This window comes from Mesoplodon bidens (assembly GCF_964165515.1).
Source record: "Mesoplodon bidens genome assembly, chromosome: 7".
NCBI classification, from domain to species: Eukaryota; Metazoa; Chordata; class Mammalia; order Artiodactyla; family Ziphiidae; genus Mesoplodon; species Mesoplodon bidens.
In genome coordinates this window covers 57,167,254-57,228,201 of record NC_138164.1, presented here as the reverse complement: position 1 = coordinate 57,228,201, position 60,948 = coordinate 57,167,254, and the positions used below count along the sequence as shown (strand labels likewise).

At 39.1% G+C, this 60,948-nt stretch overlaps 3 protein-coding genes across 5 annotated transcripts in view; 2 read left to right on the top strand and 1 right to left on the bottom strand.

Annotated features, from left to right (window-relative positions):
• Positions 1 to 3,040: 3,040 nt before the first annotated feature.
• LOC308620454 (olfactory receptor 2D3-like) lies at positions 3,041 to 4,012 on the top strand (the record flags this gene model as incomplete). The annotated part of the gene is made up of 1 exon (XM_081240023.1): positions 3,041 to 4,012. The coding sequence occupies exon 1, from the start codon at positions 3,068 to 3,070 to the stop codon at positions 4,010 to 4,012; it is 945 nt and encodes a 314-aa protein (XP_081096149.1). The 5' UTR covers positions 3,041 to 3,067.
• A 9,671-nt stretch (positions 4,013 to 13,683) lies between these two features.
• ZNF215 (zinc finger protein 215) lies at positions 13,684 to 38,827 on the top strand. 3 transcript variants are annotated; one of them, XM_081240002.1, is made up of 6 exons: positions 13,684 to 13,859; positions 17,326 to 17,887; positions 24,450 to 24,538; positions 25,905 to 26,037; positions 26,344 to 26,439; positions 36,923 to 38,827. In XM_081240002.1, exons 2-6 carry the CDS (start codon positions 17,488 to 17,490, stop codon positions 37,792 to 37,794), a joined length of 1,590 nt encoding a protein of 529 aa, XP_081096128.1. In that variant the 5' UTR covers positions 13,684 to 13,859; positions 17,326 to 17,487; the 3' UTR covers positions 37,795 to 38,827. The 3 variants fall into 3 exon arrangements, with proteins under 3 accessions (XP_081096128.1, XP_081096129.1, XP_081096130.1); XM_081240003.1 differs by having other exon boundaries at positions 13,684 to 13,893; XM_081240004.1 differs by lacking the exon at positions 17,326 to 17,887.
• An 18,297-nt stretch (positions 38,828 to 57,124) lies between these two features.
• Positions 57,125 to 60,948, bottom strand: part of ZNF214 (zinc finger protein 214) — a 16,966-nt gene continuing 13,142 nt past the window's right edge. The window contains exons 3-4 of the mRNA XM_081240001.1: positions 60,251 to 60,412; positions 57,125 to 59,151 (exon numbers count right to left, since the gene is read on the bottom strand). Coding sequence (XP_081096127.1) covers positions 57,461 to 59,151; positions 60,251 to 60,412 — 1,853 coding nt within the window. The 3' untranslated portion in view covers positions 57,125 to 57,460. The remainder of the gene's footprint in view (positions 59,152 to 60,250; positions 60,413 to 60,948) is intronic.

The following is a 60,948-nucleotide window of genomic DNA, read 5'->3' as shown; positions in this document are numbered from 1 at the left end:
GGCTAATGGCAGACTCCAGGAGGGCTCATGCCAAGGAGCACTTCCCAGAACTTCCGCTGCCAGTGTCCTCATCCCCGCAGTGAGAAACAGCCACTCTCTGCATCTACAGGAGACCCTCCAACACCAGCAGGCAGGTCTGGCTCAGTCTCCTATGGGGTAACTGCTCCTTCTCCCTGGGTCTTTATGCACACACTACTTTGTGTGTGCCCTCCAAGAGTGGAGTCTCTGTTTCCCCCAGTCCTGTTGAAGTCCTTCAATCAAATCCCACAAGCCTTCAAAGTCTGATTCTCTGGGAATTCCTCCTCCCATTGCCAGACCCCCAGGTTGGGAAGCCTGGTGTGGGGCTCAGAACCCTCACTCCAGTGGGTGGACTTCTGTGGTACAATTGTTCTCCAGTTTGTGAGTCACCCACTCAGCAGTTATAGGACTTGATCTTGTGATTGCACCCCTCCTACCATCTCATTGCAGCTTCTCCTTTGTCTTTGGATGTGGGGTATCTTCCTTGGTGAGTTCCAGTATCTTCCTGTCAGTGATTGCCCAGCTGTTAGTTGTGATTCCGGTGCTCTTGCAAGAGGGAGTGACTCAAATATTAACCTTTTATCTGATATATGGTTGGCAAATATTTTCTCCCATTCCACAGGTTGCCTTTTCATGTTGTTAACTGTTTCCTTTGGAATGCAGAGGCTTTTTAGTTTGATGTAGTTTCACTTCTCTATTTTTGCTTATGTTGCTTGTGCTTTTACTGTCATATCCAAGGAATCATTACCAAGACTAATGTCCAGAAGCTTTTCCCCTATATTTTCTTCTAGGAGTTGTTTTAATTTATTTTGAGTTAATTTTTGTATATGGTGTGAGATAAGGGTCCAATTTCATTCTTTTGTATGTGGATATCCAGTTTTCCTGACACCATTTATTGAAGAAACTATCCTTTCCCCATAATGTATTCTTGGCACCTTGTTGACCATATATGTATGGGTTTATTTCTGGTCTCTCTGTTATGTTTCATTGGTCTGAATGTCTGTTTTTAACCATTATTTCATGACTATGATGTGATAGAATATTTTCTTGTGAATATTTTCTGCAATTTAGAGTATTTATTTAGAATGGACTCCTAGAATTGGATTTAGAAATTGGGATAACGTTTGCGAGTAGTAGATGATATTAGACCTCGGGGATTCAGGAACTCCTAATACTACTCTATTCTTAGTCATTCCTCTCTTTAGAGTTATACAAAAGAAATGTGAAGTAATGAAAAATAAGACACTACTTTTTATTAACCAAGCTAGTCCCTAATGTCACTGAAGTTCAGAGCTCTGATAAGCATGGATTGAGCTATGTGGTCTAGTCTACAGTCATTTAAGACTCCCTTATGGCTTAAATCCATATTGTATCATCATATTACCTTCTGGCTGGCAACATGATACACAAGAACAAAGTGATGATGAGTACACCTAGGAACTATTCAAAAATGAGAGAATAGAGCAAGTAAAGTTCTTAAGGGGGACCTTGTTCAACTTAACAGTCCAGTCCCGGGAAGAAGAGAAGTAGAAATGTGCATGACCTTTTAAAGCGCAGTAATCCTACCCAGTAGTAATCATGGACCAATCAACATCCTCAAATGTTATAAATCAGATTTTTACTCCTCATGGGGAGGAAGGACTAGTAAAAAAAAAAAAAGGAATTTCTCCCTTACCCATACTATTGAGAACTGGGTCAAAGCATATGAATATTTGAATCATTTAATATATTTGACAAAATTGTTTCTCAGAAATGTTGTACTAACTTTCCTACTCACTTGCATTGTACAAAAATGTCTTTTTCTCTGCACCTTCATTATACATTATACAGCTAATTAATTCTGCCATTTATTAATTGCGTGATTTAACCTCTCTTTGCCTCAGTTTTCTTATCTGCAAAATAAGATAAATAGTGTCTACCTCATAATGTTAACAGGACAATATAATAATATAAAACCCTTATAGTAATGCCTGACATGTATTAAATGCTCAATAAAATACTAGTTATTATTTTTTGTTGTGATGTTGCTATTAAAATCTTAGCTAATTTCCCGGGTAAAAACTGTATCTCTCATTGTTGTAATTGTATTTAGTCATAATAATATTGAATATTTTTCTTATATTTAGTAGCTATTTGCATTTCTTCTTTGTAAATAGTCTTTTCATGTCCTTGGCCCATTATTTCTTGGACTCAACAATTTTCATAGTGTTTTATATGGAATCATAATGTAATAAAGTATTTTAACTTTTGTCTGATGTCTCCCTAAAATATTTTTCTCAGTTTGTAGTTTATCTTTTAATTTTATTCATGATATTATTATCTCACAGAAATCTTTCAGTTTATGTTGTAAACTCTACACATGTTTTCCTTCATGGTTTCTTAGAAGGCTTTTATGATTTTCAAGTCTGATCCTATCCATATATCACAACAACTTTAACCTATTTTTCCTTTTTTGTATTGTTTTACTTTTAATATTTCATTCTTTAATCCAAACAGAATGGTCCTTAGTGTTGATATGCCAAAGCTTTGTTTTTAAACCCAAGAAAATTTTGTTGTTTTTTAAGAGGTCAAATTAAATTGATGCCCAAAAACTGTTTCATGTTTCTCAAGCATATGTTATAATTAAATATGTGGTATTTTGAACAGTTAGTGGTGCAGTTTTATGCAAGGTGGTAGTCCTAACAGTATACATGGTCATTTCCTCATAATATGTGTATAGCAATTTAGTAAAATCCATAGGAACTCTAATATCCTCATATCAGAAGTAGCCAAGAAGGCTTTAACAACGTCATATTCTATCTATAAATAAGAGGCACTGGGGAGAGGAGATTTGGGGGAAATGAGGTGGATTTAAATTACAATCAACTAATAAGAATAAAAATATTCTACTTAGTATCAATTAGAACAAGCTGGATAGCAAAAAGCTAGAAATATCTAATTGGGTTTTTAAATTGAGCTTTAAATGAGCCTCTTCTACAGGACTTGATGTCATAAACCCAAAGTCTGTTCCTATTGCTTGTGCCAAACAGGTAAACAAGCATAAATCTCAATGGGAGAAGAAAACCAGACTTTTATGGCTGAGTTTATCTTCCTTGGCCTTTCACAGGACTTGCAGACCCAGATCCTGCTGTTTATTCTTTTTCTTATCATTTGTCTGTTGACTGTGCTTGGAAACCTGCTCATCACTATTTTCATCTTCATGGATTCTCGACTTCACACCCCCATGTACTTTTTTCTAAGAAATCTCTCTTTCACAGATCTCTGTTTCTCTACTAGTATTGTCCCTCAAGTGTTGGTCCACTTCCTGGTAAAGAGGAAAACTATTTCTTTTTTTGGGTGTATGACACAGATCTTTGTTTACCTTCTGGTTGGGGGCACAGAATGCGCACTGCTGGCAGTGATGTCCTATGACCGGTATGTGGCTGTCTGCAAGCCCCTGCACTACTCCACCATCATGACCCCACAAGTGTGTCTCCAGTTGGCCATAGAGTCCTGGGCCAGTGGCGCACTAGTGTCTCTGGTAGATACCACCTTTACTTTCCAACTTCCCTATCAAGGACAGAACATTATCAATCACTATTTTTGTGAACCCCCTGCCCTCCTGAAGCTGGCTTCAGCAGATACTTACAGCACAGAAATGGGCATCTTTGCAATGGGTGTGGTCATCCTCTTAGCTCCTGTCTCCCTGATCCTTGTCTCCCTCTGGAGTATCATCTCCACTGTGATCCAGATGCAGTCTGGGGAGGGGCGGCTCAAGGCTTCCTCTACCTGTGGCTCCCATCTCATTGTTGTTGTCCTCTTTTATGGATCAGGAATATTTACCTACATGTGGCCAAATTCCAAGACCACAGAAGAATGGGATAAAATGATATCTGTGTTCTATACAGTGGTGACTCCAATGTTGAACCCCATAATTTATAGCCTGAGAAACAAGAAAGTCAAAGGAACTCTCAGGAAACTGGCTGGAAGAAAGCCCTTTTCTCAGAGACGGTGACCTCTAGGTCTGACTTTTTGAGCTATAGTAACATCCTTAAAAGAGGAGCAGGATTTCAGTCGACAGTTACAAGTTAGGTCATTTCAGGAGGAAGCATAAAAGTAAGGAACATGTTCCAGAAACTGTGAATACACCACCCTAAACATAGGGAAGAAATAAAAGGATGAAAAGTTAGGTTATTTCTTGATTATGAAAAGCACTAAATGCTATTTTGAAGGAGTTTTTGGTTAATTCAGCTAATGTGGACATGTTTTAAGCTTGATCACCCTTGAATTTAAGAGATTTAAACTGGATTATCCAGAGATAATGTCTAATATGAATTAAATACATGATTCTAACATTAAAGACATTTCAAGTTTGGATGTCCCAGTCATACAAAACCAGGAATAGTCTAATCAAAACCATAAATGTATTTAATACTGGTCTCATTCATGGCCCAAAGCATTTCAGCTTGTAAAAAGGTACCAGAGGCCACACTACTTCCTAGTTCATGATGTTATCTCCTGAAAGCTCCAGAAAATGAGTTTTTATATCATCACCCCAAAGTCCATATAAACACAGACTATCAGAGTAAAAAGTGAATTCAACAGTCACCTAATCCAAACATATGTCTGAGGATTAAACCACTCCATAATATTGCCATTGAGTAATTGTCCAGCATTTGCATAAAGAAGAATGGTATAGCTAGTGCTCTATGTTCTAGGTTCATTCCCTTTCATATGTAGGTAGTTTTCTTACTGTTAGAAAGATCTTCCTTATGGTAAGTCAAAATCAATTTTCCTATATCTTCAACCCACTTTCCCTAGTTTTACTCCTAGAATAATTTTCATTATCCTTCTATACCACAACTCACTGAAGTCAGTTTCTATATTTGCCCAAATTCAATTTTCACAGCCAACCACCCACTTGCTCCTTTAAAATTCCTTTATCTAACATGCTTTGGTATCCAATATTCATTCAGGTCATCTTCCTCTGTATGAACCCAGTTAACCCAATGAATATCTCTTCTGAAAGCAAAATGAATTAGAATTTTAGAAATTGGAGTTTACCATCCCTAGACTGACCCCTTAAGCTTAGATGCCTCTAACCACATTTCACTGTGGCTCAACTTGTCCAGAATGGTCAATTCTAGAGTCCACTTTAGGTTCTCATAAACTCTTATTCCAAATAAACAGACTGACAGCTGCTTCGCTCTTTTTTTTTTTTACTCTTTATAATATAACATTTATTCACTTAAAAATACAGTAGATACAAAAAATAAAATGAGGGTTTCCCTGGTGGCGCAGTGGTTGAGAGTCCGCCTGCCGATGCAGGGGACACGGGTTCGTGCCCCGGTACGGGAGGATCCCATGTGCCGCAGAGCGGCTGGGCCCATGGGCCATGGCCGCTGAGCCTGCGCGTCGGGAGCCTGTGCTCCGCAATGGGAGAGGCCACAACAGTGAGAGGCCCGCGTACCGCAAAAAATAAATAAATAAATAAATATAAATAAAATAAAATGAGGGGGGTGGAGGGAATGGATTGGGAGTTTGGAAGTAGCAGATGAAAACTATTATATATAGAATGGATAAACAACAAGGTCCTACTATACAGCACAGGGAACTATATTCAATATCCTGTGATAAACCATAATGGAAAAGAATATGAAAAAGAATATATGTATATAAATAACTGAATCACTTTGCTATACAGAAGAAATCAACACAACATTCTCTATCAACCATACTTCAATAAAACAAGTTTTAAAAACTTGAAACTGAAAACAAAAGTTTCCCATCAGATAATCCTTGTTGTTTAAAAAGCTACAAAAATATAGAAGTAGAAATTTTGAATAGTACAGAAAGATATAAAACAAAACATGATAGCCACTCCCTTCTTCCCATGTCTTTCTCCCCATAGATAAATACTATTCTGGGAAAGATAATTTTCTTCTTCATTCTGTCTCTTCCTTTCAATTTTAATTGGAAAATAGAGCACATAGCTTATAAAATGGGGATATGCCCCTCTATTTTTGTCATAGTTTTTATATGACTTTTAGATAATTTTAGAAAGTCCTTTTTTTGTTTGTTTACTTTTATTTTTTAATTTTTTAAAAATATCTTTATTGGAATATAATTGCTTTACAATGTTGTGCTGGTTTCTGCTGTATAACAAAGTGAATCAGCTACATGTATACATGTATCCTCATATCTCCTCCCTCTTGCGTCTCCCTCCCACCCTCCCTATCCCACCCCTCTAGGTGGTCACAAAGCACCGAACTGACCTCCCTGTGCTATGCAGCTGCTTCCCACTAGATATCTATTTTACATTTGGTAGTGTATATATGTCACTGCTACTCTCTTGCTTCGTCCCAGCTTACCCTTCCCCCTCCCTGTATCCTCAAGTCCATTCTCTACATCTGCGTCTTTATTCCTGTCCTGCCCCAGGTTCATCAGTACCATTTTTTTTTAGGTTACATATATGTGTTAGCATATGGCATTTGTTTTTCTCTTTCTGACTTACTTCACTCTGTATGAGAGACTCTAGGTCCATCCACCTCACTACAAATAACTCAGTTTTGTTTCTTTTTATGGCTGAGTAATATTCCATTGTATACATGTGCCACATCTTCTTTATCCATTCATCTGTTGATGGACAATTAGGTTGCTTGGCTATTGTAAACAGTGCTGCAATGAACATTGTGGTACATGTCTCTTTTTGAATTATGGTTTTCTCAGGGTATATGCCCAGTAGTGGGATTGCTGGGGCATATGGTAGTTCTATTTTTAGTTGTGTAAGGAATCTCCATACTGTTCTCCAAGGTGGCTGTATCAATGTACATTCCCACCAACAGTACAAGAGGGTTCCCTTTTCTCCACACCCTCTCCAGCATTTATTGTTTGTAGATTTTTTGATGGTGGCCATTCTGACCAGTGTGAGGTGATACCTCATTGTAGTTTTGACTTGTGTTTCTCTAATGATTAGTGATGTTGAGCATCCTTTCATGTGTTTGTTGGCCATCTGTATATCTTCTTTGGAGAAATGTCTATTTAGTTCTTCCACCCATTTTTGGATTGGGTTGTTTGCTTTTTTGATATTGAGCTGCATGAGCTGCTTGTATATTTTGGAGATTAATCCTTTGTCAGTTGCTTCATTTGCAAATATTATCTCACATTCTGAGGGTTGTCTTTTCATCTTGTTTATGGTTTCCTTTGCTCTGCAAAAGCTTTGAAGTTTCATTAGGTGCCATTTGTTTATTTTTGTTTTATTTCCATTTCTCTAGGAGGTAGGTCAAAAAGGATCTTGCTGTGATTTACGTCATAGTGTGTTCTGCCTGTATTTTCCTCTAAGAGTTCTATAGTGATTGGCCTTACATTTAGGTCTTTAATCCATTTTGAGTTTATTTTTGTGTATGGTATTAGGAAGTGTTCTAATTTCATTCTTTGAAATTAGAACACTCCCTAACCACTTATTGAAGAGGCTGTATGTACTCCATTGTATATTCTTGCCTCCTTTGTCAAAGATAAGGTGACCATATGTGCATGGGTTTATCTCTGGGCTTTCTATCCTGTTCCATTGATCTATATTATGTGCCAGTACCATACTCTCTTGATTATGTAGCTTTGTAGTATAGTCTGAAGTCAGGGAGCCTGATTCCTCCAGCTCCATTTTTCTTTCTCAAGATTGCTTTGGCTATTCAGGGTCTTTTGTGCTTCCATACAAATTGTGAAGTTTTTTGTTCTAGTTCTGTGAAAAATGCCAGTGGTAGTTTGATAGGGATTACATTGAATCTGTAGATTGCTTTGGGTAGTAGAGTCATTTTCACAATGTTGATTCTTCCAATCCAAGAACATGGTATATCTCTCCATCTGTTTGTATCATCTTTAATTTCTTTCATCACTGTCTTATAGTTTTCTGCATACAGGTCTTTTGTCTCCTTAGGTAGGTTTATTCCTAGATGTTTTATTCTTTTTGTTGCAATGGTAAATGGTAAATGGGAGTGTTTTCTTAATTTCACTTTCAGATTTTTCATCATTATTGTATACGAATGCAAGAGATTTCTGTGCATTAATTTTGTATCCTGCTACTTTACCAAATTCATTGATTAGCTCTAGTAGTTTTCTGGTAGCATCTTTAGGATTCTCTATGTATAGTATCATGTCATCTGCAAACAGTAACAGCTTTACTTCTTCTTGTTTGAATTGGATTCCTTTTATTTCTTTTTCTTCTCTGATTGCTGTGGCTAAAACTTCCAAAACTATGTTGAATAATAGTGGTGAGAGTGGACAAGCTTGTCTTGTTCCTAATCTTAGAGGAAACGATTTCAGTTTTTCACCACAGAGAACAATGTTGGCTGTGGGTTTGTCATATATGGCCTTTATTATGTTGAGATAGGTTACCTCTATGCCTACTTTCTAGAGAGTTTTTATCATAAATGGTGTTAAATTTGTCAAAAGCTTTTTCTGCGTCTATTGAGATTATCATATGGTTTTTCTCCTTCAATTTATTAATATGGTGTATCACATTGATTAGCATATATTGAAGAATCCTTGTATTCCTTGGATAAACCCCACTTGATCTTGATGTTTGATCCTCTTAATGTGCTGTTGGATTCTGTTTGCTAGTATTTTGTTGAGGATTTTTTCATCTGTGATTATCAGTGATAATGATTATCAGGCCAGTGTGACGTTGCACCAGCCTGAGGCTCGCCGTGCGTTCTCCCAGGAAGTTGTCCCTGCATCATGGGACCCTGGCAGTGGCGAGCTGCACAGGCTCCCGGGAGGGGAGGTGTGGATAGTGACCTGTGCTCACACACAGACTTCTTGGTGGCAGCAGCAGCAGCCTTAACGTTTCATGCCAGTCTCTGGGGTCCGCGCTGTTAGCCGTGGCTCGCGCCCGTCTCTGGAGCTCCTTTAAGCAGCGCTCTTAATCCCCTCTCCTCGCGCACCACGAAACAAAGAGGCAAGAAAAAGTCTCTTGCCTCTTCTGAAGTTCCAGACCTTTTCCCAGCCTCCCTCCCGGCTAGCCGTGGTGCACTAGCCCCTTCAGGCTGTGTTCACACAGCCAACCCCAGTCCTCTCCCTGTGATCCGACCTCCGAAGCCCGCGCCTCTGCTCCCAGCCCCGCCCACCCGGGCGGGTGAGCAGACAAGCCCCTCGGGCTGGTGAGTGCCGATTGGCACCAATCCTCTGTCCGGGAATCTCTCCGCTTTGCCCTCCGCACCCCTGTTCCTGCGCTCCCCTCCATGGCTCCGAAGCTTCCCCCCTCCGCCACCCGCAGTCTCCGCCCTCGCTCTCGAAGGGGCTTCCTAGTGGTGGAAACCTTTCCTCTTTCACGGCTCCCTCCCACTGGTGCAGGTCCCGTCCCTATTCTTTTGTCTCTGCTTGTTTTTTTCTTTTGCCCTACCCAGGTACGTGGGGGAGTTTCTTGCCTTTTGGGAGGTCTGAGGTCTTCTGCCAGCGTTCAGTAGGTGTTCTGTAGGAGCTGTTCCACATGTAGATGTATTTCTGATGTATCTGTGGGGAGGAAGGTGATCTCCACCTCCTACTCCTCTGCCATCTTGAAGGTCCCTCTGCTTGGCTCTTTTACCCAAACGTTAATCAATCACACATTTAGAGGGGATTCCATGGTAACCATTCTACAGTTACCTTGAACATAGGTCCAGGAACAACACACTTCAGATTGACTTTGCAGGGGAAGACCTCCCCAGTGAAGAGAAATCTAGTAACCAAAGTTCTTATTTCTTTCATTCATGCATCCATGGAATCATTTAAAAAGTATTTATTGAGCTCTTATTTCATTTTATCTTACCATTTTATCAGAGCAATGACTGACACATAATGTGTTTTAATACACACTTCTGCATTTGTTACTATCCTTTTAAAATTACTGGAACTGCACTACAATAGACAAACTCTAATCTGGGGTAGGAGGATCAGAGAAAACCCTCACTCAAACAACATGTGCTAGATGAGGTGATGTAGACAAGGACAAAAAATTAATAGTTGAAATTGGTGACTTGGCTGTCATTGATGATCTAGATGAGAGCTACTTCAGTAACAGCAGAAAAAATAAGAAAATGTAAGAAGAAAGTACAAACACTACCTTAAATATTGCCATTACCGATCCTTGCCATCTCCACCTTCCAAATTCTGGAATCCTGAGCAAATAAAATGATGGCTGTTTTAAGGCACAGAGTTTTGAGGTGGCTTGTTATGCAGCAATGGATAACTGAAACTCTGAGAGAATTGTGCTCCGTTACATTCAAATAGATTCCTGTGGGGCTTATTCACATTACCAGTAAAAACTACTACCCACCCTGGTGGCGCAGTGGTTGAGAGTCCGCCTGCCGATGCAGGGGACACGGGTTTGTGCCCCCGTCCAGGAAGATCCCACGTGCCGCGGAGCGGCTGGGCCCGTGAGCCATGGCCACTGAGCCTGCGCGTCTGGAGCCTGTGCTCCGCAACGGGAGAGGCCACCGCAGTGAGAGGCCCGCGTACCGCAAAAAAAAAAAAAAAAAAACTACTACCTGTCCTGCTATGGAGGGAGAGGGGGAATAAAGGGCCAAGAAGCTTCTAAAGAATCATAATAAAGATGATGTATCAGTCAGGGTTTGTAGTTGCAAGTAACAGAAACTGACTATGCATGATTTAAGCTAAAAGGAAAAATACTGAATAATAGTAATTCCGATTCTACAGCCAGAATCATGGGCCAAATTCATTAACACAAATTCATTAACACAATGTCAGCTAAGGACATCACTGCCATTCAGCACTAGGTGGCACAGTTTACACTGCCAACACCCTCAGCACAGGCCCTGCTGCTGGAGCTGCTAATTCCCTGAACCTGGAAATTGGAATGTTGCTGCTCTCTCTACCGCTGACAAAAAAAGAGAAGAAATTGCTGACACTACCTCAGCCAGGTGACAAAGGTTAACATAAATAGTGTTAAGTCCTGTTGTTAGTACGTTCCCTTGAGATGATATGATGGAAATAGCACTTTATGATCAGAAGATCCCTCAAACCCATAACCTCAGTCTAATCATGAGAAAAACAGACAAATTCTCGTACATGGGCTTCCTATAAAATATACAGCCTGTACTCCTCAAAACCGTAAAGGTCATCAAAAACAAGTCTCAAAAACTGTCACAGCCAGGAGGAGCCTAAGGAGACAAAACCTAAGCAAATTCAAACAAAGTATAAAGTTTACTTAATAATAAGGTATTAATCTTATGTTCTTAATTGTAGATGTGCCATAATAATGTAAATAATAATAATAACAATGTAAGTCGATAGTGGGAAAAGGGGGGGGGTATATCAGAACTCAATGTACTATATCTTCTCAATTTTTCTGTACGTCTAAAACTGACCTAAAAAATAAAGTCTGTTTTTAAAAATGAAACTTTTTTTTTTTTTTTTTTTTTTTTTGCAGTATGTGGGCCTCTCACTGTTGTGGCCTCTCCCATTGCGGAGCTCAGGCTCCGGACGCGCAGGCTCAGCAGCCATGGCTCATGGGCCTAGTTGCTCCGTGGCATGTGGGATCTTCCCGGACCGGGGCACGAACCCGTGTCCCCTGCATTGGCAGGCGGACTCTCAACCACTGCGCCACCAGGGAAGCCCTAAAAAAGAAACTTTTTGATGTCCTTGCTTTTTCATGTCACTAGCTCTTAACTCAAAGTCTAGACTGGGTATATCTAATTGATCAAGTCCTAGCTGCAATGCAGACAAAGGAAGTTAATATTAGATGTATTCAGTTTCCATGGATGGAGACAGGCTCCAACTCCCTCACAAGACTCAACAGAAGATTATAATTTTAGACAGTGTATGCAAAGGATCAGAAGCCAAAAACTGACAAATGTCCATAACACATGGCCCATGAAACCAAATCACCCCTATTCATATCTTGACTATCTACAAATTCCAGACTGACCAATGCAACTCACAATCTACACAACACAATATTCTGAGGATGTGCAGAACACAGAACATTGGGTGAAGAAATACAATAGCTTAGCATATGGAATGCTTCCACTGGTCATTAAGGCCGTCTTCATTTGATTGTGTTTACTAATATATTTTCAATTGCTAGTACAGTATTTGCCACATATTAAATTCTCAATAAAAATTGGCTGAATGAATATATAAGTGGTCTAGGAATAGTGTTGGCTTAACTCAGGTCAAGTTTTCTCTATATTTTTTTCTTAAATACAGAGAAGATCTGGATTTCACAATGATAGAAGAGAATGGAGTTTGTAGCAAACAAGTCTGTGCATCATCTTAAGGATCTAATCCCAGATGGCTTTACAATGAAAGTCATACATTGAGAGAAACCTTTAAAATTGTGCCATTAAAAAATAGCTGGACTTTAGTGAGGTGACTGCAAACTGAAAATGACCCTTCTTCAATTAGAAAGCAGTGTCTAGGCCTCTGTGGACCTTTGAAGACACATGGTCAGAAACCTCATACCTATAAGGTATGAGAGGAAGGCTGGCCATTCTGCTTCATACTTGGCACCCTTTCCATTTCCCTGAAATCTTAATTAGCTAAAGACTATGTTTGAGCCTGTTTACTGGCAATACTCACAAGTTAAAGTTTTTATTTTGCCTAGATATTAACTGACTTTTATAAAGGTCAACCCCATCACAAACAATTCATGGCACACACCATACTCCTAATCTTGGAAAATATCATTCCACAATTCTGGCACATCTTACTAATGACCCTCTAAATCTTGAAGCGTTGAGCGAGTAGCAGTGGGACAAGTACGAAGTGATCTGAGCTTGGAGCTCAGCTTCGCTATCTTTTAGTTTCCATAAATTTGGGGATGATAATCTCTTCCTTATAGTGTTGTGGTGATGAGTGAGATGACAGTTATAATTTGCTTATGATAGTAATGAGTACAGAAGAGGTTAGTTAAAACAAACAAAAATCTGGTTCCTATCGTGTTTGATCTAGATTTAAAGGCTCCTTCCTGGGAGACAGTCCCTGATTTACTAGTTTGAGTTCTTCCTCTGGGGCTCAGTCCTAGACTCCTCCTCCTCCTACTGTTTTCTCTCCTTCTCTCTGCAGTCTCATTCTGCCCCCCCCCCCCACCCATAGTATGGAGTACCATCTACCCGTTACTGACACAAATTTTACAAGTCTGGCCCCATACACCTCTAAGCTCTCACTTACGTCCAATTTGACAATGCTTCTTGGATGCCACAAAGTATCTCATATGTAACAAGCCAAAACTGGACTCATGATCTTTTGCAAGATTTTCTACCGCGATGCAAAATTGAATAAATGAGTGAATGAGTGAATCAGCAAGTCAGTAAAAACCATGTTAAACCATGTTATATACAATACCATATCTTTTCAAAATTACTTCACTGTTTTTTGATTCCAAGAAAATGGGGGAGGAGGGTGTGGGTGGAGGTGAGAAGGTAAAAAAATTTTGGCCAGTTCTCCTAGATGGGGATGGAGGAAGCCACAGAAGTTTGACAAGGCCTTTTCCCACCTACCCTAAACGTGGCCCTCGGTTCCTGGCCCTAGGGTTGGACTCAAGTCGATGAAGTGGGCGGGGCCTGGGAAAGGGGCGGGACGGGCAGAAGCCCCACCCCGTCTACTTTATAAACTTGGGCCGCGGGGGCTTCTGGGGGCTTCCACGGATGGTGCGCGTGCGCGGGAGTGCGTCGGCCTGCGTCTTGGTATTTAGTAGATACTGAGCCGGCGCTGGCGTGTAAGGGACAGGTGTGGCCCGCGCTGCTTAGTTGTGGCGTGATTACTAACGTAAGCTCCCTCTCTGGGCTGGGAGGGCGACTTCTGCGGCTCCTCTGAACTGGCTTCTGGGTGTGACTGAACCCAGCCCTGGCTGGGAGCGGTGTTTGCAGGTATCACGCGGGTCAGCGGGCGGTGAGGACTCGGGTGAGTGGAATTGGGAATCCTGCTTGAGGGCGTCCACGCGGTCTCCTCGGCTTGTTCGCTGTTACCTGGATTCCAACTCTGTGCCCTGCAGTCTCTGCGGGAGAAGCTGGAGGAGGGCGCGAGCTGACAGAGATGGAGGCGTGGGCTGTGGTAGGAAGTTAGTGCGTGAGAGAGGAGAGGTAAAGGGCTGGGGTGGGAAACAGGACGGTTAGGTTCCAGATCCAGGTCTACTGTCTCCTCTTCCATTCTGTGATGGGGGCAGTCTCCAGGCGTTTAATCTGGTAAATATATCTTGCTCAGCTGGTTTTGGAATGCCTGATATGGATTCCCGATCCAGTGTGACTGGATCAATCGACTGGAAAAGAAAATGGAGAAAAGTTCATTCCAACTTGCCGTGCTGTCCCACTCATTCCTGGCCACTCACTAAAACCTCTTTATTTCAGATGCTCATTTGCACACTGCTTTATGCTACTTTTTACAAGCTAATCTCGGAAAGCGAAAGATTCTCCTTACCTCAGGCTCCTGCTCTGCCTATGACCTATTTGATTAAAACAACCCTTTTTCGCAGATACTACCTTTTCCCCATAATTAGTGCCTGTTCAAGTTCCTTGACGCTGTGAAATCCTATGAACTTGTGTCAGCTGGTTATTTGATCTAACTCTCCAGATTCCTGCCACCTGCGCCTTACCGAGCCCTTCCTTCCATTGGTATTGGCTCAGCGTCTTCAATCTTCATTCTGAGTCCTACCATCATCCTTAAAGGTGTCTGTTTAGTACTTTAGAGTTGAAACTTTAACAGTTCTCGACTTTGTTTCTTCCACTGGTGGTCACTTACAGACCACTTAAGCTATTCTCAGTCACACTCATACCTTGGACCATTTATCATCCAGACTCTGCCTCCTTCGAAAGCTTAAGTGCTAGCATATCATCCTGAACATCTCTAACCTGTAGCTCTATAATTATTTAGACTGAGTAAGTTATTAATTTTTAACCTGTAAACTCCTAATATATTTTGTTGCTTTTTCTCACTTTGAGTTGAACGTTTAATTCATCTCATTCTTGTTTAATTATATATATAAGGCTTTGCTGTTGCCTAACAGCAGAACTTGAGCTGTTAGATTTTGAAGTGCAGCGTTTTTAGTGTTTTTCATTTGAGTTGTTTTCTAGAAGCAAAAGTTAAATTTCAAAGTAGTAGAGATTTTTTTCTATTTCTACTTGATGTTAAGATCTAGTTTTCATTCTGGTAATAAATGTGCTTTGTACTGCTTTTAGTTACTTTATTGAGTTTTTTGGTAGCTTAATAAATAGCAGCTTTTGTAAGCATTCTCATAAGTGCTTGAATAGAAACTACATTCTTTCTGGTTTTATAAATCAGGCTAAGCATGTTATTTGTGTCCTCTATACTATCAAATTTTAGCTTACTTGTTAAGGACTGAGAAAGTTGCCTTAGTCTCCCATTTCTGTGGTGTTATTGTTGCTTGCATCTCTTGTTTTCTGAGGGTTTTGCTATAAATATATTTCATTGTGTTATTTGATACACTTAGTAGCAGTCATATTTCATTATGAGTTGTACCTTTAATCATTTAAAGTTTCCTCTTTGTCTCATTTTATTCATTTGTGCTTTTAATTCAATATACATCTTAATTCAGTATATCCCTGCATATTACTGTTGTTTACATTTGTTTTTTTCCTATCATCCCTTTAAGCTTTGGAGTTCTTTTGTTTTGGATGTCCCTTAATTTTTTACATAGTTGAGTTTAAATTTTTACCCAGTGCATTTATTGTTACAATGGATATTCTTGTTGTTAAATCTGCTTTTTTTTTTAATGCTTACTTGGTTTTTTGTTTTGTTTTTAATATGTGATCTGTGAACTTTTTTTTCTTCTTTCTCCCTGTATGTTAATTCTGAAAGTATCTGGGCCCATAGTTCATTGTTCTGCTGGAACTCAGTGAGTGATACCTCTTAAGCACTTCGGAACTTTCTTTTTTTTTTTTGGTAATGAACGTGTACTTTCCTTAAGCTTTGGAAAAGGTTTGTGTTGGATCTCAGAATGTTCCTTCAGTTGTTCCACTTTGCCCCGTGTCCCCATGTAATGGGGATACTAATGAGTATATAGATGGCGTCAATACATTTCTACAAGACAGAAAGTGAAAATATGGTTTACAGAAGCAGTGTAGAAAAGGTCACAACTTAGAATATGCTAGGAGGTGACCACAGTGGAGGTGGAAACCCATCTGCCTATGAGAATCTTAAGCTGTTTCAACAGAGTATGGCAGTGAGAGTTAAATAGAACATAGGAATCGAGTGAAGGGTTACATGTGAAACATCTATTCCAGTCATCTCCCCAGCCTCCCAGCCCTCTTCCCACCTACACAGAGAAGCAGTTTAGCTCCAGTGCCTTCCTCCCACAAAAAGTTCTTCCCTAAATAAATTGAATAAACCATCTGAGGAGAACGAAGGCTTTTAGGTTAGGTGTTGACATTTCATAGTAAAACCTTTTCACTCTGTTGTGTGGGGAGTCCACAACTTGACAGGCTGCTCCTCCACTCACCCTAAATCAAAGTCTGCCAATGTGTGTGTCTCACTGATATTCACATGGCTCTTTGTAAGTCTCCCATTCAGGGTAGACACCCATTAGGAAACCAATCTACTGACACAGAAGAAGTAGAAATTCATATGATGATCTGGAATAATCAACCTAACACTTGATGCTTAAATATGAGCAGAAAACTAGGGAATACCAGGTGTCTAAAAACCAAGATAAATAGAAACCCTGACCACAGAATCAAAGGGCATTTAGGAAACAGAAAACTCAAATTAGAATCTTCAGAGAAATTTGAAACGATATTGTAACTGTATAAGCACAGTGCTATGGAAAAAGAACCACTGGCCTAGAGGCTTATAATAAAAATGACTCCTGAATGGTAAATTTCATCTGGACTGGGAGAACTGTAAATCAGATAGAAAGCTGGATCTGAACTTCCCTGAATGTAGTGACTCATAATCTGGCACGCTCTTTGGGGAACCCTGAGAGCTGCACTCGTAGAGTTGTTAGATATCAGCTCCTGTAGAAGGCTTTTCAGTCAAGATGCTTTCTGCCCAACCTACATGGTCCACATCTCCTTGCACTTGATCTATACTCTGTGAGAACTGCCACTGAAGAAAAATTCCAGTTACTCACTCGTCTGTTAGCAAGCTTTGTTTTCTGTCCAATAGCCTTCTTAGTAACCTAAGTGCCAAATATGACCTGTGGTAGTCCTGCAATGTTTAAATGTTCTGTTGAGCCTAAGACCTCCCTGATTGATGGGCATGGCAGACTGGCTCATAGTGAATCCTAACAAATTAAAACTTTTGATTGTTATAGTCTGGGAATGCACTTTTTGACCTATCCGTGTGCACTATCTGTAGGTCATATTTATGTCTTTTTTTCAGTCTCTTGGGTGCCTGAATATTGGCTCTGCATCTGAAGCTCCTGAAACTTTTCTCACTGCATATATATGTATATAGTACACAAGTGCTTAGCCCAAGCACGAGAATTATTGGAATCCTCTGATAAGACAAATTTGAACTGCAGCGGGAGCTCTGTGTAGGAAGATGCAGCCTTTGAACAAGTTGACGGCTTTCTCAAAACCTCAGAACCTGGCTCCTCATGAACAAAGTGAGGTCCTGAGAGCAGATGTGTCTTGGCAGCCGGAATCCATCCCAGTCGTGGAGACAGATGACTGTGAAGCCTCTCGTCTCAAGTTCAGACATTTCCAGTATTTGGAAGTGTCTGGGCCTCATGAAGCCCTGAGCCAACTCTGGGAGCTCTGTCTTCAGTGGCTGAGACCAGAAATTCATACAAAGAAGCAGATCCTAGAGCTATTGGTACTGGAACAATTCCTGACAATTCTCCCTGAGGAAGTCAGGACTTGGGTGAATTTACAACATCCAAAGAACAGCAAAGAAGTGGTGAGCCTGATAGAGGATGTGATTGATATGCTTAAGGATGAAGGTGAGAATATAGAAAATTGGAGGTAGAATAGTTGACCCTTCCCATATGAAGAAAAATTATCTTTAAAAAATTTTTTTATGGATGCATAGTTGATGTACAGTATTTATGTGTTACAGGTATATAACATAGTGATTCATAATTTTTAAAGGTTATTCTCCATTTATAGTCATAAAATATTGGCTGTATTCCCTGTGTTGTACCATATATCCTTATAGCTTATTTTATACATAATATTTTATACCTCTTAATCCTCTATCTCTTCCCTCTTCCCACTGGTAACCACTAGTTTGTTCTCCTATATCTGTGAATCTGTTTCTTTTTTGTTACATTCACTAGTTCTATTTTTTTGATTCCACATGTAAGTGATATCATAGAGTATTTGTCTTCCTCTATCTGACTTATTTCACTTAGCATAGGAACTTTTTCTGAAGCTAGAAGGTGTCAAGGGCCAGATCCTGAAGAACCTTACTATATTAGGAAGGCTGAACTGAGATCTCACAGATTGAGTAGGGGAGTAAAATAATTTGATTTACCTTTCAAAAATACTGTGTTGCCTTCAGTGTAGAGCAGGGATCAGCAAACTATGACCACAGGCCAAATATTTTTGGAAATAAAGTTTTACTGGAACACAGCCACACCCCATTCATTTACATTTTGTCTACAGCTGCTTTCATACTATGACTAGACTTGATTAGTTATAGCAGAGACTGTATTGCCTGCAAAGCCTAAATAAAATATTTACAATCTGGATCTTTACAGAAAAAGTTTATCAACTTCTGCAGTAAAGGATAGCCCTGAGAGCTCTGAATATAGGAAAACCAATTAGGAAGTATTGTAGTAGATCAAGTGTTAGAGAATGAGGAAGCATTTGGGGAAACAGAGGAGTTTGAACCTAAAGGGTTATACATATTAGGTGTGAATGGGATAAATGTTCTGGCTTGCATGAATGGAGCGTAAGTAACAGTTTTTGTTGGAGAGGAGATTGATATATTAATTATGTGGCATGTTGAATTTGAGGTCTTTGTGGGACAACCACAGTGAATAATCTAATATATAGTTAAGAATATGGCTTTAGTGTTCAGAAGTATAGCAATTTCTGTTGCTGCTGTAACACATTACCATAAACTTTGTTGCTTAAAACAATATGAATGTATAGTCCTACAGGTTTGTAGATCAGTGGGTGTCTCTGGGCTAAAATCAAGAAAGAAAAATATGGAAACTTATAGGTATGAATGGAAGTAGGAAAACTACAAATCCTTAGGAAGAACCAGTATTTAAGAGCTGGCATAGATCTAACTACCAATTATAGAAAATAGAGAATAGAGGAACATGTTAAACTATACCATGGGAATGCCATTACTAAAATCCAATCTGTGGGAAACTGCAAGACAATCCAGCTTCTAAAACAAAATAATTGTAAGGGAGTAGGGAGGGTCTATGGAAGAGGGATTTAGAGATTAAAAGAAACATAAAAGATGTGTAATTGATCATGTGAATGTGTGGACCTTATAAGACATGAGGCAATTGACTGGATATTTGACTAGGCATTATTGATTAGAGAGAGTGATGATACTGGTATTGGGATTATATTTAGTCCTTAGCCAAAAAGGAAATAAAATGAAGTACTGAGCAAAATAAGAAAACTCAGGGAAGCAAGCTAGAAAGGAGTAATCTAGAAAGCAAGGAACCAGGAAAGATTGGTATCTTGAGCTAAGAAAAAAATCTTCAAGAAGGGAGTGTTCAACAACGTTGCAACAAAAAGGTCCTGTTAAGATGAGTATTGAAAATAATTTATTGAAATTGTTGATTAGATCAGTGGTCCAACATGGGTCTCCCTGGGCTAAAATCAAGACATCAGCAGGAATTCATTTCTTTCCGGGCCTCATGCTCCCTTTCCCCCATCTTCAAAGCTGGCAGTGGTGAGCCAAGTCCTTTTCACACTGCCATCTCTCTGACACTCCATTCTGTTGTCATGGTGTGTGCTGGCATACATGCACATGCTCACACTCACTCTTTCACTCTCTCTGTCTCACTGACCACAGCTGGGAAAAGTTCTCCACTTTTCAAGATTAATGTAATTTGAGACCACCCAGATAATCCAGGATGATTTTTTTTTTAATTTTTATTTTTTTGGCTGTGTCGGGTCTTTGTTGCTGCACGTGGGCTTTCTGTAGTTGCAGCGAGCAGGGGCTACTCTTCGTTGCAGTGCTCGGGCTTCTCATTGTGGTGGCTTCTCTTGTTGTGGAGCACAGACTCTAGGTGTGTGGGCTGCGGTAGTTGCAGCACGTGGGCTGAGTAGTTGTGGCTTGCGGGCCCTAGAGTGCATGGGCTTCAGTAGTTGTTGCGCGCGGGCTTAGGTGCTCCGCGGCATGTGGGATATTCCCAGACCAGGGATCAAACCCGTGTCCCATGCATTGACATGTGGATTCTTAACCACTGCACCACCAGGGAAGTCCCCAGGATGATTTCTTCATCTCAAGGATCTTTAACTTTAATATTGCTGAGTCCCTTTTTTTTTTGGCCGTGTCATGAGGCTTGCGGGGTCTTAGTTCCCTGACCAGAGATTGAACCCCGGCCCTGGCAATGAAAATGCTGAGTCCTAACCACTGGGCCTCCAGGGAATTCCCTTGCTGAGTCCCTTTTGCCATGTATCCACGGATTAGGGCATGGACATTTCAGGGGGCTATTCTGCCTATCACATGGTCAAAAAAATATGAAGTATGAGGTGGGAATGTGATAATCATTATAGACTATTCTTGAGAAGTTTGGGAAGAAAATGAGAGGTTTCAGGGTAATACAGGACCGAGAAAGGCTTTTGTTTTCTTTTAACGTGCCATGGATCCCTGAAGAACCCACTTAAAGGGTTTGCCCATATTTTACCTACCTTAGACCTCTCAGGGCTGAAGTGGCTACCTGGCTAGCATTTGTCAGAAACATTTAGTGAAAAATGTATTAGCCACTGCTACCTGGGACAGCAAATAAACAGTTGGGACAAACATAGACTAAACAAAAAGATGGGAGGAAAGGTGCTTTAGAGAGTAAGGGATTTGAAAGCTCCTACATATTCTTAGAGATCTAGAAGGCTGGGTACATGTTCAGAAAGACCTGAGAATTCCCTGATTCTCACCTCTGGCTGGTCTTCAGGCTCTGCTCGAGCAAGAAATGAAGACTAAGGCAGGGTTGAAAACTGTCTGGCTAAGTATTGAAGGCATTTCCTGATGCAGACAGCCCATCTGCAAAGGCTAGGAAATGATTTTTGTTTTTCTGGTTTCAAGCATTTAAGGAAATCTCTGGAATCGCTAGCTAACCACTAAGTTAAGGAAACAGACTTAAGTGGGCACACACAACAAAGAATATAGACTTTATAAATTCAAAAAAAGGTTGAAAACATCAACAACATTGATAAAAGTTTAGCTACAATGACCAAGCAAAAAAGAGAGACCAAAATAAGGAATAAAGGTAGGGATATTACTACTGACCTTGCATAAATCAAAAAGATTATAAGAGAATACTGTGAAAACTTAGATGAAATAGAAAAACTCCCAAACTACCAAAATTGACTCAACTCATCTGTAACAACTAAAGAGACTGAATCAGTAATTTAAAAAATTGCAACAAAGTAAACCCAAGGACAGCATGGCTTCACTGGTGAATTCTACCAAACATGAAAACAATAATTAACACCAAACTTTCTCAGACTCTTCTAAAGAATAGAAAAGGCAAGAATACTTCCTAACCTATTCTGTGTTGGGAGTTTTAATATGATGCCAAAGCCAGAGAGAGACATCACAAGAAAAGAAAACTAGTGAACCAAACCCAGCAGCATATTCAGAGGATTATACACCATGATCATGTGGGATTTATCTCAGAAATACAAGGATGGTTCAAATGTGAAAATCAACATTATACACCATACCAATACAATGAAGGGGAAAATCACATGATCATCTCAATTGATGCAGAAAAATCATTTGACAAATTTGTATATGAATGTTCATAGCATTATTCATAATAACCAAAAAAATGGAAGCCATCCAAAAGTTCATCAACTGATGAATGGATAAACAAATTGATATTCATACAGTGGAGTATTATTCAGCCATTAAGAGGAACAAAGAACTAACACATGCTACAACATGGATGAACCTTCAAAATATGCTAATTTAAAGAAGTCAGACAAAAAAGGTCACATACCATATGACTGAATTTACATGGAATGCCCAGAATAGGCAAATCCAAAGAGACAGCATGGAGGGAAGGGGGATGGTAGGTGACTCCTTAATGGGTATGGGGTTACTTTTGGGGGTAATGAATATGTTCTGGAATTAGATAGTGGTGACGGTTGCACAACACTGTGAATGTACTAAAAACCATGAATTGTGTACTTTAGAATGGTTAATATGGTGAATTTTTTGTTATGTGAATTTTACCTCAATTTTTTAAAAAGGTAAGGTAAAAGAGATTACTGGATCAAGCTAAGATTGGATGTTAGATGTAAAGGATCAGTGTTCAAGGAATTTGAAGTCTGAAAAGAGTAAATCTGCAAGTGATTTACCATAAAATCCAAGCTGTGTAGAAAAGAAAGTGACTTCACAAGAGGGATGATAGACTGGGAGAAAATTAAAGAAGCAATGTACTATGGTGGAACCTTGATGAAAGGATAGGAAAGTTGAAAGGATAGGAAAATACAGTTAGGGATTGATTCTTTCAAGTTTGTTCTCAGAGTAGAACAATCTGAAGTATATAAGGACCCCAGTATGAAAAAGGAAGTAGCTTGATTGCTGATGGTTGTTAGAAATAAGGTTGTCAAGGGTCTTCAGGCTGGGTTGTTGAAAAGATTATGATTTGGTGTGGAAAGCAACAATTTTAGCTAAGTAAAGTTTTTACTGACCTGGTACAATTACTTATTTAATGTCTGTCGTTCACGACAGACTATAGGCTCCCTGAGGGCAGGCATTTGTGTGCCTCACACATGGAAGGTACTCAGTAAATACGGGCTGAATAAATGAATTTGCAATAGCTTAGTGTATTACAACATCAAGAAGGCCCTAGCTAAATGGCATGAACCACTATGAAAAAATTTTTGTATGAGCGTAGGAAAATCTTTATGAGGAAATGGGAATGGAGAAGTATGAATATATCAAAACAACTACCAAGACCATAGTATTGGAGGATGAGAAGAGGTGGCTTTGATGGTGGCCAAGATCCATTTTAGATTAGAAGAGAGAAAGAATATTTTATAAAGAGCTAGGGAGTGTATAGGAATTTTTCTTTGAATGGCATGAGAGTTTCAGAGAACACAACTGTAAAGGTTCAGGAAGGAAGTCAGCAGGAAAGAAGAGTTATGGGAAGGAAACAATACTCAGAGCAATAAAAAAGGGATGGCTGATTGAAGGCTTTTGCATCTTTTCAAGATATCTCGCATATTTCCAAGAATGACAAGAATAAGAAACAATGTGATATTCTACTATGTATAGGATAGATAACTAATAAGAACCTACTGTATAGCACAGGGAACTCTACTCAGTGGTGACTTAAATGGGAAGGAAATCCAAAAAAGAGGGGGTATATGTATATGTATAGCTGATTCACTTTGCTGTACAGCAGAAACTAACACAACATTGTAAAGTAACTATACTCCAATAAAAATTAATTTAAAAAATAAAAAAATAAATCATATAAAAAAAAGAACGTGATACTGACTGTCCTAGGGGTTATGGGACTGAGCAAACTGAGGTTTCACAAAGTGTTATAGGCCTGAATAAAGTTAACAGACTGTAATCTTGTGGCAGTATTCAAATGGCATGTTGCTGAGAAATTTGGATTTTTTTTTCAAATCCTGTCTCTATTTATAAAACGTAAATATTTCCTACATTGTTTCTATTTTTTCTTATTTCACCCTGAATCATTGAAAACTTCTTCACAGACCAGTATTGGCCCATAGTCTGGCATTTGAGGATTAGTGGTGTAATTAATGAATCTTGGAGAAACATTAGGAAGTAGCCCTTGGGTATACGTCTCACCAAAGGGCTGGAGAAGAGAATTGGTTGCTGCTCAGATTTTTATGTCCTGGAAGAGTCAGTAGTCCAAGGTGACCAGACTGCCTAAGTCTGTGTATAGTATACACAGAGTGACTTAGAGGAAAAGAATCCTTGAGTAGATTAATCCCCAATGTCTTTGAGAAAGTGATTGGTTGGGTAAAATATTCTTAGCTCCCAGTAGAATTACAGCCTGTGGTGGCTAAGCCTTAGTTAGGATTTAGTTTTGACAAGATTAAAGTTTTCTTTTTGGATCTGCTATAACCACAGATGAGGCATCAAAATATTATTTTGGCCTTCTCTCTGATCAAGTAGTTCTTGACCCTTGGTAGAATATGCAAGTCACTTTTAGAGCTTTTTAAAAATATAAGATCTGGGCCCCACTCCTGGAGATTCTGGTTGCTGGTAGAGCCTGACATTATTAAATTTCAAACTTCTGAAGTAGCATGTTAAAAGTACTATAATTATTAAAAGTTTCTGCAAGAAAAACTTGTCTCCCTAATGTTTTCCTTCATCTTCCTCAGGTATAGCCTGCAAGGATTCTGCCCTACTCCAGAAGGGGAGCATCAAGAAAGAAAAAATGGAAGCTGACTCACTAACAGGCAAATCCCAGGTAAATTAGGATTCCACTCTATTGTAATGTTCTGCTTTTTCTTTTTAGGTCTGTGAACTTTTGCCAAACATAGTTCCATCTAAGAACATGACTATTTTAGTTGATGATACGCTGGACATTGGATCTATTTTAGTTGATGATACACTTTTTGGAAAATATTTAATTTTTGTATATTCTCTGTGCATCTATACCCTTGAGATTGTAGATGATAATTGAAGGTATAGACATAGGGCCTACCCAGGGAATGTTAGAATTAAAAGTGAAGGAAGCCAAGGGCAGAATCCTGAGCAATGAGCAGAAGAAACCTCAAAGGATACTGAAATGAAAGGACCAAAGTGGTAGAGGAAAACCAGGAAAATATGATGTCACTGTGAAAGCAAGGAATGACCATATTTCAAGGAGAAATCCTTTAAAAGTTCAGAAAAGTGCAGCCTTGAGTAGTGTCTCTTCTCTTAACATCATGGGGATACAAGCATGCATGGGAATAGAAGCAAGGTTGCAGAGGGTTGAGGAAAGAGGAAAAGTGAGGAAATAGGCAAAACACATGTAGACAACTTATTCACAAAGACTGGCTCTGAGGTAGAGGAAGGATTTGTGTGTTTCAGTGTGATTGAAGGTAACTATAAGGACCAGGCTGAGAATGCTGGACAGAAAAGTGCAACAGCTGATGGGATGAAGGCCCTTATAACCAGTACTTATGCAGTGCCTAACATTTCTAAGGGCTGGGAATATGACAGTAAATGAAACAAAATGCCTGCCTTTGTGGAGATTACATACTACTAGAAGTAGACAAACACAAGCAAATAAGATAATTGCAAATGGTAATAATTATTAGGGAGAAAATAAAGAAACAGACTGATTAGGAAGATGGCTACTTTATTGGGTAATCAGGAAAGGCCTATCTGACAAAGTGACACTGGGCTCTGAGACCTGAAGGATGAGGCATTAGCCGACAGCATTTCTCAGTTAGAGATGCTCCCTGTTCTGCTAGGAGAGCCTACATTTTCATTATAAATTTCCCTCAAATCTGCCTTAAACTCTTCCTGTTCTGAACTCTTTCTGTGTAAATTATTTGTACTCTATAGTAATTTTTTGTTCCACAGTTATTCCAGCCGGTTTTTCTCCTCAGTTAAAATGTAAGCTAATCTAGAGTTAGGACAGCCCTTCATTTTCCTTTCGCAGCCCTCAAAGAGTACCAAGTTGATAGGCCCCTAAGATAACTTGATTTTTATCACTTAGAACTCCAAACATTGTCCTATCAATTTTTTTTTGTATATTGTTGCCACCTACCCTGTTCTTTTCAAATTCATTTCTCCTCTAGTAATATTTTTGAGACCTTTGATTAAAAAGGAACTTAATGTTTTAGGAACCAGTGACATTCAAAGATGTGGTTGTGGAATTCAGCGAGGAAGAGTGGGGGCAACTGGACCCTGCTGTAAAGAACCTGTACAGGGATGTGATGCTGGAGAACTATAGGAACCTGAATTCATTGCATAAAGGTGGCGTCTGTGTATTTACCTAATCTGCCCTTTAGTAGTCTCTTCATCTACTGTTAAAAACTACTGTTGAAGTGGTTGAGAGCATTTGGGTTTCAGTTTAGGTTTCCTAATAACTTCTGGGCACAATAGCAGATTTTCTTGCTGTATGTGATTGAAAGTCTTTTCTGATGTAGAGCTAGAAATACACAGGTCCACTGGTCTTATCTTTTAGCAGCTCTTAGACTACTACTTTGGAATGGGATTCTCTCCCCTATAAAAATGTCGGAAATGTGTTTGTTTGTTTGTTTTCCTTTTCCCCATGTACAGAGCATCTACTTTCCAAAGCAGTTGAGACCTCCAGGTTGGAGAGTAAGGAAAAAAGTTGGATAATGGAGCAAGAAATTCTAAGAACAACTGTTTTTGGTAAGCAACAGGTAGATCTGAGGCATTTGTAAGAAGCTTCTGTTCATCAAATACACAGATAATGTACAACCCAGGGTTTGAGTTGTTGGTTGGGAGGTGACTGCAAACCAGCTAAACTTTGAAGAAGAAAAGTCGTTGCTTTTTGTTCACAGATTCCTTTTCTTATGTGGACAGGCAAAAAAGTGGTGTGGGCTAGGAGCTCAGACTCTTTTATTTTTTTTAATTGAAGTATAGTTGGTTTACAATGTTGTGTTAGTTTCTGGTGTACAGCAAAGTGATTCAGTTATGCGTGTGTGTGTGTGTGTGTGTGTGTGTATGTGTGTGTATTCTTTTTCATGTTCTTTTCCATTATGGCTTATTATAAGATATTGAATATGGCTGCCTGTGCTATACAGTAGGCCCTTGTTAGTTATCCATTCTATATATAATAGTTTGCATTTGCTAATCCAAAACTCCCAATCCATCCCTCCCTCCCCCTTCCCCCTTGGCAACAACAAGTCTGTTCTCTATGTCTGTGAGTCTGTTTCTGTTTCGTTGATAAGTTCATTTATGTCATATTTTAGATTCCACATATAAGTGATACTATATGATATTTGTCTTTTTTTTCTGATTTACTTAGTGTGATAATCTCTAGGCCCATCCATGTTGCTGCAACTGGCATTATTTCATTCTTTTTAGAGCTGAGTAATATTCCATTGTATATATGTACCACATCTTTACCATTCATCCATCAATGGACATTTAGGTTGTTTCCATGTCTTGGCTATTGTAAATAGTGCTGCCATGAACATTGGGGTGCATGTATCTTTTCGAATTATAGTTTTGTGTGGCTATATGCCCAGGAGTGGGATTGCTGGATCATATGGCAACTCTATTTTTAGTTTTTTAAGGAACCTCCAAACTGTTCTCCATAGTGGCTGCACCAGTTTACATTCCCACCAACAGTGTAGGAGGAGGAACACAGATTCTTAACACAGGCAGAGTTGCCTGGGACAGCCTCCCTGCTAAGTTTCCTCTTCTGTAACGTAACAGTGTTCACCTCCACATTACTGTGAGGATTGAATGAGTTGATATGTGTAGCACACTTAGAACAGCGTCTGGCATGTGGTGTTATATAAGCAAATGTTAGCCAACCTAACATTAAATCGTATTCTCTCTTTTAAAGAAAAGGAACTGCTTTATACTAGGGTGACTCCAGTAATCTTCCATTTTTCCTTCTTTTACTGTAGACCTCCTTAACTTGTGCCTTCCTACGTTCATCGTAATCTCTTTATTCTTATTAACATTTTGTTTGTGAGAGATTAGAAATTGTTGTGTGCTTAATATAAATTTTAGTAAAGTATGAAGAGGAATATAACTCACCCTGTTACCTCACTACCCAGAGCTATGCAGTATTAACATCGTGGTTTGTTTTCTTAGGCCATTTTCTTTGTGATGATGTGTGCCTATGGCTTGTAAATATTTTCCTCCAAAACTGGGATCATCGAGAATGTGTCATTATGTATTCTGCTTTTCTCACCTCATGTGATATCATGAACAAATACCCATTTAATTAGTCTATGAAAATGTGTTTTCTAATTCGCATATGACAGCCCCTCACATACATGTATAATAATTAACCATTCCCCACCCCAGCTGTTGGACATTTAGTTTGTTGCCAGGTTTTCAGGCATATATGATTCCTTTCACAGGATTCCTTCTTAGAAGAGAAACTTCATCATCAAAGGGTATAATATATTAACTGTCTTGTTACATTAGCTTATACTGTCTACAGAAGAACTCTGTTGTCTACTTCCAACTCATACTCACTAATAATGAGAGTGTTACTATTACTTTAGTTATTATATCTCTATTATCACCCGAGCAAACACTGGGTATTATTTACCTGAAATCTTTATTAATTTGTTAGGCAACTGACTCCATTTCTTCTTTCATAAGGTAAATCCTCTCCCTGATTATCTTTTTGACCCCATTTCTCCCTGCCTTTTTTAACTTATATTTTCACTATTTCTGCCTCATTCTCCCATTAGCTTTTTAACATTTTCAGGTCATTATTAATTTTTTAACTTTCTCTCTCAACCCTACACCCTCTTCTAATACTCTGTTTCTCACCTCTTTTTTGTGTGTGTGTGTGTGTGGTGGGGTGGGGTACACGGGCCTCTCACTGTTGTGGCCTCTCCCATTGTGGAGCACAGGCTCCGGACACGCAGGCTCAGTGGCCATGGCCCACAGGCCCAGCTGCTCCGCGGCATGTGGGATCTTCCCGGACCAGGGCACAACCCCGTGTCCCCTGCATCGGCAGGTGGACTCTCAACCACTGCGCCACCAAGGAAGCCCTGTTTCTCACCTCTTTATAGCCAGACTTCTCTGGGTGTTTTATACTTGCTTTTCTCTTTTCCTCACCTTTTATTCCTCAACCCATTCCTGTTGAGCTCTTACCCGAAATACTAATCTTAAACAGTTCTTGTTCAAGTCACTCATGACTTTATTGGAGCGAGCGTCAGGGGACACTTTTTAATTCCTTATCTCATTTGACTTCTCAACAGCAAGTGACACTGTTAACTGCTGCTCGTTCTGAAAACACTCCTAGGTTCCTGTAATACTCCTGAGTTTCTTCTTCTCTTTCTGGCTAGTCTGTCTCTGTCTACTGCAGACCTGTCCTTCTCTACCTATCTAATACATTTCAGTTTTTCAACATTTGATCTCATCCTGTCTTCTCTTTTGACTCTGTATTTTCTTCCATCTACAACTGCAGCTTCAATTATCACACATTTATAGCAGCTTACAAGTTCATATCCCCAGCTCAGGCTTCAGCTCTGAACTAAAATTTATATACACATGACATTTCTCTTGGATGTCTCAAAGATGCCTTAAATTTTATAAAACCCAAGTGATTTTTTTCCTTTCCAGTATTCTACCATTGTTCCCTAGCTGGATGAGCTGCCATCCATCCAGTTATACAAGTATAGTTCAAGTATTATCCTTGACAGCCTCTTCTCCTTCACCTCTCTAATACTTGTTTTTTATCCTAAATATCTCTTAAATGTCTCTACTTCTCTATCTGCAATGCCACTACTGTAGTCCATGTCCTGTCATCTCTCACCTGAACTATCACCATAGCCTCTTGTCTTTTTTTTGTTTTGTTTTGTTATTTTTATTTATTTTATTTTTTATTTTTTTTAATTTTTTTGGTACACAGGCCTCTCACTGTTGTGGCCTCTTCTGTTGCGGAACACAGGCTCCGGATGCGCAGGCTCAGCGGCCATGGCTCACGGGCCCAACCGCTCGGTGGCATGTGGGATCCTCCCAGACCGGGGCACGAACCCATGTCCCCTGCATCGGCAGGCGGACTCTCAACCACTGCGCCACCAGGGAAGCCCAGCCTCTTGTCTTAATACAAGCTCTTGGCTTCCCTCTTAGCTCTGTCTCCCCTCCACAACTCCAGTGTTTGAACCACACTGCAGTCGTGGAGATCATGGTTTATCATGTACTTGCTGAAACCTCTGTACTGAATTCAGTTTTGCTTACTTCACAACACACTTGTCCCTACCTACTTCTCCAACTTCATCTCACAGTACATCCTTTTTGCACTCAAACCACACTGATGTACTCTCAGTCAGCCAGCATCAAATATGTATTAGCATCTACTGTGCCCTGTGCACTCTGATAGGTGTTGGGGTTCAGCAGAGAAAAAACACTTCCATAGGGAACATATTTCTGTTGTCCCTTGAGTGTGGCTTGCCCTCTCCCATCACAGGACCTCTGTGCATGTTGTTTCTTTACTTAATGCTCTTCCTCCTATCTTTGCCTAGTTGACTCCTATTCCTTCACATCTCAGATAGGTCCATATCTCCTCAGGGAAGCCTTTCTTAACTAGGTTTTTTCTATTATGTACTCCCATAGCACCATATTCTTTTCCTCTTACCACTTATCACAAATATACTCTACATGTGTCTCTGTGAGTCTTTGTCTCACCCTAGGCTTTGTGTTCCTTGAGGGAAGGCAACATGTCTCTTTCTGCCTACATTTATATCTGTGCCTTTTGCACATATGTAGGAGCCAAAGAAACAGATAGATAGATGGATATATACTGGATTATGAGAAAAGTAAAAATTATTTGTTTTGGTCACCTGTGATTCAGTAAATGGTTCTTTTATGTCCGTTATCAAGATTTCAGAGTTTTTAATTAGTATATTACAAGCTTATGTTAAATTCTCACTATTGACCATATTTGTGGCAAATGAGATGTGTCTGAAGACATTTTTAAAAATTATTTTATTCATGGAGCCTGCCATATTTTTTATGTTATCATGTATCTCCCCCATTGTTTTATATCTGTTAATTTTATACATAAGAATTTTTCCATTCCAAAACTAAGGAACATTTTTTCATTTTATTCTGACTCCATCTACTTCATTATTTAAATATAATATACCTTAATCAATCTGGAATTTACTTCAGTAAATGTCATTTATTTTACCAGTTAATGGACTTTGGTGGATTAATGATGGCCACAAAATCTTTGTCACTCCCTCCATTGAAGTGTAGATGTTGTTTTCCCTCCCCTTGACTCTGAGCTGGCACTAGATTCTTTGATCAATAAAATGTAGCAGAAGTGACACTGTGCCAGTTCCAGGTCTAGCCTGTAATAGGACTTGCAGCTTCCGCTTCTTTTTCCTGGAATTCAGCAGCCACTAGTTCTAGTACCCTGATATCACTATGCTTATGAGAAGCCCAACTTGGCCACATGGAACATGTATAGACACACACACAAATACACACATGCATCATGTATTTTTTTTTAAGATTTCCACATTTTTTTAAATTGAAGTACAGTTGATTTACAATGTCATGTTAGTTTCAGGTGTACAGCAAAGTGATTCCATATATATATATATGGAATATATATATATATGTATATATATATATTCTTTTTCAGATTCTTTTCCCTTAATGGTTATTATAAAATACTGAGTGCAGTTCCCTGTGCTATACAGTAGGTCCTTGTTGGTTATCTATTTTATATATAGTAGTGTGTATATATTAATCTCAAACTCCTAATTTATCCCTCCCCCCTTCCCCTTTGGTAACCATAAGTTTGTTTTCTATGTCAGTAGGTCTATTTCTATTTTGTATTTAAGTTCATTTGTATCATTTTTTTTTTAGATTCCACATATGGGTGACATCATGATATTTGTCCTTTTCTTTCTGACTCATTTCATTTAGTATGATAATCTCTAGTCCATCCATGTTGCTACAAATGGCATTATTTCATTCTTTTTTATAGCTGAGTAATATTCCATTGTATATATGTACCACATCTTTTTTATCCATTCCTCTGTTGATGGACACTTAGGTTGCTTCCACATCTTGGCTATTGTAAATAGTGCTGCAGTGAACATTGAGGTGCATGTATCTTTTTGAATTATGGTTTTGTGTGGATATGTGCCCAGGAGTGGGATTGCAGGATCATATGGTAGTTCTATTTTTAGTTTTTTAAGGAAACCTCCATAGTGGCTGTACCAATTTACATTCCCACCAACAATGTAGGATGGTTCCTTTTTCTCCACACCCTCTCCAGCATTTATTATTTGTAGAATTTTTGATGATGGCCATTCTAACCAGTGTTAAGGTGACACCTCACTGTAGTATTGATTTGCATTTCTCTAAAAATTAGGGATGTTGAGCATCTTTTCATGTGCCTTTTGGGCATCTGTATGTCTTTTTTGGAGAAATGTCTACTTAGATCTTCTGTCCATTTTTTGATTGGGTTGTTTGCTTTTTTGATATTGAGATATATGAGCTGTCTATATATTTTGAAAATTAATCCCTTATCAGTTGCATCATTTGCAAATATTTTTTCCCATTCTATAGGTTGTCTTTTTGTTTTGTTTATGGTTTCCTTTGCTGTGTAAAAGCTTTTAAGTTTAATTAGGTCCCATTTATTTATTTTTGTTTTTATTTTCATTACTCTAGGAGATGGATCCAAAAAGATATTGCTGCATTTTATGTCAGAGTGTTCTGCCTATGTTTTTATCGGAGTTTTATAGTATCTGGTTTTACACTTAGGTTTTTAATCCATTTTGAGTTTATTTTTGTATATGGGGTTAGAGAATGTTCTAATTTCATTCTTTTACATGTAACCTGTCCATTTTTCCTGGCACCACTTATTGAAGAGACTGTCTTTTCTCCATTGTATATTCTTGCCTCCTTTATGGTAGATTAATTGACTGTAGGTGCATGGGTTTATTTCTGGGCTTTCTATCCTGTTTCACTGATCTGTATTTGTTTTTGTGCCAGTACCATACTGTTGTGATCACTGTAGCTTTGTAGTATAGTTTGAAGTCAGGGAGCCTGGTTCCTCCAGCTCCATTTTTCTTTCTCAAGATTGCTTCAGCTATTCTCAAGATTGTCTTTTATGTTTCCATAGGAATTAAAAAAATTTTTGTTCTACTGTGAAAAATGCCATTTTCACAGTATGTATATAGTAGTGTGTATATATTAATCTCAAACTCCTAATTTATCCCTTTCCCCTTCTCCTTTGGTAACCATAAGTTTGTTTGTATAATGCCAATTATACAAAATGTAATTTGATAGAGATTGCATTGAATCTGTAGATTGCCTTAGGTAGTATAGTCATTTTGGCAATATTCTTCCAATCTAAGAACATGGTATATCCTTCCATCTGTTTGTGTCATCTTCGATTTCTTTCATCATCATCTTATAGTTTTCAGAGTACAGGTTTTTTGCCTCCTTAGGTAGGTTTACTCTTAGGTATTTCATTCTTTTTGATGTGATGGTAAATGGGATTGTTTCCTTAATTTCTCTTTCTGATCTTTGTTGTTAGTGTATAGAAATGCAACAGATTTCTATGTATTAATTTTGTATCCTGCAACTCTACTGAATTCATTGATGAGCTCTAGTAGTTTTCTGGTAGCGTCTTTAGGATTTTCTACACACGTGTGTGTGTGTGTGTATATATATATATATATATATTTTTTTTTTTTTTTTTGCGGTACGCAGGCCTCTCACTGTTGTGGCCTCACCCGTTGCAGAGCACAGGCTCCGGATGCGCAGGCTCAGCAGCCATGGCTCACGGGCCCAGCCGCTCCACGGCATATGGGATCTTCCCGGACTAGGTCACGAAGCCGTGTCCCCTGCATCGGCAGGTGGACTCTCAACCACTGCGCCACCAGGGAAGCCCCACACATGTATATTTTTAAGGCTCACCAAATGTTTCAGATCTAGAATAAGAATCAGTGATCCAAGTTTACTAGAGACAGTATAAGGTAAATTTGGATAGAGAATATAAAGCCAGATTTTGAAGAGTTTAACTAACTAGGTGATTTGAGAAGTTGGGGGAAATTGTTAGGCCAAAGAAAGGCAGAGGTGGTTTGGCATGGGCTGGTCTCCAGGAGAGAAGTAGGCAGAGACCCAGAATTAGGATTATAGGCTAAGGTTTAAAGTGTTTATTTTGTTTTAGGTTAGAGACAGGAACAAAGTCTTATAGATAAAGCACAGTTTATGAGTTCGGAATTAGTGGTCAGGAATAAGCCAGTGATTTGAAATCTATTAGAGCAAAAAGAGAACAGATCATTGGTTAATATTATGTGTAAAGATAAACAATGGTATTAACACTAAAATCAACAGATTCTTAGGCCTATTACCATAATTATTTCATATTTACCTGAAGGTTTTAACTAATGAAAGAAAAATAAATGAAACAAATGAGAAAATTAATAGAAAAGAGAAAAAGCTATTTGTGTATGATAACTTTCTACTTAGAAAATCCAAGAGACTCAGTATCAAAATGATTATATCTGTTTAGAATTTCGTTAAGGTGGCCAGATATAAAATAAAAATTTTAGCAGCTTTTCTACATATTAGAACCAAGTGACTTGAAAATACACGAGAGTGATTTTAAAAATAGAAGTAAGGAAGTTGCATGAAAAATGAGTTGTACAAATATGAGGAGAACATAGATTTACTTAGGGAAATACAACTAGGAATTTTGCTATTTAATAAATACTAGAACAAAATTACGGTTTTGGTCATCTATTATTTCTAACAAATTACCCTAAAACTTAGTGACTTAAAACAATTATTTTATTAATTCTCACAATTTCATGAGTTGACTTAGGAATTCTTACATTCCATATGTTGTTCGCTGAGGATGCAGTGTTCTGGGAGCTTGGCTGGGATGGAATGGCCAAGATGACCATTCCAACTATGATCACATAGATGGAAGTTGATGCTAGCTGTCACTGGGAACTTAGCTAGTCCTGTGGACCACAACACCTATACATGGCCTCTACTGAGGCAGGGACTTCTCATAGCATGGCAACAAGGTTCTGAGAGGGAACATCCTGAGGGGAATTGAAAACTGTGGGTCTTTTAAAGACTAGGCCCAGGGACTTCCCTGGTGGTGCAGTGGTTAAGAATACACCTGCCAATGCAAGGGACACAGGTTCGATCCCTGATCTGGGAAGATCCCACATGCCGTGGAGCAACTAAGCCCTGCGCTTTAGAGCCCGCGAGCCACAACGACTGAGCCCATGCACAACAACTACTGAAGCCCGCGTGCCTAGAGCCCATGCTCTGCAACAAGAGAAGCCACCTCAACGAGAAGCCCACGCACCACAATGAAGAGTAGCCCCCACTCACTGCAACTAGAAAAAGCACAGTGACAAAGACCCAACGCAGCCAAAAATAAATTAATTAATCAAAAAAATATTAAAAAAAAATAAAGTCTAGGCCCAGAAATAGCCTAGTATCACTTCTATCACATTGTGTTGGCCAAGCAGTCGCAGGATCAGCCCAGATTCCAGGGGAAGAAAAATAGACTCCACTTCTCTATGAGGAGAGTATCAGAGAAAGTGCCATAATTCTGATCTGCTATAGTCTGTCCTCTGGCCACAAATTAACTTTATTTTTCTCCCTTGTTAATTACATTTACTGTCTCCTAAGATGTCATTTCATTATGGCATCAATCTTGAAGTCCAGGAACTCATCCTCTAAATTAAGTCCAGGTTTGGAAGAGGTTCCTCTCTCTCTGAAAACCTGTAAGTTAAAGGGACAAGTTATCTGCCCCCACACATCCAATATACACTGGTGAGGTAGAGACAGGAAAGCTACAATCAATATTTCCATTATATTCCTAGGCTTCATCCTAGGAGATTCTGATTTAATTGTCTAGTTTCCAGTGTGGGTATTTTACAGACAAATAATGATTTCTCGTAGAGATGAGACTAAAGAAGGCTGAATTGATATATACTTGACAGAGCTGGATGTATCAGTGAGAGCTGCTTTGAGGTAAAAGTCATTTCATAAAGTAAAGTAATAGTACCTAAGAACAGATTAGATATGAGAGATAAAGAGCAATGGTTATCAAGTTCTCTTCATGAACTCTAGTGTAAATGTTAGAAGGCCAGTGACTCACTGAACGAAAATGAGGACATTGAGGGAAGTTCTTTCCACATGGAAGATGATAGTCTCTCATTTGTTGAGTTTTGGAAGAGAGTAGGGATGGTCAAGTAGAGGTGTTCTAGTGACTGTGTGAAACTGCAAAGCTGAAGGTCTTGCTTGGCTACCAATAAAGTATAGAAGATAAAATAGTTAGATATATCTGATGTTATGTGGAAAAGGAGAAAGAAGGGAAGTCAGTTAAATTTAATTTTTTTAAATGCTAGAATATATAGTATACTGGGTATATTTATATAGAAACTAAGTGAAAAAGGAATTTGAGAAGGAAACTGGAACTTTATCAAATGAAATAGAGAAACTGAAGGCAGGTGAAAACAGAAGAACCCAACCTGAATCAGAATAGGTAAAGTTTTGAGTTCTAGGAAACACATAGAAGTGTCTGAGCACTGTTAGAATCAGGAGTGATTATTTTGAGCCCAGGATAAGACTGGTTTCCCTGCTATCATATATTACAGTTCTTTCTGCCTCTGTTAAATGCAGGGAATAATTGCTCTGTATGGAAAATAGGGGCACTGTGATTGCAAGTTTGCTTTTAGCTGTTAAGCTATGGGGCCTATAAATTTAGACATGATCCTGAAGAAATGATTAAATTGGTATTTTTGAAGGGCTATTATGTGGAACACCTTGGGGTAAAAGAGACAGGATGCTAGAGAAAGGATGATTAGGTATAACTTTCACAGCCTAGTTATGAACCAGTGATGGCTTGAACTGTGATATGCCATGCCATCCCAGTTCATATGCTGATATTTTACCTAAGTTCTGTGTATTCTCCTTAGTATTCTTGAATAGCTCTCATACTTTATGATCTCCTGATCCTTTAAAAAATATTTTTATCCCATTTATTTCTTCTGTAATCCTTGTTTTCTAACCTTGCCTAACATTTCCATTCTGTATTTAAAGACCCATAAAATATGCATATACCCTTATATGGCTTAGCATCCCTTTCCTAATTAAGCAGTTTCCCTTCTTCTAGTTCATGGAATTTTTAATTTATTTTTAGACAGAGAGATAATTTCAGAAAATCAGGATTTAGTTCCAAAGCAGAGAATTTCTGGAGGAGAATCATCCCATGCAGTGATTATGACAAGACTGACTGAAAGTGGACATCCTCCTTTAGATGCCTGGAAAAGTGATGATTGGTTATATAAGAACCAGGAACACTGGGACATAAATTGGCCACAAGAAGCTTTCGTTCATAATGCAGTCTACACTGAGGAGGGAGACTTTGAATATAGTGAAAATAAGGAAAGTTTTGATGTTAAGTCAGTTAACTCAACTTTTGACACACAACAGGGAGTTCCAATGAGAAAGGGTTCCCCAAAGTGTGATCAGCTTAAAACTAACTTCGAATTTAATTTAGACTCAGTAGGTAAGCAACATTCAGAATATAACGGATGTGGGAATGCCTTTAACTTGAATACAGATACTCAGCACCCAAAAAGTCATGCCACAGTCAATTCCTATGAATGTTATCAATGTGGGAAGGCCTTCAGCCGCAGTTCGTCTCTTGTTCGACATCAGATCATTCACACAGGAGAGAAACCCTATAAATGCAATGAATGTGGAAGATTCTTCAACCGACGTACAAACCTTACTAAGCATCAAAAAATTCACACTGAAGCAAAGGCCTCCGAAGGCAATAAATATGTAAAACTCCTCAGTCAGCCTGAAGACAGTAATAAAAATCCAAGACTCTGTTCTGCAAATAATCCTTATGAATGTGTTAACTGTGGAAAATCCTTCACCCGGAGCTCCTCACTTATTCGACATCAAGTGATTCATACAGGAGAGAAACCATTCAAATGTAAGGAATGTGAGAAAACCTTCAACAGGAGTTCAAACCTGATTAAACACCAAAAACTTCATACTTGAGAGAAGTCCTATGACAGGAAGAATGTGGGATTATCTTCAGTCAGAACTCATTCAAAGTCCATGAATTTATTCTGGAAGGAATCCTGTGAATATAGTAAATGAAAGAAAATTTTTGTCGGAGATTATTCTTTAATTGATATGACTGAATTAATATGGAGATAAATCTGTTATTGGATAGAAATCTAAGGGAGCTTTTCCAGGCTTCAAATAAGGGTTCAGAGTTAAACATATCAACATGATAGTGTTTGTCATTATTCCGATATCCATTACCATCATCTTTCCCTAGTTCATAAATGGAACCTATGGAATACTTATATTCACCTGATCTATTGATGAAGTAGATATTAGGGAGGAGCCAAGCAATACCCTTGGAGTTGACATCTAATAAAACTCAAACTTTCAGTCCTTATAAGAAGGCCACAAGAAACCAGGAACTCACAAGAATATATCCATAGAAGGACACTTCTAAGGACTGACTCTGAATTAATGGCGAAGACCACAGTGACAGCCAATTACTTCACACCTAGTAATATCCTTAGGTGTCCTGGTGTGGAGTGGGGACTGGAATTGGAGGAGGGTTTTCAACTGCAATGGTGGGTGGATGTGTTGTTAATCTACATGTATTCTCAATATCTGCATTTGTTGAAGTACTGTTTGGGATCTAGGCTTGAGAGACATCCATAGCCTTGGGCTGTCATTTATCCCAAACATTAAAAGGTGAACAGAGTGTCCTAATACCCTGTGTACCAGAACTGCCTCTTTTTTCTGTAAGCTACATCAGGATCCCAAAGGGTTCTTGAGACAAGATGTTTATCTTAATTTGCCCCCAAAGATTCATACTGGAGACATTCCCAATGAATGTTGATGGTGACTTTTGTCAGAGTTCACACATTATCCAAAAGCAGAAAACATATTCTGGAGTGAACCCCTATGATGAGTTAATAAATGTGAAAAATTATTCTATGTTCATTTGTTCATTCCTTACATGACAAGCTGTTAAGACAAAGCCCTACACAAGTATTGATAATTTATAGGGAAATTCATATAAACATAAGGCAACTTGTGGAGAATCCTAAGAGAAAAACACTTTGAACGTAGGAAATTCTTGAGGTATATAGTTCAGTCATTCATCAGAGCAGTGACATGTTTAATATAATGGATTATGACATTCTCAGTCTAATAGTTCACCTTTTTTATAAGCTGTACTTTTCTTTTGGCTGGTTGAAAGATAAAAGTACTATTTTCATTTGTTATCTTTTTTCTCAACAGCTAGCTATTTGGGCCTAAGTAAAATACTTATTTTTACTCCTAAATCTCTACACTTTCCAAAAATTAAAAGATCTATATACTATTTACTAAGCTAAGCATACTTAGATTCGAAAAAACCCCTTTAGAGTACACTTAACATTTAATTTTTGCAGAAGAGTTACAGCCAGTTAACATCTTCCAGCCTTTTTCCATAAACCTATTAATAAACATTTGAATTTCACCATGTGCATTCAAAGGCAGGTATCTAAGCTGAAACATGAAGAAAGTGAAAATTAGCTAGATTGTGTGTGGTGGAGTGTGGGAATGTTAGAAGAGATGAAAAAGGAGAAACAAGGAGTACAGAGCTACAGAGTGATGAGGGCATGGCATCAGGAAACACGTTCACTGACTTGAACGTGGCACTGGAAAAGAGTGGAGCAGGAATACACAGAGGAGAAGTTAGAGGGAGACTCAAAGGCCAGATCGTGAAAGGCCTTGTAAGCCACCTTAGAAGTTTGGACTTCATGCTAAAGCTAATGGCAAAAAGTGAAATTCCTGTCACCACAATTATTCAGTGCTCTGAAAGTGCCAGTTGGAATAATGAGAAAAAGAAAATAAATGGAAATTGGAAAGGAGAAAATCATTTGCTGATGATATGGTAGACCATTAGGACAACCTAAAAAACTCAATATTGAAAAACTTAAATTTAGTAAGTTAATTCAGATATACTACATACACCCCATGTCCCTCAAAAAATACCTTGAATAAATGGAAACATGTTTCTGGTTGAGAAGATAATTGTAGAAATGTTCAATCTCCCCACATTAAACCATTCTAATCAAATATTTCATTAGGAAGATTATTTCACCAAGTGATTATAAAGTTTATTTTGTAGAAGTAACAAGTTAAAATAGCTATATACCTTTTTATTAAAGGGGGGTGATAAGAGGAGTCTTACTACTAGTAACATAGTACAGTACTAACCTAGGAATTGACATCTCTGGGACAGAATCGATTGTAACTAGACCTAGATGTTTGTAAGAATTTAGCATGTCATAAATTATCACTTCACATTGGTGTGGAAAAAAGAATAGTTAATATTACATTTATATCATGCAGGTATATTAATTAGGTGAATATATAATATAGGCTGATATTTATTAAAATCAAAAATTAGGGCTTCCCTCGTGGTGCAGTGGTTGAGAGTCCGCCTGCCGATGCAAGGGACATAGGTTCGTGCCCCAGTCCGGGAGGATCCCACATGCTGCGGAGTGGCTGGGCCCGTGAGCCATGGCCGCTGAGCCTGCGCGTCCGGAGCCTGTGCTCCGCAAGGGGAGAGGCCACAACAGTGAGAGGCCTGCATACCAAAAAAAAAAAAAAAAAAAAATTAAAAGTTGAACATCAATAAAAACTGGTCTAAAAAATTAACTGTCAATTCATGATAAAAGTATAACCGGGCTTCCCTGGTGGCGCAGTGTTTGAGTCTGCCTGCCGATTCAGGGCACACGGGTTTGTGCCCCAGTCTGGGAAGATCCCACATGCCGCTGAGCGGCTGGGCCCGTGAGCCATGGCCGCTGAGCCTGCACGTCCGGAGCCTGTGCCCCGCGGCGGGAGAGGCCACAATGGTGAGAGGCCCACGTACTGCAAAAAAAAAAAAAAAAAAAAAAAGTATAACCAATAAACATGGAAAATACTATCTTCACCAATAATAAAAACATAGCACTTGGGGCTAATAACATATGAAAGGAATATTAAAGCTCAGTTTTAGCAGGACTGTCCAAATGGCAACTCATAACCACTAACAGGAGTGTAAATAATTCCTACCTTTTTGGAGAGCTGATTTGACGTGTATGAAGAGCCTTTAACAAGTCAGTACACAGAGGGAACAGATCAGGAGTTACGGATTCAGGTACCTCAAGAATGCATGTGTTTCCCCAGAGGGCAGCACTGGATGCACAGTCTACAATAGGAAAGTGCAAGAAAGTTGCAGAAAGGACCAGGCATCCAGCCTACAAAGCAAGGGAGTAATTGCAGAGCTCAACCTGAGACAGCAAAAAAGAACAAGTATGACTCGAGAACCACCAGACTCAGCAAGAGCAGCAGCAACAACAATCACTGAGGAACTAGGTCAGAGATGAGCTAGGGGTGGGGCTTCCCTGGTGGCGCAGTGGTTAAGAATCAGCCTGCCAATGCAGGGGACACGGGTTCAATCTCTGGTCCGGGAAGATCCCACATGCCGCGGAGCAACTAAGCCTGTCCACCACAACTACTGAACCCATGTGCCACAACTACTGAAGCCCACACGCTCTAGGGCCCATGTGCTGCAACTACTGAGCCTGCACTCCATAGCCTGCAAGCCACCACTACTGAGCCCGTGTGTTGCAACTACTGAGCCCACGTGCCACAACTACTGAAGCCCATGCACCTAGAGCCCGTGCTCCACAACAAGAGAAGCCACTGAAATGAGAAGCCTATGCACCGCGACGAAGAGTAGCCCCTGCTAGCCGCAATTAGAGAAAGCCCACATACAATGAAGACCCAACACAGCCAAAAATAAATTAAAATTAAATTAAATTTTAAAAAAGATGAGCTAGGGGCAAGGCAAGCATATCACCCAGGCTCTCTTACATATACTTAAATATATCAATAAGCACTTAAATATTTGTCCATCTGTTTCATATTTAGCAAGCTGTGGTCAAGTTGTTACTGGCACAGATTCCTCTGGATCAAACAAAACACTGTTAATTCCTACCCTCCTGTAACTTATTGCAGTAATTATGACCCTTTGTCTCTAACACATGCCCACCATCTGTCATCTGCCACTTTTGAGTTATATGATTACCGTTAAGATCAAGAAACCCATTTCCATTGCAGCAATTTTCACCATCATCTCTAGCCTACACAGAACAGACACAGCAAAGCTCTTCAAGAACGTCTTTGCTCCTCTTTCAAAACATCCCTTAACTCTGGAGAAGAGAGTAATAATAAATCCTTTCCAATATTCCATCACCCTGCACCTCTGAACACTATTCTCTATGGTATTCGAGAAGTTATGTTATTAGAAGTAGGTCAAGTTTGATTCCAGGTTTTAATTACCCAGTTTAACAGAATAGGTTGCTCTTTCACATGTTAAAAGCAACATGTTAAACTCCAGGTTCCAGATGTTTGCACCCATGACGATGAATTCAACCCAAATGTAACTTACATTTGGTCCATCATAGACTCCCACGTTTTCTCTCCCGGCTCTTGCTAATGTAATTACTGAGGTCTTCTAATTCGTACAGTACTAATAGGTATCTCCTCTAGGAGCAGGGAATGCTTGCATTTTTTTCTATCAGGGTTAAGTTGGGATCTAAGTCTCATTATGGGCCTGGAGTCACTGACAGTGGTGGGGAAGAGCACTGAAGAGATGTGGTGTCAGTTTGTGAGGCAAATGCTCCAGATGTAATCAGGAATAAACTTGAATGGAGTGGAGGTCTGACACCCTCAAATAAGCAGATAAGGGATATTGTTGTTATTGACAAGAGAGGTTCAGAGGAATGGGGTGGCCGTGTTCTTAGCCTCACTGGTGTCTACCCAAATGCCTATCCATTGCTCTTCATCCATGTTCTCTTACCATATCTCTGACCAGGTTATGAATTTAATTAGTGCTGCAATTTTGCAACCATTTCAGTCAGAGTGTGATTTGGTTCTCAGCCGTATTTGCCTTGCAGCCGTTGATAACAAGCGCTAAAAACTATACTAAAAAAACCAAAACAACAACAACAAAACGGACAGACAGAACCCTAGGATAAATGGTAAAAGCAAAGCTATACAGACAGAATCACACAAAGACGCATACACATACACACTCACAAAAAGAGAAAAAGGAAAATATATGTAAAAAAGGAAGAGAGCAACCAAATCAATAAACATCTAATGATAATAAACTCTAAATACTAAACTAAGATAAACATAAAACCAGAAACCAATTAGATGCAGAAAGCAAACCCCAAGTCTACAGTTGCTCCCAAAGTCCACCGCCTCAATTATGGGATGATTCGTTGTCTATTCATGTATTCCACAGATGCAGGGTACATCAGGTTGATTGTGGAGATTTAATCCTCTGCTCCTGAGGCTGCTGGGAGACATTTCCCTTTCTCTGTTCGCACAGCTCCCGGGGTTCAGCTTTGGATTTGGACCCGCCTCTGCGTGTAGGTCGCCTGAGGGTGTCAGTTCTTCGCTCAGACAGGATGGGGTTAAAGAAGCCGCTGATTCGGGGGCTCTGGCTCACTCAGGCCCGGGGGAGGGAGGGGTACGGAGTGCGGGGCGAGCCTGCGGCAGAGGCCGGCGGGACGTTCCACCAGCCTGAGGCGCGCTGTGCGTTCTCCCGAGGAAGTTGTCCCTGTATCACGGGACCGTGGCAGTGGCGGGCTGCACAGGCTCCCGGGAAGGGGGTTGTGGATAGTGACCTGTGCTCGCACACAGGCTTCTTGATGGCGGCAGCAGCAGCCTTAGCGTCTCATGCCCGTCTCTGGGGTCTGCGCTGTTAGCCGAGGCTCGCGCCCGTCTCTGGAGCTCGTTTAGGAGGTGCTCTGAATCCCCTCTCCTCGTGCACCCCGAAACAATGGTCTCTTGCCTCTTAGGCAGGTCCAGACTTTTTCCCGGACTCCCTCCTGGCTAGCTGTGGCACACTAGCCCCCTTTCGGCTTTGTTCACGCAGCCAACCCCAGTCCTCTCCCTGGGATCCGACCTCTGAAGGCCTCAGCTCCCAGCCCCGGCGTCTGAGCAGACAAGCCTGTCGCGCTGGTGAGTGCTGGTCGGCACCGATCCTCTGTGCGGGAATCTCTCCGCTTTGCCCTCTGCACCCCTGTTGCTGTGCTCTCCTCCGTGGCTCCGAAGCTTCCCCCTCCGTCACCCCCGGCTCCTCCAGTGAAGGGGCTTCCTAGTGTGTGGAGAACTTTCCTCCTTCACAGCTCCCTCCCACTGGTGCAGGTCCCGTCCCTATTCTTTTGTCTCTGTTTATTCTTTTTTCTTTTGCCCTATCCAGGTACGTGGGGAGTTTCTTGCCTTTTGGGAGGTCTGAGGACTTCTGCCAGCGTTCAGTAGGTGTTCTGTAGGAGTTGTTCCACATGTAGATGTATTTCTGATGTATTTGTGGGGAGGAAGGTGATCCCCACGTCTTACTCCTCCGCCATCTAGAAGGCCTCCTCCCAGCCGTTGAAAATGAGGCCATAGGGACCTTTTGGTGATCCTCTTCTGTTTCTTAATTGTATGCTCACAGCTCTTGTTTACTCTTGTTCTCTATGTTTATTCTCGAAGGTGACAGAGAAGCTAGATGGCTCCAAATTTTTAAAATCATTATTTTCATCATAGCAACTGAATGTCATAGCCACTTGATCTCTCAACACCTTGCCCTCTACCTTCACTTTTCTTCAATTCTGCCACTAGTGATAATTTGAGAAATCTCTATACCCTAAAATTAATTTTTTCCCCCAGCAAGGAGGTTGTCTCTGTGCTGCGCCCAGTAACCCAATCCTGAACCCCATTTAGAGGATCTATTTTCTAGGACCACTTTGGTCCCAATAAGTATTTCAGTCTGGGTCCCAGCAGGAAACAGTTTCTAATTTTAAAATAATTTGATAATAGTTTAACAATCTGGGACTGTTTAAAGAGGTGTGGGCAGAGTTTAGGGAAACCACAAGAAATAGGGAAGTATTCCAGTGGTAGTAACAAGGGGGTGTTTTATTCCTAGGCCTGAAGAGGCAAGAGGAAGAGGAAGGAGCCATCTCCAGGAACTGGAAGGGAGAAAGTCATGTAAAGAAGGCACTTTGGTAAGAGCTGTGACTTCAGATCTAGAAGAGCAGCCAGTCAAAATTAACCCTCCAGTCTGTCAGGGCTTCCCATTGGCCAAACCTAGTCAAAGCCAGAGGGCTCGGGAGCCTATTGATGTAGTCCACTTAGGCCAGCCTCCCAATGTTGGAGAGGGATAGGAGTGAATTTAGAAAGGCAAATGGAAGATGTCTGATACAGAATCCAAAATGACTTGATGAGGGACTTTTAGTGGACCTTAGTCTTCCTGAATATATCTATGATTCACATCCTTGGGAGTCCAGCTCTCCTTGGACTAGCTTCTGTACCCAATTAGGTTATCTGTAGCATAAGTAGAAGTATTTTTGTTTGTTTGTTTTTGAGATACAACTGACATATAACATTAGTTTCAGGTGTACAACATAATGATTCAATATTTGTATATATTGTGATCATAAGAAATATAGTTAACATCCATCACCACACGTTACAAATTTTTTTTCTCGTGATGAGAACATTTAAAATTTACTCTCAGCAACTTTGAAATATACAATACAGTATTATTAACTATAGGCTCCATACTATACATTGCATCCCCAAGACTTACTTATGTTATAACTGGAAGTTTGTGCCTGTTAACCACATTCACCCATTTCACCTCCCTCACTCTTCACAACCACCAATCTCTTCTCTGTATCTATGAGTTTGGTTTTTTTTTTTTTTTTAAGATTCCACATATAAGTGAGATCATACAGTATTTGTCTTTCTCTGTCTAACTTATTCCACTTAGCTTAATACCCTCAAGATCCATCTGTGTTATTGCAGATGGCAAGATTTCCTTCTTTTTTATGGCTGAATAATATTCCATTGTGTATAAATATACATACTGCATCTTCTTTATCCATTTATGCATCAGTGGACACTTAGGTTGCTTCCATGTCTTGGCTATTGTAATTAATGCTGCTGTGAACATGGGAGTGCAGATATCTTTCCGATTTAGTGTTTTCATTTTTTTAGGATAAATACCCAGAACTGGAATTGCTGGATCATACAGTAGTTCTATTTATAATTTTTTTAAGAATCTCCATACTCTTTTCCATAATGGCTGCACCAATTTACATTCCCACCAACAGTGCACAAGGACTCCCTTTTCTCCACATCCTTGCTAATACATATTATTTCTTATCTTTTTGATAGCCATTCTAATAGATGTGAGGTGATATGTCACTGTGGTTTTGATTTGCATCTCCCTGATGATTAGTGATGTAAAGCTCCTTTTCATGTACCTTTTGTCTTTGTAAAGACGTCTTTTCCAATCCTCTGCCTATTTTTTAATTAGATTGTCTGTTTTTGCTATTGAGTTGTGTTTATATATTTTGGATATTAACCCCTTACCAGATATACTGTTTGCAAATATTTTCTCCCATTTGGTAGGTTGCCTTTTCATTTTGTTGATGGTTTCTTTTGCTTGGCAGAAACTTTTCAGTTTGATGTAGTCTCACTTATTTTTGCTTTTGCTGCCTTTGCTTCTGGTGTCAAATCTAAAAAATCATCTCTAAATCTGAAGTCAGATAAACTGTGAGTTGCTTAAAGTGTACATCCTGGTGATTTGATATGTATACACTGTGAAAGGATTCCCCCCATCTAGTTAATTAATACATCACCTCCAGGCCAGCCAAACTTCTTGAAGGTGTTGTCCATACTGGCTCTGTACTGATGATCCCACTAACACACACCAGTACTTTTTTCAAGTTTGTGTATTTCTTTGAATAAAAAAAAAGTATTTCTATTGTTTGCACTAAATTATGACTGGATTATGAACAGTGGCCCTGACTGGGATCTATTCACTATTACCTTAATAGATGTCATCTTTGAACTTAGTAATTTACCAATACTAGTTCTGCTCTGTCAATTTTCTCCAGGGACTCCTTGATAGTCAAGTTGATTTCTCTTGCCCTCATTACTTCATTTTGATGTTGTAATGACTGAAATAGGTTATTTCTTAAAAGAAGGATCTACTGGGCTTCCCTGATGGTGCAGTGGTTGAACGTCCGCCTGCCGATGCAGGGGACACGGGTTCGTGCCCCGGTCCGGGAGGATCCCACATGCCGCGGAGTGGCTTGGCCCGTGAGTCATGGCCGCTGAGCCTGCGCATCCGGAGCCTGTGCTCCGCAACGGGAGAGGCCCCAACAGTGAGAGGCCCGCATACCGCAAAAAAAAAAAAAAAAAAAAAAAAAAAGAAGGATCTACTATTGTTTGTCAGAGACATTAACTAGGTACCACTCTAGCAAGTGAGGAAAATCATAAGAGATATCACTTACTAAATATATGTGACAATGAGTTTAGTGGCTAAAAAAACAGTTTCTGAGAAATAAAAATATGTAGGATTAGTATTTTGATTTCCCTTTTTTAATGAAAATGCTTCTTATAAAACATTTCATCTCCTAATATAGTCTTAAGAGATATGGAAAATCAAACTTCTAGGTTTTAATCCTGGATTTGCTACTAATTTGTCCTATAACCAGTTATTTAACTTGGGACTCTGATTTCTCACCTGAGAAGGGGGATAACTGGTCCACATTTTGATTGTTATACAGCTCAAATGAAATAATATATTACGTATTACTGAAGTACAAGAATTGCAAATGAAGTGCAAATATATAATTTTCATTATTATTAGCACTCAGTCATCTAGCAGTGTTTGGCTCATGGTAATTGCTCAAAAGTCACAGCCATTATAACTATAATAATTGACCAAAGAAGCAATAGCCTGGCTCAGAAATTAACAGTCAACCCTCCAAAACATCAAATGCAATAAATTCTAGTTCCAGGGATGAAGGATTCCTCAACTGTGTGTGTTCAGGCTTTCTAAGAGTCAAACTTATTTTTCTGTGGAAGAACCTGTAGCACCAGAATTCATCATAGATAGAGCAGTTCACGTTTAGACAGGGATAAATCCCACCGTACCCCACCACCTACTTTAATATATTGATATTTTCAATTATGAAATGCTTGGAAATTTTCTTTCAAAAGGAGAGAGGCGTGCCTTTACTTTTCCCATCTATCATTGAACCAGGAAAGGAAGGTAACAACTCTTGGAGACTTATTCAGAGCTAAAATATAAACTACGGAAAAATCCATTCAAAAATCCTGTGCCTGTGTTAGTACTCTCAAATATCTGAATGTGTGTGTCTGTGTTTATACATGTGAATGCAGGCTTACCAAGGATAGCAGATACTGACTAGATCAAAGCAGTTATTTCTAAAACAACAAAATCCAGCAAAAACTAACACTTGGGAGCATATTCACCAGTTGCCTGACAGTCTAAAGGTGGGTACTGATGGGGATCTGCCCAGGTGGAAGACAGCAGGAGAGCAAAGGGGGCCTTTTGCCCACTGGAAGATAAAACCAAAGATATCTGGTCTAATACTAAAATATAGGCATAACTTGGAGATATTGTGGGTTCGGTTCCAGACCACCTCAATAAAGAAAATAATGCAATAAAGCGAGTCACGTGAATTTTTTTTTTTTGGTTTCACAGTGCATATGAAAGTCATGTTTACACTATACTGTAGTCTATTAAGTGCACAAGAGCATTATTTCTAAAAGAAACAATATACATACTTTAATTTAAAAATACTTTATTGCTAAAAAATGCTAACCATCATCTGACAATGCAGGGTTGCCACAAACCTTCAATTCATAAAAAACAAACAAACAAAAAACCTCATCATTTGTGAAGCACAGTTAAGTGAGGTATGCCTGTATACATGTCATAGAGGAAACCAAGTAATTAAAAAGGACAGGAGCTAGAAGGGTTGAGGGAAGAAAAGGAAGAGACTATTAGAAGATTAAACTTCCAGGAATAACGGAATTTTCCTTTGTGTCTTCATGGGTACGAAATGGTAACATCTCAGTGGTTTTGATTTCTGAATGAAAATGTATAACTTTTTGGAATTAAAAAAAAAGTCTAAATCAATATTCTGCATCAGCTACTATCTGTTTGGCTCTTTGATCCTAAAATAATTCCTTCATGTTCACTATTTAGTGGATAACACAAAAGGAGAAGGCTGCCATGAGGACTACCTGCACAGTGACTTGCTTGATGCTGTTTTAAAGTTTCATTTCTTGTCAACTGCATTATGAATATAAAAAGAGTACTAGTTTAAAGAGGAAGGGAACTTTTCAATCAGATTTCTCTTCCTGTGACTCAGTTTTCATATAAAAGCAACTGGAAGGCTTCCCTGGTGGCACAGTGGTTGAGAATCCGCCTGCCAATGCGGGGACATGGGTTCGATCCCTGGTCTGGGAAGATCCCACGTGCCGCGGAGCAGCTAAGCCCATGTGCCACAACTACTGAGCCCACGCTCTTAGAGCGCATGCTCTGCAGCAAGAGAAGCCACTGCAATGAGAAGCCCACATGCAGCAATGAAGACCCAACACAGCCAAAAAAATAAAGAAAAAAAAAGCAACTGGGAATACTACTTCTGTATGGGGCATGTGTAAAAATTTTAATGGATTCTTTGTTCCTAAACGCCAAAATTCTAAATTTTTTTCTCTCAATGGACTTGAAGTCATTTGATGATGTGAAGTTATGATGATACTGTCTCTTCAACAGTATCCATCCCTTAAACATTTATAGTGGGTCAACACTGTGCTGGAAGTCAGAGACACTCCAGGAACTCCTAATACCTGTATAGAAGGTCCTATAGAAATGATGTGAAAGCACAGGATTCCAGAGACCAGATTTGACAATGTTTAAGCCTCCAGCGTGGGGACAGGATCGCCGCGATGACTCTGAAACGGCGTTTCCAGATGGAGAAGAAACGCTTACTGACCTGAGTCCTAGCTATGAAGGGCTCCATCCCTCCTCTTCTGTTCTCTTCCCCTAGGGAAGGGCAGAATGGTGGGAAGACAGCCGGTGGAGTGTAGGGACTGTCACTTTTGTAGTCTGAAGAGGTCAGCTTCTCTAGAATAGAGCGCTGTAAACCAGCCCGGACCCCCACCCCCTCCAGAAATTAGATCCCAAACCATTCGCACCAGCTCCCAGAATAAAGTCGGCCCAGCTCAGCCGAGTGGTCTGAGCTCACTGCTGCCGCGCGAGCAGTAGGAGTTCCGTATGAGCCTTAAGAGATCTTCACTAAAGAGCGTGTGCAATTGGTAGCTTCAGCCTATCAACAAAAATAAGAAATCAAGCTAAACCTCTGCTTGCCCTCAGGAGTCCCTCCAGTCTGAGAGTTGGGCAGGCCTGAAGGCTCGGACTGCTTGCCAAGGCAGTAAGGATACTTGAGTCCTCGCCTAAGAAACAGTCTAGCCACTGCAGCCTCTGGACGTATCCCTCCGGGAGGCACCACCCCTTGCGGCCCCGGTGGAGCGGTTTGGCGCCAGCACAGTCCACTGCTGCGTTAGTCCTCCTGCTGTAGACCAGTGGGGCTTTCCTGGCCAGGTCACTCATGTATTCTCTGCGGATCCCAGAATCCACACATTTTCCCATGAAAACTGGGTAACTGTTCTGTCCTTTGGGCTTCTCTTCAATTGCTATTAGAAGTGTCTGGTGACCTCTAGTCTCCAGTACTATGAAACAGACTTGCCATTTGGTGCCTGGAGACTTGGTGAGATTTCCAGCTGGGTCTCACCACTTGGTTTCCTCGGACTAATCGTGAGCCTTTCCAAGCCACAATTTTTCTTGACTATAGAGTGCACTTAGTAGGACCTTTCTTGACGTGATTGTGAAATTAAAATGATGTTAAACTTTTGAGAAGACTTCCCGGCAATAGTGTCCTGTGAAAATCAATAGTTTACTATGTAGTATGCACTATTCTAGAGATATAAATTCACAAAAGACCTTAGGACTCTTGTTATCTCAACCCTTTTAATTTACAGCTAAGCATACTTAAGCTCAAAGAGGTTAAATGATTATCCCAATTCCATATCATCAATAAAAGGTAGATCTTGGATCAAATGCCAGCAATTCTTCAGTTACTTAAGCTACTGTGCCTTTCACTGTTCACTAGGAAAACTTTTCAAAGAATGTTAAAGTTCTAAATCATTTGCCAATTAATTTTAATATTTGGTGAAAGACACCTGTACACATGACTCAGGGTGGTCTGTATTCTAAGTTGTAGAACCTAAGAAGATGAACAAAAACATACTATAGTGTTACCTTTTTTACTGGATCACATAGTTTTTCAGGCTAGTGTACAGTATTCAATAGATATTAGGATTTAGTCAGTTAATTTGGTAGGCATTCCTGACAGGATCTGCCTGACTCTGATAACTTGGCCTACATAGGATTGCTGATGACAAGACTCCCAGTTCACCCTGACCCAGTGATTGATTATAAAAGTTCGTTGACATTAGGTAGAAATATATGCTGTTTTCATAAAAACTGATCTGAGCTCAGGCATCCTGGTTCTTAACCACTAAACTCTTATTCTTAAGACTGCGTATTTTGCTCACTCTGCTTGAAACACTTACCAACCTCCCTGCCCCATCCCCTGTCAAGTTACTTCAGTTTATTCGGGACAAAGATTAAAACCATTCTCTGGAATGCCTCCCCTGACTCTTCCCCAGGGTTGGGCTTAACTATCCCCATGGCACAATTTGAGCTTTATATTATCCAGATGAGAAAACCCTAGACTTTTAGGAGTAGCTCAAACCCCAACATGAAGTCGTTAATTTGGACAGACTGATTTCACTGTCCCTAAAAGACGATGTACTCAACTACACATTTTTATAAGCAATTCCTCCTGTCTGTAAACTATTTTGGCCTTTTTACCTATTGAAATTCCATCTAAAGTCCAAGTTTAAAACCCCATCTGATATATTCATCATACTCAAAGTATATCCAAAATTTAATTATTTCTCTTGCCTCCACTGCTAACATTATGTTAACACCTTATCTTTCTTAGGCATCACTAAAATACTTTCTAATTGGAATTTCTGCTTTGGCTCTAGCCGCTACCTTCAGTTAATTCTTAACACAGCATTCACAGTGACCCTGTTAAAATTTAAATTTAGACCATGTCGCTTAAAATCTCCTAATGGCTTTTTATACTATCTTTAAACTCATTTTTTTAGTGACTGTGTTTTCCAGGGCACACTGAAGTAGTGAAAAATAAATCCAACAATTAAAAAAGGAAACTGAGGACTTCCCTGGTGGCGTAGTGGATGAGACTCTGTGCTCCCAGTGCAGGGGGCCTGGGTTCGATCCCTGGTCAGGGAACTAGATCCCACATCCATGCCACAACTAAGAGTTCACATGCCACAACTAAGGAGACCACATGCTGCAACCGAGGAGCCCGTGAGCCACAACTAAGGAGCCTGCCTGCCACAACTAAGACCCGGCACAACCAAATAAATAAATATTAAAAAAAAAAAAAGGAAACTGCCTCCTACTATCAAAACTCATTGACACCACCTCATTGTCTTGTCTACTATATGGCTTTATGACCTCCGTTCTTGCTCTTTCTCTTCCCCTCACTCTACAAAATATCCAGTCTCTGGATATCCAGTCACTGTTGTTGAAGTCTTTTCCAAATGACATACTGTTGTTCCTTTGTTTAAGATTCTTTAATGTCTCTCCATGACCAATAGAAATTTCTTAACTTGGCACAAGAAGTCCTTCATGATCTGGCCATCCTCTAACCTCACCTTTCGCCTTTATATTTTATAATCCAACAGTGTGAAGTACTTAGCTTTGACATTGTTGTCAGGTACTTTGACATTACTTGTAGCTTGCTGTATACATCATGTAATTTCATTATTCCATTTCTTTGCACAAAATATACCTTCTGCCTCCTATCTTTTCTTTTTTTTTTTTTCTCGGTACGCTGGCCTCTCACAGTTGTGGCCTCTCCCGTTGCGGAGCACAGGCTCCGGACACGCAGGCTCAGTGGCCATGGCTCACGGGCCCAGCCGCTCCGCAGCATGTGGGATCTTCCCGGACCGGGGCAAGAACCCGTGTCCCCCGCATCGGCAGGCGGACTCTCAACCAGTGCGCCGCCAGGGAAGCCCCTGCCTCCTATCTTTTAACCCAATAACTGAATATAGAAAATCATTATAAAAATTACCTAAAATAGGGCTGGCGGCGCAGTGGTTGAGAGTCCGCCTGCCGATGCAGGGGACACGGGTTCGTGCCCCGGTCTGGGAAGATCCCACATGCCGCGGAGCGGCTGGGCCCGTGAGCCATGGCCGCTGAGCCTGCGCGTCCGGAGCCTGTGCTCCGCAATGGGAGAGGCCACAACAGTGAGAGGCCAGCGTACCACAAAAAAAAAAAAAAAAAAAAAAAAATTACCTAAAATAATTGAAAACTTCATACATAAGTACATTTATGGCAGTTCAATTCATGATATAAAAATTAAAACAGTCTAAATCCCCAATAATATAGCGGTAAGTATTATGGTACAGCCACACAATGGAATGTCATGTAATCATTAACACTTTAAATAAGTTGTATGTAAAATTTTATTTTTTTTTGAAAATAAGACACCAATAAAAATATAAAAAATACAGAAAAGCATGAAGAACATAAAGATGACCAAAGATCCTCTCAAAGAAACCCACTAATAACAGTTTTGTATATATCCAATGTTTTCCCCATGGAAATATCTGTATAAATATAAATAGAATCTTATCCCACAGAGTTCTATATTTTGTACTCTAAACACCATAAGTATATTCTTATTATAACATTCTTGGAAAATATAAGTTTTAATGACTGCATAAAATTACATCATATAGATGAACCATAATTTATATGACCTTTCCCCTATTTACGGGGGAGGGCAGCATAAAAATATTTTAATAAATATCTTGAACATTTATCTGTGTATGTGTTCTAATGTGGTTCAGAATGCTTAGCCCACCACTTTCTGGAGAAACCTATTTGAACATCAGCCCTTACAACCATGTTATATGCCTTATCACTTCATCCCTGGGCATGTCTGAAAGCACCAGAGTGAACATCTGATACAAAGCTAGCCAATCCAAAGGCTTACCAGTAGTCTATAGTTTGGCCTGGCCTTAAAGACTTGTCAGGAGGTAGTAATTATAAGTTGAGCCAATCATCTTCCCCTACTCAGAAATCTAAACAGAGACCCAGAAGTTACAAGTTAGTGGTGGGCAATAAAATTGAAAAAATATATTCAAGGATGTGGTGGCAATTATAAGCATGTACAGAGTGAGTAAACAGGAGGTCAATCTGTAGAGAGGAGAGGATAACCAAAGAGAAACAAAAGTTCTTGAAAGAGTAGCCTCCTTGTCTAATGGCTTTCTACAGCAAATTCTCATATTGAAGCTTCTGTCCTTGTGTTTTTTCTTTTTTGGTGAGATTTTAAAACATAATGTTATATAACTCAATTTTTATATGAAATAACTTAAGTGGATCTCTGTTCTTTGCAAATAGAACTACCCTAATAACACAACAATGTAAAGCAATTATACTCCATTAAAGATGTTTAAAAAAAAATGAAGTACCCTGATAGAGTGTAACTCTATTTCCACAGGATATACACTAGATATGAAATCACTATAGGACAAAGAGTAATAACAATTTTAAGGCTTATAATTGGCCAAATAGCTTTTCCAAAGCATGTCAATTTACCCTCAACATAGTGTGTAAGTATCAATCATTCTGTACTCTCACTGAAAATAGCTATTACAATTTTTGTTAATGATAGTGGTATTTTCATTGCTTTAATCTGATGTCCTTTGCGATTTTTTAAAGTAGGTGTCCATCTCTTGTATTAACTTATAAAAGTTCATAACTATCCTAATCAGGGCAAATATTTTCCCTGTTGTCTTGACTTCCACATGTTCTTAACCTACAGTTAATTTTTTTTTAATGTGGTCAAATTCCTAGGTATTTTTTCTGAGTTCTTCCATTTCATCAAACTCTCAAAAAATGCATGTGTGTTTTCAACCATGTAAAAACCCACTTTGGTGAATTTTAAACATTTTATGTTTAAAATGGAAGAACCTCCTCTAAAAGAAAAAAAAGAGAGAAACAAATCTTGTGCTAATCTTGAACATGAATCAGAAAAGATGGATGGGGTTAAGTTGTGGCTTTGTTTTTGATGAACCAGCCTTCATGAAACCATATGGAGGTTCATGGAACACAGCTTGAAAACCTGTGCTTTAATCAATATATATTAGATCAGTATATATGATATAGATCATGAGACGAAAGCCTAATTCTGTTTTTCACAAAAGAGTTGAATAATTTTCTCAGCACCATTTACTGAGTAATCCTTCTATTCATAAATCTTTTATCATATGTAAAGTATTTAAGCATATCTACTTAATGTTTTATATATATATGTAATCTATATACTGGTTTATTTTTAAGCTGTTTAGTAATAACTGAGCATTCTGAACATTTTTTCAAATGTACAGTCAAGTTCTCAATATTTTAACTTCAATATATCATTTATTATATGTTAGGGCAATCTCATTAATCTTTCTTATAATTATCTTTGCTCTTCTCCAATATCTGTTTTTCTTAAAAGACTTTAGAATACTTTTTTCAATTTCACATCTCATTGGGATTTTGATGAGATTGGAAATAAATCTATAATTTAAGAACATCCCCTCTATACAAGTCCCCTTTTATTTTCAATTAAATGTTTTTTCATTATTTTCATTCTACATTTTTGCTATTTGTTCCTTTTAATTTTAGTATTTCAAACCCTTTTTTGCACCCATTGTATTTTTCTGATTATTACAAGAGTTTAGGAAACTATTGGTTTTTATATTATTACCCACCTTAATGGGTTTAATTAGTTCATTTTTAATTAACCTTTAAAAGCATATTGTAGGCATGCTTTTGTTTGCCTAATAAACATTTGCCTATTCTTTTATATCAATAAATCAATATTGAGCAATCAATCAATTGAAAATTGGTCAATTGACCAATATCATTTTGCTTTAATCTTTTCTGTTGTAGTAGCATATAAGTAAACTTTTAATTCAATCAAGGGTTTTCAAAACTTTTTAAGGGGAGATTTAACCTATTTTGATAAATTTGATTTCCTCTCATCTTAATCCATGTTCTCTCATTTTTTAGATCATCTTTTGTTTTTCTTTTCTGTCTTTTGCTATAGGGACTGAATATTCATTGCTTTTATCTTCTCTGTTTTAAAAGAAATATGTTTTTAGTTATTTTAGTTGCAATTTCTAACTTTGTAAAAAAATATTTAGACCTTTATTTCTAGAGTTGTTAAAGTCAAGAAGAAAATGTAATGAATCCATGCTATTTAAGGTCAGAGATGTAGCACACTTTCTTTTGCTGTCCTTCCCTTATCTGGTTGCCAGATTTAGCAAATAAAAACACAGGGTGCTGTTAAGTTTGAATTTATATGAACAAATAATTTCTTAGTATAAGTTCCATGTAATATTTGGGACATACTTATACTAAAAAATTATCATTGTATATCTGAAAATCAAACCTAACTGGGTGTCCTGGATTTTATCTGATAACCCTACTTTCCCATCCAGACTTTAACATATAATGCTTTTACACTCAACATTTGTATATTAAATATTTTCTTGTACAACTATTTAATATTTTTGAAGTTTTGTAAACAAATTAACAATTATTCAAGACTTAACTGCATGTTTAACTGATTTTAGTGTTTGTTACCAGTTCTTTTACACTGCGACTTCCACATTCTTGAGCTCTCTTTAAGAAAGGTACATATTTGATATGTTTTCTGTTTTCTTGCTTATCTAATTTGTTACCTACAAATGTAAAAGACAATTTAGTTGATAAGATAAACTACGGGGGATAACAGATTTTTCAGCCTCACAATTCTAAAGGTGTTATTCTGTTGTCTTTTGACAATTACTGTTGCAGAGGTCTTTATCCATTTTCCCTCTTTGGTTTTTTAGAAAAACAGAATTTTTCCACACCTCCTAGTGTCTGAACCTATGAATAAATGTGGAAAACTGGGAAGGGGAATGGGTGAGAGTGTATTATGGTAACCTCATAGTGCAGCACCCCGCAATAAAAGGCTGGTTCTTGAGTTTTCTGGGTGACAGAAATAACATCTCTAAGATACCCTATCTTGGATAAGGGTCATACACTGTTTTCTGAATTTACTGGCCCTTTAGTTAGTTCTTCAGCACTTGAGAACTTGTTGTCTACCAGTTTGAGTTTCAAGTTTTGTGTGTTTTCATTTTTTTTCTGTAGCTTCTTAGGGACTTTACAGGTGAGTCAAGATGCTATTTCATTTATAGCTAGCCAATTTCAATTCAAACCAAAATATAAGAAAATATTTTGAAGTCAGTGAAAATATAAAATTGAACATACAGTATGACTTCCTGCACATGAAAATGCACAGGAAAAAAGGCTTAGAATGAAACAGGATGAAAAGTTTTCTTCTTGACTCTTCTGTATATTTTATAATGACTATGCATAATATTCATTGTAGAAAAAGAAAATACACTTTAATTTAAAATATCCTTCTAAGGATCTCCTCTTGAAGCAAATGATTCTTAGTAGGAATTAGGGGAAACTATAAATGTTGCTTGGGATTATTTGGGTTATTTATAGGATTTTCTTCCCAGCAGCATTTACTGGGCTTAAGGTGAAGCTTTGATTAAAGCTGTTATAACTAAATGAACAGAATTATAAGGTTTTTCTTCTGCGATTACTGTGAAGATGTGAATTCTGATCGAACCCCTTATAATACTCATGGCATTTATGAATTTTTTCTCCCATGTGGACTCTTTGATGAATTCGAAGAGCTGAGCTATGGCTGAAACCCTTACCACACTTAGCACATTGATAAGGCTTCTCTCCTGTGTGGACCCTCTGATGAATGTGAAGATTTGAGCTGTGACTAAAGCCCTTTCCACAATCATCACACTTATAGGGTTTTTCTCCTGTATGGACTCTCTGATGAATGAGAAGATGTGAACGCTGACTGAAGCCCTTCCCACACTGTTCACATTTATAGGGTTTCTCTCCAGTATGTACTCTTTGGTGAGTGTGAAGTTTGGAACTCTTGCTGAAGCCCTTCCCACATTCATGACAAGTATAGGGCTTCTCCCCTGTATGGACCCTCTGATGAATGCGAAGATCTGAGCTGTGACTAAAGTCCTTCCCACAGTCGTCACATTTGTAAGGCTTCTCTCCTGTATGCACCCTCTGATGGATTTGAAGATTTGAGCGCTGGGTAAAGCCCTTACCACAGTCATCACATTTATAGGACTTTTCTCCCGTGTGGACTAACTGATGAATTCGAAGATTTGAACTCTGACTGAAGCCCTTACCACACTCATCGCACTTATATGGTTTTTCTCCTGTGTGGACTCTCTGATGAACATGAAGTACTGAACTCCGACTAAAACTCTTACCACACTGATCACACTTAAAAGGCTTCTCTCCTATGTGAAGTCTCTGGTGAATGTGAAGTAATGAATTTCTACTGAGGTCCTTATTACACTGCAGTCTATAGAGTTTCTCTTCTGTGTGGACTCTTTGATGACAGTGAAGACTGGAGATCTGACTGAAGCTCTTACTACACACATTACATATATAAGGTACCTCCCCTGGACGGACTCTCTGATGAGAGTGAACACCGAAGCTCTGACTAAAGTTACTGGCAACTTCATTACATCTGTACAGCTTCTTACCTATGTGGATTCTTGGATGTCTATATAGGTCTGATCTCTGAGTGAAGTATGCTGTGCTGATGGAGCATGGATAGAACTTTTCTCCAAGTTGATTTCTCTTGTAAACACATTGTGAGTTCCAATAATAACTTTCTTTACATTTATTACATCCACAGTATTTCCCTTCCACAGAGCCTTTCAGCAGGTCATTTTGGCATATCTCCCCAATGTACTCTGGAAGGGCTTCCTCTCCTGGGATATAAGAATGCTGACCTATGAGCTTCTGTTCTCTTTCCACAGAGAGATTTTTCCTGGATATGCCAACATAGTATCCACGTCCTTGAAAGCCACGTGAATCACTCACATAGATTTCTCTACCATTGTCTTCAGTGTGTTTTGTTTCTAAGGATTGACAAGGTATAAACTTCATATATTTTAAGTTCCTGGGAATTTTGCCTTCAAAAGTCAGTTCATAGTTCCCAAACCCTGGTACTTGTGTGAAGAGTATTAACCATTCTTGATAGTGAGGAAGGTGTTGCTGCTTTAGGTCTTTGGAATCTATACCTTGAACCATTTCCACATAGTTTTGACTATCATATATTTGAGTGCTGGCATTCCTCCAGCCTTGCCAGCAGGAAAGATGTTCATGTTCAAAATACCTGAATCTTTCTTCTTGGAGTCTGTAGCTCTCTTTCCAGTTTCCTAGAAAAATAAGCAGATAATCCAGTGGTAAGATGAAAGCTGTGCTTAAAAATTTCCAAGTATCTCAGTCAACAAGCTCCAGAATTACAGGAATATATGTGCGGGTGCAAGTGGGAAAGAAGTGTTATGACTTAGGCTGCTCCATACTTGGGTGTGGAATTCGTTTGTTTTTTCATTCATAGATGTATTCATTCATTCAGCAAACATATCTTGAGCATCTACTACTTACCAGGTACTGTTAGAAATAAAAGAGAAAGTCTGACTGGTTTCATGGAAATAGTCTTAAAGACTGAGATTTAATTAGATTACTCTATTTGGGACATTATTATAAGAAATAAAATATTGTTTCTATTTTTCTGTTCTAAAATAGTGTAGTAGATTGTGGGAAAAAACTACTTTATCTACATCTTTGGGTGTTCCCCTTACACACTGACTCTAGGCTTGGCTATATAATTCGCTTTGGCCACTAGGACAAAAGTGAGACAAGCAGAGATTCGAAAAGTGCTCGTGCATTGGGGCTTGGCCTCTCTTGCTGGTTTTGAAAGTCCTGTGATCACCACCATGTAAATGAGCCTGGGCTGGCCTCCTTGAAGAGAGACATATGGTCAATACAGGCCTGTTATAACACTGATACTGACCAACTGCCATTCAGGCTGTCCAGCTTCATCTTAGACCCTTCAGCCCCAATCAAGTCAGTCCATGATAGAAGATCCATCTAACCAACTAGAATCATGAAAAATAACACAGTTTGTTTTAAGTCACTAAGTTTGGGGTAGTTTGTTATACAGCAAAAGCTAACTTACAAATAGAACATGAAGAGAGAACAAATTGAGGACTGCACAAAATTATGGGCGGAAATCTGTGCTTTAAGTGTAATCCAGAAAATAAATAAGAATCACAAATACCTATTAATTACATAGCCAAAATGTTTTGGAAGATATCTTGCTTTCTTTATCTTCTATTTGTCATGTGATTTAAGACCCATTTTTGAGAATGTTTCTTCTACCTCAATAGAGCACCCTAATAAAGAACCAAAATACTCAACAAAACTGGTCCCAGAATAAACTAACCTTATTCCCTAAGAGTTGGGATAATTTACCTACTGACGTGACATTTGTGTAGTTCTCCCACATGACCTCTCTGTAGAGCTTTTTTTGAGAAGAATCCAAGAATTTCCACTCCTCCCAAGTAAAATTAACAGTCACATCTTCAAATGTTACTGCCATCTGGTCGAAGATCAGGCTTTCCAGGAAGAAGAAATCTAAGTGAGAAGATGGACAAAGAAAAAGACATTCAGCAGGTAACATAAGTGGTAAACCAAAAAGAAAAAGAAATAACTCCAATAATAAAGAAAAACAAGAAAGGTAAGAGGAGACATAATAAGAGGTCAAGTAGTTAAATAATGTATCCAATCACTGAACACCATCACCATCATAAGAAACATTTATATAGCATTTGTCTGCTAACCACTGGGCCAAGTACTCTTCACATATATTTCAAGTAATCCTCACAGCAATCCTATGTCGTAGATACTATTATTATCCTCATTTTACACATTAGTAATAATGGTTGAAAAAGATTAATTCCCAAGATCATGGACCTGGAGGTACTGCAGCTAGGACCCAGGTCTACATACTCTGGACCAGAACTATCTGCCAACTGTAACAATACTGCTTCATGTTGCTTATATTATTGCTTCATGATTGATCATTTTAGACTGTTTACTTCCCACTGTGAGATGAGGAATTAGATTACCACCCGTCCCTCCACTCCTCATCCTCCTATAGCATTATCACT

Excerpts from the sequence above, each read along its gene's own strand:
- ZNF215 (XM_081240002.1), top strand. The coding sequence starts at position 17,488 with ATGCAGCCTTTGAACAAGTTGACGGCTTTCTCAAAACCTCAGAACCTG. Across the intron at positions 24,539-25,904 it reads CACTAACAGGCAAATCCCAG|GAACCAGTGACATTCAAAGA; the intron begins GTAAATTAGGAT and ends TTAATGTTTTAG. Across the intron at positions 26,038-26,343 it reads CCTGAATTCATTGCATAAAG|AGCATCTACTTTCCAAAGCA; the intron begins GTGGCGTCTGTG and ends CCCCATGTACAG.